This window comes from Platalea leucorodia, assembly GCF_965183815.1.
Source record: "Platalea leucorodia genome assembly, chromosome: 4".
In the NCBI taxonomy this organism is placed as follows: Eukaryota; Metazoa; Chordata; class Aves; order Pelecaniformes; family Threskiornithidae; genus Platalea; species Platalea leucorodia.
In genome coordinates, this window is record NC_138826.1 from 87,179,757 (window position 1) to 87,240,704 (window position 60,948).

At 40.6% G+C, this 60,948-nt stretch overlaps 1 protein-coding gene across 1 annotated transcript; it reads right to left on the reverse strand.

The window, feature by feature from the left end:
* Window positions 1–4,580: 4,580 nt before the first annotated feature.
* TPH2 (tryptophan hydroxylase 2) lies at window positions 4,581–55,815 on the reverse strand (the record flags this gene model as incomplete). Its single annotated transcript, XM_082309734.1, has 11 exons — window positions 4,581–4,755; window positions 4,844–4,977; window positions 12,909–13,004; window positions 33,144–33,270; window positions 38,735–38,870; window positions 40,655–40,851; window positions 46,213–46,280; window positions 49,460–49,560; window positions 49,669–49,852; window positions 52,297–52,449; window positions 55,711–55,815. The coding sequence occupies 11 exons, from the start codon at window positions 55,813–55,815 to the stop codon at window positions 4,581–4,583; spliced, it is 1,476 nt and encodes a 491-aa protein (XP_082165860.1).
* Between the last annotated feature and the right edge of the window lie 5,133 nt (window positions 55,816–60,948).

Here is a 60,948-nt window from a genome sequence, read left to right on the forward strand (position 1 = left end):
GTGTTGCCGTTATACAACGATACCAGAATTACTCCCTTTGCAAATTATTTGGAAATATGACGATGGTCCCTACTGAGATAGAAGAGAAGCTGCCATATTTCTAAAAATGCATAGACTGTCCTGCTGAAATAAGAAGAGAAGTTTCCAGGTTGGGGTGGAAAGCCGATTTCCTGAATGGAAGAGCATTGCATTGATCCTCACCTGGCCCTTAACGTGACACCGGGCTGAGCAGCAGATGTGGTTCCCAAGTTCCCTGGCCACCTACGCCAGGGGCCTGAACCAAAGCTCCCTTCTGGACCACACCAGTGGGTTTCTTTCTCTTGGAAACCAGGGGAGATAGAGAGAACAGGCTGCTGTGTGGCCGGATTTCTCCAAGACACAAGGTTGATGTGTGGCTGGAGCACTAAGGCTCAGGAGCTTGGAAGAGCCCCAGGTTCTCCAGATTGTTCAAGGGAGCACAGTCTCCCTGACAGCCCAAATGCAGGCACAGATAGGATGAAATACACATTTCTATTTTGTTTATAAAGTCGAGCAGCTTTAAACCTTGTTTACAAAAAGGACAAATGCTGGTTACTCACTATCAGTCTTCTGCCTCTGGGTAGCTGTAACTAGCAGGTAACTCACACACAGAGCTCTCTCAAATGGCCTATGAACTTAAAATAGAGCACCACAGTCAGCATTTGGGGCTACACTCAGCCTATGGATCGTATTCACTCCCTGAGGGAAGACGGAAAGATGAAGAACCACTCTGTAGGGCTACTCAAAGACTGAAGGAGGAGGCAGAGATACAGGTGATGTACACATGCTCCACAGCAGTGACTGTTGACCATTACTGCTTTTGTGAGCTGGCCGGAGCCCTTTCGTGAGCAGGCTGAAGCCTTTCCCAGGCAGTCGCTCTAAGGGACTTCAAGACGTCGCATAGCCTCTCCCCTGGCCTCAAGACGGGACCGACAGTGCTAACACCATTCCTGAGAAACAGCAGCCTAACCTGTTCTCTTAAAAAACGATGCAGGCTCTGCTGTCTCCCTAGGCAATCTGTCCCCCACGTTTCACTGTTACATAACTTAATGCTCCTTTCCTGCAATTTAAGTCCATTAGCTCTTGAGGGCAGAGAACAGTTTGTCCCTTCCGTTTCACAGCTATTTCTATGTGTTTGAAAAAGGTTATCACGCCTCCCCTCAGTCTCCTCTGCTCCAAACTAAGCAATCCCAGCTTCCCAGTCCATCACACAGAAGCCAGGCTGCTGCTGGCTGGTGATAGCTTTCAGTAACTGCTGACTGGGATGGATTTGTACCAGCAGCCTGTAGGTGAAAGCCTTCAGCCGCTTTAGCTCTCTGAGCCAGGCTGTCCTTTCAAAGATGTGAAACTTTCTTCTGTAATCCATTACAGCGCACCAGTAAATATACATTACAGTACAGTAAATTTGTGGAATTTTCTCCGTCACATTAGGATATCATAACAAGAAGAAAGGAAAAGACACCTTATTTCATGAAAGTGTACTGAAGGGCTAAACTTAAAACAGGCTTCTAAACAGGTCTCGAAGAGCAGAGAGGGAAAACACAATACATTGTGTTAACACCTTCCCCACTCCATCCCCTCTACCGAACAAATGATATTAAATGCATGAACCATGTCTTGGTTTGCGAATAAAACTTAGGATTTGCTGCAATGTCTCAGAGTGCTGTTTTTCATTTTAGACTTTGTGTGGTAGTAAACACTGCAATACTTTACATTCATTAAGCTTGGGCCCATTTACTCTGTGCAGGCAAAGCAAGTGCATATATCTCAGACCCATAAAGCATCAGTTCAGAATTACACAGGAAATAAATGAGCCTAAGCCAGAAGTCCAATTTCCAGAGTCCAGCTCACAAAAGCTAAACAAGCACCTTAGATAAATATGGCGTATTTTAAATGAAACGTTAGTGTAATTTGATAACTGTCAATAATTCCCTCATTATGCTTAAATGAGCTTGTCATCCAAGGAGATTACTGCATGGCTGATCTTAATTTGCTAATAAAAACTGCAGAGAAGAATTTCAGCGAAGCTGGAACTATTTGATTCATAAAAGCGCAATAGTGCACTGTTTAAAGCGTTCCTTCCCAGTCCTGGCTCCTGACTGGCTGAAGCCCAAAGCCAGTTTGCTCTGCAGCCTGTAAGAAGGCAGCTTTGCTATGTAAGAACAATGAGCAATTGTCTCTCTAAATCACTATTATTCCTTAGCCCATTATATTTAATTTATTTTTAATCATGTTGTATAATAGAAATAAAATCATTGGATTAAGCATATATCTAGCAGCAGGAGCCCATTATCCTTTGACAATGTTCTGTTTCATTGACGTTATATCTTCATTGTAGACAGTTTCCTTGCCATCATTAGTCCTAAAATGACTATTGGATTTCAAGGGTTTCTCCCTAATCCATAATAAGATTTACTTGCTAACAGCACAAAACAAAACAAAGATATGCTTCTATTGTTTTACTGCTGTGGAATTCTTATTTTAAGCTATTGAGAAAAGTCAAGAATAAATCCAGATATTACAAGTATTTAAAGTTTTCCTGTGGAATTCTGATTCAAGGGAAAGCCTCGGTAACTTTGTAAGCTTTGGATCTTCGTTACTCATCGTGGCTTTATTTTATTTAAGCAAGCAACAGTACCTTGTCAGTTCTTGAGCTGAGTGAGATCTACTATTCCTTGCACAATGATTTTTTCAGACCAGTTAAAGCAAATCTCAGTACAGTCTATTTTCTCCAGAAAGAGCTAGGAGAGGTTCATCAGATTCCATGGGAAGAAAGAGGGAGAAACTTCCATGCCAAGGTTCCCAGCGATTCCTCTGTGATAAGTGCTAGCTAACACAGTCAGCACTAATATCAGGAAGTTAAAAAACTCCTCCGGCATGCTGATCCCCATGGGATAATTCAACAGCTCTTCATTTGTGCCAACAGCAGTCACAGTTAAATCTAAAACTAGATTTTTCCACACCCTATTAACAGCAGCATTAGAATGCAGCAGGGACCACCTGGAGAAAAGAGCGTTTTCTGTTATCTCATAGTTATCTTTGAGAAGGTGGCAGATTTCCCTGTGAAAATTATCCTTATAGATTGCCTCTTATTTAAGGATATGCCGGTACTATCAAGTGGTGCTCTTTTTATGCTGAAATTGCTAGCAACACTTAAGAGTATCTGCATGACTCTTTCAGCTGGGAGAGCAGCTTCAATAGATACCTATTTTCCATATATGTAGACAAGCTATGACACTTTCACCCATACTTACATGATCTGCATAAGCCATGCGGTTTCCATTAAGAAGGGTCCACACAATATAGTCAACTCTCCATTATCTTGGCTAATAGGAGAATAGAATAACCCAGATAAAGGAAAGACATGCATAATTATTGCTTCCAGATAAGAGCCGCCTCAAATATTTCTGCACTGTGCTCCCCAGACAAAGCTTGTACTTCTGTCAGAGCTTGCTAACTTAGAGTTTATTAATTCAGGCATTACCTGCATCCATCTGGTACAAGCTAGGCAGCTTGGGTGTCTCTATGATTTAATCACCCCACAAGTAATGTACTAAGTGATAATCATCTTGGCTATAATTAAATAACAATTTCCATATTCACCCTTCTATATATGCTGATACTGATACAGTGTAGACCCAGTCATGCATGGGCATGTCAAGGTTGAATGTGGCATAACGAGGAAAGGCAAATTACGCATGAAATGCAAGAGGAGTGTGTTGAAAAGACAAGGGAATGCGGAAGGCGCACAATGATGTAGAAGGGCTTTATATTCACATCTAACAACCCGGAATTAACGCAAGCACTTCCTCTCTTATTCCCAGATAGCCCTCCCAGAGGAAGTATGCTCAGGACTGTCACATGTAACACATGCATGAACTAGAACTACCTTTCTACGTGAATTGTCAGAGTTTTTTGGGGTTTTTTTATTGTGTTGCAATTACTCAGCCACGTTGAACATTTGTCAGTTGTGAATTCTCATAATCTGTAATCTCTACAGACCTTTTAGTACTGATACATAGCCTTCCTGATCTCAGCATTGGTATATAAATTGTATTGCTCAGTCACAAGAGACACTCAGTTCTGTTACAGAAATACCGGCAAAACATTGTCTTCACCACTACAGAAAGAAATACAGATTCTCTTACAAAGAAAATGAAAATGTTGCAAATATTTTTTCCCAGATTCTTATGGGAGGAAAGGGATTATAAAGAAATAAACGCAGACTTAATGAAATCAGCAACACTATTTCTTATACATTGAAGTGAATCATCTTATGGAAACAAAACCATTGCCAGGCAAGTTTTTAATGGTATACTTGTACATGACATAGTGTTGAGGAATTGATGATTATATTCTGCCACATTCCATGTTGCGTTTACGAATTAGCATTGCCTTGGTTTGTCTGCACGTTACAATTAGACAGAGCTACACAATGATGCAAGCCACAGGCCAAGCTGTAAGGGGAAAATTGATGGGTTTGAGAAGTTAGCCGTATCATGTGATGTTACTAGACTGCCTACAGAAAAAGCAACTGACAGCAAACCACAGTGCCACACATATCAAATCCCTAAATATCTGTTCATTTTGCTTAAAGCATCACATACAGTGTTTAAATCGCTGCGGAGGTCCTGGACAACATTTTCTATACTCCTGGTATCCTTCAGAATCTCAATGCTTTGCGTATATGGATTGAAATACACAGAGAAGGGACGATTGATTGATTTGGCGAAGTCCCTGAAATAAAAAAGGAAATTAACACCTCTTCTTTTGTGACCGCTAAAGAAGAGAAAATTAGATTTTTGAGTCAAGGGAAATAATTTACCTCATCTTTTCTTTGGCTTCTTCAAAACTTTCTGAAACAAAATAAGCTTCCTGGAAAGTAGTGATAAGGCATTCTTGCAAACAGGTTGTCTTTGGATCAAATGTTTTCACATTGGCCTTGTCAGAGAGAGCATGCTGCAAAATATACCACAGGATCTGTCAAACCGTATCTTGAAACTTCTGTGTATCTATACAACTGTTTATATATACAGCTTTTATATCACTGTGATGTATGTTTCCCATTAGTTGGTAGCCTCTCTTGTTTTCATAGAATCGTTAAGGTTGGAAAAGACCCTTAAGATCATCGACTCCAACCGTTAACCTAGCACTGCCAAGTCCACCACTAAACCATGTCCCTAAGCGCCACGTCTACCCTTCTTTTAAATACCTCCAGGGATGGGGACTCAACCACTTCCCTGGGCAGCCTGTTCCAGTGCCTGACTACCCTTTCGGTGAAGAAGTTTTTCCTAATATCCAACCTAAACTTCCCCTGGCGCAGCTTGAGGCCGTTTCCCCTCCTCCTATCGCTTGTTACTTGGGAGAAGAGACCGATCCCCACCTCGCTACAACCTCCTTTCAGGTAGTTGGAGAGAGCGGTAAGGTCACCCCTCAGCCTCCTCTTCTCCAAACTAAACAACCCCAGCTCCTCATAAGACTTGTTCTCTGGACCCTTCACCAGCTTCGTTGCCCTTCTTTGGACACGCTCCAGCACCTTGATGTCCTTCTCGTAGTGAGGGGCCCAAAACTGAACACAGTACTCGAGGTGCAGCCTCACCAGTGCCGAGTACAGGGGCACTATCACCTCCCTGGTCCTGCTGGCCACACTGTTCCTGATACAAGCCAATACAGTGGGTTTACATACAGTGGTTTTTCAGTTTGAACAGAATAAATAATTTGTTACTTAAAAAAACTCTTTTTATGAGAGCAATTTTTTTCCCCAAAATAATTATTAAAATAATAAAGAGGAGATTAGAAATGCACCTGCCATGTAGGCATACAGACCTAAATCTTCAGCTGGAAATAGGAAAGTCATCAAATAACCATGGCTGAAAAATTATCTATACAACTACAAATACGTATGTCCCCAAAATTTCACTTAACTGGCAGAATTGATCATCATCTTGGTGGGTGAATTGAGTCTGACCAAACCATTCATATAATCTCTGCTTTACATTTTCAAGCCAAAATCATAGACTATTTTCCTGACAATGAGTTTAAGAGTGAAACTATACATCTGAAAACCCATTAAATAATGCCCGTTTATTGCGTGCTGATGAAATGCATTACCCTTCTGCCACATACACCTGAGCAATAATACTCCATATAGTACTGCAAGGAAAAAATAACTAAATAAACAGGCATAGAAAAGTACAGAGCAGACACTGGGCAGATGAGGCATCTCTGCCACCCAGAGAAGAGATTTCCGATTGGCCTTTCTCTTCACGTGACTGGCACAAGCCACTGGAAAGGACATAGGGGTTTCCAAAACTGAAAATCAGGTACTGAGACATTTTCCAACACAATCTTTTTCTAGCTCCCCCTTCCACTTGAATACTTGTGTTAGCTTTTGGATCTACCTTAACTTTTAGAGCACACGTATTTTCATTCTCAGTGCTCTGTACAGAAGTACAAGGTAAGGAAGGAGAGCGTATTTAGGTCAACTTTCAACCTTCTTTAGTCCCCTAATATCTATCCATCGTGAAGATGTGCATGAAAAGCACAGAGAAATGACAGGGAGGGAGCAGATCCCTGAGGTCCAAAGGTGCCTCTTATTTCTTTACTTTCTTTCTGCATGGACATTCTTTATAGCAGAGTAAGGTATTAACCTTAAGGTATTCACCACACCTTTTATCCGAGCTCTTGTTTATGCTTATTCCTAAATCCCTGTGAAAGGCTCTGAAAATACCACACTAGCTCTCAACCTGCAGTCTCCAAATAACAGGACATAAAACTGGAACAAGAACCTCTTCCTCCCACCTCCTCTCTCTCCGAAAATAAATACATGAAAAATTAATGCATGGAATCTTAAAATGTCAGGGAATTAACTTTCTTTAGTACATGTATCTTTTCCTTCTCACAAGGTTTGCTGTTTCTAGCCAGCCATCAGTTAAACAGGTTTGAAAACAAAAATCAAAAATAGTCTGCCTTAACCAGCATCCTCTTCTAATTGGCTTGCAGGAACAGGCTCACCTTATTAGGCCCCTGTCTCTATCCCTGTTGTCACTTTCTCCTTGCAGAGCCATGATGTGGTTGAGTGCCTGTAAATTTAGGCATTTACCTCCTTCTATCGAAATTAATTTGTTTTTCTTGACTGGGAATTATAATAGGCTCCCTGGGAAGTTAACTATAGATAAAAACATCTCTTAAGGTGCCTTTGTACTTTCAGGTGAGACTTGATGCCTCAAATGTCTAAAGCACAAAGTTTTAAAACTCTGAGTGGATTGAGGAACTGTGGAGGGAATCAAGAGAGTGATACGGGCCACGTTTTCTTAGGAACTGAATCAGTAGGTGACCACTTCTGGCTCACTACTGTGACAGCTTCAACAGAAAGGGCGACAGTTTTGTCCTCTCCTCCCTCTGCTGGGCCAGGTCTACTCCTTCAGATTGAAGCCATCAGATGTGAGAAGGGATTCAGCCTGTGGCTCCTACATCATGAACAACTGCTCTAATCACTGAGCCCTAATTTTATAAAAGGGGAGAGTTTAGAAAGAAGCAAAAGCTAATTCTTTATCATAGTGGATGTCCTCTGAGAAAGCCTTTCTGGTTATTCTCCTCAGATTATCTATATAAAATAACTCCTACTTTCTGGATCCCAGTGTAGTTTACACATGAGCAGAGCTGCTGCTTCACAAAGCAACTCTGCAGAGACTGGGATGTGCAGACATCAGGAAACACATGACCTGGAAACAGAGGGTGAAGAGTTCAGGCATGCCTTCAAAGTTAGGTGACAACCAATCAGTTATTCTTAGGATTGTAGTTTGGGAATGAAGTGCCTAAATTCTGATGAATTCCCACCCAAGATACCTATCTTCCTTCCAGGATATGGTCTTTTGGCTCTTGGATCAAGTAGGCATTGTCATGATTACCAAAGCAATGGGAAACACCTTTGCAAATCTCGATGGTGTTTTCAAATTCTGCAGCCTGGCATCTGTAACATCTACAATTGAGTTGATACGCTGACACCAGTAATGTCAGAGGTCAGCAACCGAACTGAGCCTGCAGACAAACCTTCAGACAGACCATAAACTGTCTAGTGTGAACTAGGATGGTCAGGACACTGACTCAAAACCAGAGTTTTTTTCAGAAACATTACAGCACTCTAAAATGTTGGTTCTTGGCACTCTCAACATTATGAAGTACAGTATCTCAACGAAAAACTTTGTCTGGTGAGTCCAAAAGCTTTCAGGCTCAGGCCTGTATTTTTTTAATGAGTGCTATTTATTTATATTTTGGTTGGACATTCAGTTCTTCAGTGAACTCAAATGAGTAAGTAACCAATATAGATTTCTCTATCAGAAACCTCTTCAGTTATCCACCTCCAATGAGATGTCAAGGCTAACAATCATATGGAAAATAGTTTTTGGTCAAATAGAGCATCTTACCATCTTGTGGACTTGTGATAACTACCTCTAATGGCCCATTCATACAAATTGTAATGCTTATGCTAATACAGCTATTGGTAATTCTCCTTCGGTTCAAGCAACAAGAGTCTGGAGTAAAACCTCCCAATGAATCGCCACCGATTCCCAGGAAAAGCAGCAGTATCAGACAATTGGACAGCTTAAGAATTAGACAACTACTCATACTGGAAATAAGCATAACACTACAGAAATGTCTCCACTCCCTGTTAGATCAAAGGTTAAGACAGAGATTGAGGTACCTAACCACAGCTCTCTAGGGCCTAGGATGTCTGATGCATCTGTACAGGGATGGAAGATACAGCACAGGACCTAAAGAAGACTTTCATGTTTCTGGAGTGGCAGCTGGAGAGCTGTCAGATATACTGGGGCATCTCAGATGGCACCAGCCATTTACACTGAGCAACCGTGAATCATTTCCTAAGTGACCACTATCACTGACACATGAAAAAAGAGTTTGGTCTTGTAATTTCTCCTTTGAGTATAAAAAATTGAGTGTAATAATACAACTTGGAGCTTTCCAGTTTCACAAAACAAAACAAAACAAAAAAAAGGCAAAATCTTGAGCTAGCAAGGGAAAAACTTGAGATGAGTTATAAATACTGCACTGTCTGAGGAGCACAGGAGGGCAGAATAAGAACACAGGTGAGAAGTTGTCTGTGTGCCAGTACTGATTTTATCGCCTTGTTATTCCAGGGGGGAACACAGAGTCTTGGAAAACCTGCCCTGAAATGTTTTTCTGCTTATCTACAACATAGGTTGAAAATCTGACAGTGTCCTGATTTTACCAGAATTTTTTTATTTCATCAGTATAATTTTATATGCTGTTTAGACAAATAAGGAAAAGACTCTTTATCTAAAAAGAGCACTAAAATGAGCATCTGGGATCCAGGAGCTGTTTTCTCCATCATCTTCATCCTCTTCAGAAAACAGAGCCAAAAACTTGTATTTGAATCTTTTTGGTTATAAAGGCTAATGCTGAATCTTCTTAACATAAATTATCATTAAAACAAAATATGACTGGATATTGTATTTGACTTTAAAAATCTATACAGAAAGATTTGAAGTCTACCTCTTGTTAAATATAAAAGCATATAACAGGAATATATGACTTGATCTACAGCCAACTGAAGTTGATAGGAGACTCCTTTAATGAGAGTTCAAGAGAGCATCATACAAAGTAAATGGATTAAAGTTTCTGAAGACATTCGGACTGCCTTTTAGAAATAGTTTTAATAATTGAAATGTACATTATTTCTGCCTTATCTCTAAGCCCCAAATATATACTGTGTAATACCGTTAGCTAGAGTTAACCTGACTATATTAGGCAGAACATTTTATAACTACTTACTGTATTATTCGTTTCCCCCCAGGCTTCATTTTTAATCTTCTCTTTCTCCTCATTTTGTTGTGCTTTTAAATTTTTTTTTTTTTTTGCTTGATGCTTCCATAGCATGCACATCAGGAGTTGCATTTTTCAGTATCCAAAATTTGAAGTCTAAATACTAAGTGGGGAAAAAGACTTGAAGGGAATCCTATACTTATAGGCTGGTGCCCACATTTCTCTAGCTTTTATAGTTCTTTGTTGCTAAAGCTGCTGACCAGATTTGCAGAGTGGAGCAGTGTAATACAGAAACAGGGATGACTGAACAAGCCATTCACTCCTCTGAAAGGCTCAAATACTGCTGTCCACTTCCACCCTGCAAACAGTGCAACTCATTTATTTCTAGAAACTTGTAGAAATTATACATAAAATTGGCCACTGTTTTGTTTCCTGTGAATACTGTTGGATTGAAAAGAGAGCTGATAGGGAAGGCAGCTGGAGAAAGGCTTTTCTTCTTGCTGACAAAAGCATATTAATATCAAATGCCTGTAAAGCCAAGGTAGCAAAATTCAACACTGAAGCAAGATCTACCTTCCTAGTGACAAGGATAGATAAGTATTTGAACTTCTTCATAGGAGGGACTATGGGCCCACAATCGCCATTGCAGTAGTTATTTCTGAAAGTACTTCTTCACTCTGACTCCTATGAGAGGTATGAGTGTTGCACACAGGAGGGTCAGACTTCATGGCCATACAATCCGAGTCTCCTATTCATCCCCACTCACCACAGAAACAGCCAGCATTGTTGTCATCCTTTTCAGAGCAATTGCTGCCATCCATTAGGATTTCAGTCACAATCAGGATATTGATATCATCAAGATCTCAACTACAGTCTATTATATTAGCATTATCTTTCAGACACCTTCAGGTCAAGGAAGACATTTTCCCTCTGTGCTAGGAGTTAGGGGCAGAGGTAAGGGAGGCTGCTTTCCCAGGAAACATCAGCGACCAGCAATGGCTTGACGCAAGGCTGTGCACCAATGCCATGGATGCCCAGACATCCTCTTTCCTAAACACCTGCCTGATGTAACTTGCTGACAAGAAGCACCCTCAATGCCAGGTTTCTGGTCTAGAAACAGCTTCTCCCATGGTCAGATTAGCAGAAAACTTAGTAGTTTTTTGCATTTTTTCCTTTCCTTTTACCTTCTTTCCTACCCTGGAGCACAGTCCCACAAAGACTTTCTGGACATTTTTCACCTTATCAGTTCCTTCATGGAGACTATGGCTATTTGTGGTATGGTGCTGTTCTGTGCCTGCAGCACACAAGTGCTTAGTCTCTCAATAACTGAAATGTCTAACTTAAATCCCTATGCTCGGTATATGCAAGATCTGGTGAAATTTAATAGCTTATGATACACAAGAGGTCAAACCAGATGATCTAATAGTCCCTTCTGGCTTCACATCTATGAAATATATATGTAGTGTAATAGAAAAGTATATAATATTATTGATTTATGGCAAAATTATTATGATATGTGGCCATACCTTTAAAGCAGATCAATATAATCCATTAATGTGCATATTATTTAATTTTTACTGTTGCTTTTCAAAAGGATTATTCTTTGCATTCATACTCTGAGATTATTGCTGAGTGAAAAACACAGACTTGGGATCACAAATGTGTGGTAACAAAATACACACACTTGACAAGAATAATGTGTTTGTTTATGACATGGATGGTGGAAGATTTATGATGTTCTTGACTATTCATTTCCTCACTTTTATGCCCTTAGATTTTGTAAATGATGTGATAGGTATTTTCAGGGTCATCACCTAATGACCATAACTGTTAGTTTAAATAAAAGGCTTGATTTTCTGCAGAATCATGCACAGAATTCAGGGCTCAGCACTGAATGTTGTTGGGCAGAGGAAAACAAGTGGGACATGTTCATCTCTTTGCATTTAACCATCTTTGCACTGTGGCTATAAAATATTGTCAGGCTGATACAGAATGCTTCTGTGGCTGAAGTATGCACTGAACTTACAGCAACTGTAATGCAATCAAAGAAAAAATATTGGAGAAGGTAATTTTCTTCAACCTTTTTTCTAGTAACAAAAGAATAGCAATTTGACTAATGAGCTTCACCATGAATATTCTCAGTTACAGGTGAAACAAACAGCAAAAAAACTGAGATACTTCTATTAAACTGCCAGGTAGTTCACTGAAAGCCAGCCCAGGAGGGTGGGAAGATGTTTAAACATGAATAAACAGCAGATATATTGCAAAACAGTTTGTAAATACTATTCTGTGTATCCTTTCTAAAACCAAATGTTTACCTGAAAAGCCACCAAGAGTTCATTTGGGTCCCAGGATGCAGTAGTCCTCCCTCTCCTTCCCCTTCCCTCCCATCTTGCCAACAGAGATGTATTATGTCCCAAAATACTACACTTGTGACAAAATACCTTTTGCTTGTTCCCTGTGTTTTCTAGGCATAAAGAGAGGCAATAAATGATCCACTACAACTACTCACACCGTGCAAGAATAAACACTTTAACCTTTGTAAGAATAGGGCTCTATGTATTGTCACATAGGCACGTACTTGAAATCTAGCATGAGTTTATATGCATTCCTTAATTTTAAATATGATTAATCTACTGAATCAGGACCTTAATAAATGTTGTTCTTTTAATATCAATAATAAGTCCATGGAAATACATTGTATTACTTACAACAGAATTGTGTCTGATTTCAAAACATTTTTTCTATGTATTAAAAATATATGCTTCTCTTCTAAACAAAGCCTTCAGAACCCAAGGCACCCTTATGTGTTAGAACCTATGAGCCTCCTTTTACAAGAAACGCAATTCAAACAGAAATAAGTTTTGTAGTTTATAGTTGCTTTGGTACTTCGGGCCTTACAAATCCATTTCATGCTTCAAGTGCCAGCTGATATTTCACACAATGCTTTTAGGTCAATATCACATTTTAAAAATAAGCTTTTTATCTTGAGAGCTTTAACTGTTATTTGAAAGTCAAAATATTTACATCCCGCTATTATTTTGATATGATTAAAAGAAAGTGAATTCTGCTTTAACAGCACATACCTTTAATTCGCCAATAGAAGACAGAAGTCCTGCCCCATAAGCCCGTAGTTGTCCTTCTTGCTTGCAAAGGCCAAATTCAATCGTAAAAAAATAGCACTGTAAAATATACAGATACATATAGTGTAGTTGCAAACAGGCATTTCAGCAATGACAATCGGTACCATATTCACTTGATTGCCCCACTTCTTCAGAATTTCATGTCTTTAATATAAATTCAGATAAAATCTGTTGTTACTGCTAAGTACTTTAAACGTCATGTTCTGCAGTGAGGGAGCTTTGCACAAAAATGTGAGATTCTGCTTTTTTTCTGGGCACCCAAGCAGTTCACAGGAATGGCCAGTTAGGAACAGACAAGCAAGATCATTTAGGTATCAAAGGCACTGATAGTAATCCACAGAGATTTTTGAAACCTTATGAAATAAATGAGGTGCCTTAAAATAAAATCCTGCAAGGTAGTTGGTCTGCCTGTCTAGGAACCTCTGAAGATCTCCGAGTTCAGAGCACTCAGCTTTAAGCTCAAGCTGATACCACTTTAAAGTCTGGCACGTATTTAACTGCTGTCTTGAGTTAGAATGAACTTACTTATATGTATGTGCTTAAGAGCCTTCTCGAGCCAAGGCCTGAGTCTTCACTAGAATTTACTCTGTCATAAATGAAGAACTAATATGCCACTTGGCTTCTCAAGTTACAGAAAGAAAATTACAGTCAAATGAGTTCACTTGACCAGTCCATTACAATTGTTCTTTAGGTCTACGTTCAGTCAGGTAACATATCTGAGCTGTAAAACTGATGAGAAGCTGTGAAAGAGATGTGCTATACATCACCATAACAGTACTGTATCTAACTTTGCTGTATCCACCCAACAAAGTTAAATGTTAGGAAGAGTGTGAAAAGCACAGATAGCCCGCTGTCCACTAAATGCAAAAGACGACAGCCACTTCTGCTCCTATGGTACTGAGTTTTAGTTTGGTTTTGTTATGACACATCAAGATTGCTTTTTGATGTTAGATCAAACAGTTGAGATTAAGCTAGTAACTATTTTTACATATGAAGGTTTTAGGAGGTTGATTTCTAACTTGTACAAAAATACTGCATAGACACACACCCCCCTATATACATGTGTATGTGTTTATTACATTATCTGACAATTTCAGTTTTTGTGCAAAGGGACATTAACTCCACTGAACCTAACAGATTTCCATGTCTTTGCAGGAAATATGAATTTAGGATAAGAAACAACCCGGTATTTGGTACTAAATCTTAAGTTTTTCTGAATAACTTGATAATGGATCCTAACACAGTGATTTTTTTTTTTTTTTTGTCCATTTCCTCCTTAAAAGCCCACTCTGCCAGGCTGAGTATCACATTAAATGCAAAAGAGCAGGAATTAACAGCTTTTTTAAGTTCAACAAATGTTTAGAAATTGAGAAATGATTCATTTCTTTGCCTCTCATAAAAGTTCCTGTAGAGCTAGTGATTCATGCAGCATGGCACTATGTAGAAGGGTGTAATAAAAAAGAATAAAAACATGAGCCCTGTGTCTGATCCAAACCTGCCAAGTCAGCTGGGAAGAAGGAAAGGTTGCAGTGACTTCAAATGTCTTGAGTCAGATTCCATCACAGCAGTCAAAGGCACAGATATCAACAAGAGGAGGTGAAAGCACAACATTGTCAAACAAAAAAAAAAAAAAAAAAAAAAAACAACAAAAAACAAACAAACAAACAAGGTCCCACCTCTGGCTTTGCTATTGACTCAGATAAGCCAAGCTGGCATAAAATTTTTCATTAGATACAATGAGCTGATGTCACCACTTAGAGGAAGGCCAAGACAACCGGTTTCCAAAAAAGACATCTCAGGGACAAAGAGCCAGGTACACAAAATGACAAAGGGATCACTGTAGGAGTGATAAGTGAAGCTGAGAGACCTGCTGCCAGGAAGAGTACAAACTTAGCTTCCCTGTCTGTATACTTTGCCAGAAAAACGTTCAGGAGGCTACAGTCCTGGTTCTGAACATGCTGCCACTGTCAGCAACGAACCACGCAGCTTTACACTTGAATCCCACTAACATCTTTGATTTTGTCCCCTTGCCCTCAACTCTCTTAAAAGAGCCCATCAGGTAGTAGTTGTTATGCTCTGAACATGAACACCCTGACAGATACACAGCAGGGCTGGGCTCCTGATAAAACACAGTGATCACGGTCATTTTCATTCTTAAAACCAACAGCAGCTAAAAAAAGCAGGGGGAGGGCTGGTGTTTGTCTGTTATAGATCTGTAAGAGCAGTCACGACTTTGTCCCCATATGTGGGACACCTTTACTGTAGACCTTCCTCAGGCTGAGGAGGACCAAACCAATGTCATGCTGCTCCCAGGACAATGCCCACTCGGCAATCTATACGGCCAGTGGAGGGAGGGAAGAGAAATGCTCTCCTCTCCCCTGAGGATGTGCACTGATGGGGAAGCAAGGGGCAGAAGGCAGAGAGCTAACACCGGCGCAGGAGAGAGCAATCTCTGCAGCCCATGGGTAGGATGTTCACAAGACAAGAGGCAGACCTCGATTTCACTTCCTCCTTGATGGATAGACAGCACACAAAGAGAGAGCTTTTTTTACTTAAGTTCAAAAATTATTATAATTGTTACTATTATAAAAGGGAGTCATATTTATGAGCCAACACTTGCTGATGAGAGCCTATCTTCAGTATTGATAAGACTTGCTCTCTCAGTATAACTCAAGTAAAATGCATGCAAATTGACCAGATGATAAAATACATCTGCCTACTACTAACTTGTGGTATTAAGCTATCACACTAAGAAAAGCCCTTCAAATGAAAAGCTGATTTTTTGATAAATTTGCCATATGCAACAACTACCATTTCTGTATTTAAGAACTCTGCTTAGCTAAGAAAATGAAATAGCTCACCCAATGCTGCCATCTTCAGATCATTAGTCAGCGATACATGATTCCCCCCACCCTCCCACTCAGACAGATACGCAGAGGCAGCTCAGTGCATTAGGAGACTCCACACGCTTTGGCAAGCTGTGCTCTCAGCTCTACAAACATCGAAGCATACTGATAAGGACGTTAAATATTAATTATAGAGACACTTTTTATAGACCAGACGCATAAATACCTACTACATGCCTCTTTTTGTATGGTAAACTACACTGACTGTGGACACAGGATAACTGCACTGGAGCGGGAACGACTGAACAAAGAAATGGCTGTTGAGATGAATAAATTTCTAAAGTCTCACCTGAAGGCAAACAGCTGATTATTACATTGTTGCTGCATGTAGGCTGGTGAATGCAAGCACAAATAGGGGCATGCAGGCTCTCATGTTCTGATTTCAAACCTTGGACCTGTCTCTGGCATACTCCCCAGCCTGCGGCCCCAGACATGTGGTTCTACAATCTACAACAATATCCCGTCACCGCCCTTTACTTCCAGTTCCACCTCATCTTTGGGGTGAAGTGTGGCTTTGCTACAACCTGTAGGTAGGCTCTTGAAGTAGGAAAGGTGTCTTTCCATGTTGTATAAATTCTGTAGGTCTTGAAGAGCCTTCCACTAAAATGCCGCTCTGTTAGCCAAATCAGCAAAATAAGATGAAGAATCAAAGTGCCAAATGAAGGATTAAAAATAATTTTTAAGCCAAGAGACATCAATGTAATGATTAAGACTATGCCAGGAGCACAAGACAGTATACAGTATGATTTTAATTTATTTCTCTTACTTAATGAAAGTATATGAAAGATACTTTACAGTCATGCTCATGAAACACTGTCTACATGGGTTAAAAAAATGATTAAATAGATCCGTGGAAGAAATCCTATTAAGGGCTATTAAATACTAATATAGCTGATCTCTTCCTTCAGAGTCCCTGAATCAAAAGTCATTGGCAACTAAAGCAGTATACCAGGAAAATATCATCACTGTATGGGTTTAGACTTACACCATCCTCCAGATGTCTGCAGTTTGCCAGTGTCAGAGACGAGATACTGGGGTAGCTGGTCTGGGCCAGTATATGTACGATTGTTAAAGAGTCAGATCAGTTGTCCTACTATTGACAGGAAAGATACAGAACAGATCAAGCCCTTGCAAACTCCAAGTCTGGTCTCCAGGGTAAACACAATGTCTATTCTTCATGTTTAGGTACTGTCCTGCATTATAAATTGGACTACCAAAATGAAAAAAAAAAAAAAAAAAAAAAATCAGTGACAGCTATGACAGCTAATAAAAAAAAAAAATTGTTATTCAAGGGTGCTTAGAAATTTTCAAAGGTAGGAAAAAAAGGTCTGATAAGCTCAACTCTCCTCATCTGATTGATTTCTAAGGCTTTGAAAATCACTCCTCACATCACATCATTTTGCATTTGGGAATCTCCCTCCTCAGACCTGTGCAAAGAGCTTGTGCAGGGAGTTGGGTGCTCATGTCACCAAGTCAGTACTTCAAAATCTGACTTGTCCATAAAAAGGCCTTTCAAGCCATTCCACTTCATTTAGTTTTCTTATGGTATAGCTTAGAGACTGATATTTGCGTTCACTTGGCAATTTTCAGCATGATGTATAACATGAGATTTTATCTATTCTCTAAAAGTACCTTGTAAAGATCCTGTCAGGATGAGTCCTGAGAACACCAACCATGTCAAGAGCTGATTCAACTTGCACTCCCTGTCGCAAGGGGGAAGGAGGAGAGATTGAGTAACTGCATGACTGCAACCCTAGCACATGGACAGAAAAATTCACCACTACTGGAACTGCTAATGGGATGGGGCTACAGCCCCAAGCTGACATGTAGTAGCACAAACAATCACTTTATATATATGTAAAATTAGTTGCCACGAAGACAATACAACTACTAATGTGTGTAAATACTTGCAAGACCAGTGCCGAATAAATATCCTTAAGAAAACATTTTTATATTCTTTCTACTGGTTTTAAGATTTCAAAGGATATTTGAATGGATCACTCTTAATTCAGATGTGTGTGGTATGTTCACAACACACAAAGATTAATTCCTTTTTCTTTAGAAGAGAAGGAGACCTTTGATATTTTAGCTCTAAAATTATTCACCTAGAGATTAAATCTCTCATACAGTTGTAATTATATCGTAAGAAAATAGTTATATACAACTGAAAGACTTTCAAAAATCCCTTTGTTAGAAATCAATCCTAAGAATCAATGAAGTAAAGATGTTTTCTTTCCCCTTGTAAAAGTTGCTGAAATTGCAAGCAAATGTTGATTCAGAGATATCGGTGACTCCGATTTGTGCTTTCCTTCTTAATTCAGAGCTGGTGCAAATAGATTTGTGAATAGTTGCTTATTTTTCAATCTCAAAGACGTCAATAGTTACGAAAGAAAACAACTGGCATTTCACATTTCACTGAATTATTCAAAATTCAGTCTGCTGAGTAGTATCAGGAATGCTCCACTACAAGAAACAGATAGATATAACACAGGTAACCCGGGCAACTGGCCAGTACAGCCCAATGTTGGAGTCCAGACATCAAGCAATACCGGCTATTTGACAGCTATTCATGCGGTAACTTTATTGAGCAGAAATGCAGGGAGATTTTTGAACAACAAATAAATCTCACAATGAGCTTGTGAACAGATCAAAAGCAGAAAAGAAGTAAAATTCAACGGCTAAGTCTTTCATTAAAGATTATTCGCCTACCTCCAACAAAGACAGTGACCCCGTTCACAGCCAACAGCTTTTCTAAATAAGAAAACAAAGTTTAATTTTTCAGTTACCTTCTTGAAATATTTTGTTTAGTCTGCCACTTTGAAATGTATTTAGGCTCACTGAAATGAGGTTTCCTTTGGGGATTTCAAAGTGTATATATTTAACAATATTCTCCTTTTTCCCCTCATCTGACTATTTTGCATTAAGACCTTTCACTAAAGGTGAATGTCTGGAACAATCTTTTTATAAACAGAAGTTTGAGTAGATGTGGTGCAGCTCATTAGAGCGCTCAGGGATAGACACACACCAGCCTTTGCATTTCTGTTGACAGCCATAGCACACAGTAGCACTACTTGCAAATTCCTCTAATGCAGAGGCTTGACATACTGAGAGAAAGCATGCATTACAGCAAGCACAGGGGGGCTTAACCCCTTGTGAATACTTTGAAATGATGTTTGTTTTTTCAGGAGCTTCTGGAGAAAAACTCATAATGGTAACCAAAATAAAATTATCATCGTGAGTTTGTAAGGAAGCAGAAAATGTACCCCAAGCAACACAATGCTCCAGTGGTATCAGTAAGGAGATAGCTCTACACCTCCAACACTGGGGAGCCCTGCCAAGACAAGGCAATGTGTATGGCAGTTGCCTACCTTGCAGGTGCAATAAGTCTTCAGGAATAAGATCTGGAGGACATCCCTACTAACACTTTTGTGCCTCTTAAGAGAATGTGTCTTTCTATTATTCATTCTCACATGAAGGAGGCCCTCTTGCTACACTGAAGAACGGGCAGAGAGAATGAAGAACGAAGCACTTCTGGGATCTTTCTGCTGCTGCCACTCCAAAAGAAGTCAGTTCCCACAGAGTTGGAGCCACTGGATATCCCACTCCATGTTTGAATTACTCCTAAATAATCTGAATTTAGGCTTGCTCTGCAGAAAGGTGATGTCTGTCCACCCCTCTCATTTTACCTCAGTTGAAAACCTTGGAGACCTTTGTAGCTGCAAGTCAGGAACCTCAACACTTAAGCAGAAAGAGTTTCTTGTGTAAAAGGCTGGTGTTTCCTGGCAAGGCAGCAATTCCCCTCCACCGAAGCTAGTGGTCACAGAGATGATGCGAAAAGCCAATCCCACAAAAGCACACTTGCCTTAACTTGCTCAGCACTGTCAGAGAAAGAACTCCCAGTTTTTTCAACATAATTAACTAATAGTGCTGAAGCTTAATAAGCAGCTGAAGCTTAATATGCAGCTAAGGAGATGAGACCATTGAAACTATGAACTGCTGCTTAGATCATTTGTTAAACACAAGGCATTGAAGCCCTAATGCTTTACCCTTCCTATTTCCCCTTCCCGATCATTTGACTCTTATCTTGAACAACTTCTAAAACCTGGGGTTTTAAGGTTTATTAATTTCATATGGAGTTATTAAGAACAAATGATGTGCAATAATGAGCCATTCCCTTTCCACTTTATTTTACAACATGTAACGTGAATTCATGTTCAGCGCTCCCTATGGTAGCTGAAGTGAGTATTTGCTCATTTCTTTTTCAAGCTGTTGCTTCAAATTTCAGCCATCTAGAGATTTCACACAGTTAACATAAGAGGCAGAGTCAGGTCTTTTGACATGTTAGCTGGGACTCCAAGAGACGGGGTCCTCTGAAAGTCAAACTAAAAAGAAAAAAAAAAAAAAAAAAAAAAAAAAAAAAAAGCTGAGTAAACTTATGTCACTGCCATCCAACCACACTCTTCAGTCTATGCTGCCTCATGTGACACACTTGATCCACCGTGATCCTTCACTATTCACAGGCTACAGCAGGGACTGTCTTCAGGGCTCTGCCGTTCCTGTTTGCCAGATCTTTGCCCTGCTGCTCTTTCAAATGAGGACTTTGCGTTAACAAAATCTATCAAAGCAAGAACAGTCCTGATTTTATATGCTATATGGGCAAGGGCTGGCACTCTAGAAGTGCTCCCTCAGCACTGTGGCTTATGCTACAGCTTGGAGAGTATGACTCCTCTAGCAAAGGGCCAGGGACTTGAACACAGACTGACAGGTTGGCATGACCCAAGCAAGAGCAGAATTTGGAACAAATACACATACAAGAGATCATTTAGCTGTTCTTTACCTGACAGCATTCCCATTTTATGGGGTGTCATCGACCCTAAGCCTGTTGCCCCAATTGTGAACTGCATTGCTTAGAAGAATACCCAGAGAACAGACAAGAACAACCTCAGACACTTTTCTTCCTCCAGCATCCAGAGGCAGCATCTCTACAAAAGCCTAGCCCAGCCCTCAGGACCTGTTTCCCACAGTTACCTGTAGACCTCCGCACTGGTCCAACATAGTTTCCCCTTCTCTAAAAAGATCGCCTTCCACTCCCCAGCAAGCATGCTAAGAATGAGACTCAGAAGAGAAGGCATAAAGTTGCAACACTCCCTGAAATACCAAGAAAACCTCTTCAGGCTGGGAAGGCAGAGCCTCTCCTTTTGAACATGCTGCAATGCCCTAAGGAAACTGCATAAGGGGAAAACCGGCACCGGAGTCTCCTCCACTTATCCTGAGAGAAGCTTTTGATAGACTGGTAAGATAAATCCACAGATTAACAAGAAGCAAAGGTGCAGCAACAAATCACAGTACAGGCAATCCTCATTTTATAAGCAGAGAGTTTACTGAATCACTGCCCTGTGCCAGTCCACTGTCAGAATTAATTACTGCAGGCTGCAAGGCCTCTTTAATAACTATCCCCAGCCTGCCCAGAGACAGACCCCCCCCCCGAGTCCTTCCTAACAGGCATTCCCCTGGGGAAGGCACAAGGCACATGCGGTGCTTCTCATGATGCCATTCCCTGGAGCAAGCTGTGTCCTCGCTAACCGTGAGGCCAATTACTGTGTATGGCGCTTGCACTACAAGGAGTAATGCAGAAGAGCTGCTGAGCCTCCCATGACATTTTAGCCAAGGAGGGGTATGAGGTTCTTGTGTACATGATCAGCAGCAAAAGTTCTAACGTATCTGCTAAATAAGGCCAAGTCATATCTTCAGAAAGGGGAGCAGCCTCCTGGGGCTGGAAGGATCTCAGAACTTTTGCAAGCCCTGAAATTGTGGGGGCAGAAACACATTGAAGAGACAGGGACAACTGGCCAGCAAAGTTTTAAAATTCTTATTTCAAGGAAAAAATGCACTATTTCTTCACAGTCGTATCCATTTCAAAGTTATTTTTGAGGAGCAAAAAAGGGTAGGACTTCATTCCAAAAATAACAGCATGCACACTAATTGTCTAAACATTTAAAAAAGAAAATTAACTTCTTGCATCTATTTACTGAAAACTGATTTAATAGCTAAGACTTGTTTTCAAACATCACAGTTTCCAACAGCAACACTGCATTTAAACTCGATGTTCTTTTAATCACATAAATGCAAAGGGACTCCCAAAAGCTTTTTTTGGCTCTTAATGCATTTGCTTAACCTGCCTTGCAAAAAAAACCCAAAAAAAGATAGTAGGCATCAGCACAAAAGTGTAAGTTCTATTCATGTCAAGCTGACAGACAGATCAAAGAAAAGTAGCTCAGGGAATTTCAAGTATCTATTAATTTTCTTACTAAAAATATATCCAAATTGAAGATGTTTTTCACAGCCCCAAACAAAATCTTTTTCAAATATAGTTAAGCACCTCCTTGTAGCTCCCTGATTTTCAGCAGCAAGGATGTGTAAAATGAATCTATCATAACCACAGAGTAGTCAACTGAGTCACCATTGAGTTACCTGCCAGGAGTCTGTAAACACAAAGCAAATCACACGAACATGTATTCAGCAAGGTGGAAAAAAGTTATACTGAGCAAGTACCTGTGAGCAGAGAGATCACAGCTCTTCACTATACCAAAGTCCAAGGAATTTACAGTGGCTGTGGTCTAGAAGTGATTTACCAAACATGAAGATCACTCTGAAATGGTCACTAGTGATCAGGCACCACTGATATGCAAGATTTCTGTGCTTGTATAGGTCCTAAATTCATTGCAGGTGTGTAATATGGATCTGTTCATAAGCTAATATGTTTACTCAAAGTTGGAAAATTAATCCTATGAAGGTGTTTGCATGCTAAAAATGTAAAATGTTGCGTTAAACTATAATTGTAGCCACTTTTATAAAGTCAAACTATATAATTGTAACAATTACAGCCTATGATTCAAGGGAGGGAAGAAAAACCTTTAGGAAAAGAGTAATATATTTTATGGTGAAAAAAGGATCATCTGGGAGTACCCACTCTTTCCAGCATGTCTTGAAAAAGCTCTGAGTTCAAACTGTTTTATCTAGCACTATTAGCAGACACCATCTTTATCAATGCCACAATGATCATCTATAGAAAGCTCTCTATAATGTACAAAAAATATAAAGTTTACAGATGCTAACTGAAACAAGGTTATCTTGTCAAAACTAATGCTTTGCCTGATGCAAAAGCAAAATCCCAAACCAAGCTTGAACCTAACAAACAGACTGAGGGAGTGGGGGCGTTGTTCAAAATGTGCCTGAAAGGGCACCATCGTGTTGATGTTCTGTTGACCTTGCACTGCAACAACTTCAGCCACAGCTGGAATCAAACCAAAACAACCAAAATTAACAGACACAAGGCCCTTCTCTGTAAACTTTGCTTTGGCTTCAACAATGCTCTCAGATTTAGAGTATTTGCTTTAATTTTCCAAAATCGTCAACAGATTAAAAAACCCCTTTATACAACAACATCAGAAGGCCTGACAGCTCTAAGAAGTAGCTAACGGAATTTGTTGCATGCTACACCACATAAGCTTGGTTTGGACAGAGAAAGAGACACAACTGCAAAACCATGTGTCCTCTGGAGTCGATTCTTTCCCTGCAGAAACCCATATTCCTAAATAACAGGTTTTGGCAAGTAAACGATTAACATTAATTTTACTGCAATAAATCCTACTTTCATTTGCACGTGTACAGCCCTACTGACTTTTAGGAGACTGTATACATGGAAATGAAGGCAGTATTTAGCCCGCAGACCTAAACTCATTGAAAGCAATGGCAAATCTCCCCTTGGCCTTCTGTAGTGTCAGAGTTGGACCTATAAATATATAATTAAGCTATACTTACAAAATCATTATGGTAGATTGCCCAAAAATATCTCAATTAAAAATTTAGGGGACCATATTCCATCCAGCACTTTGATGCTATTTGATAGAAAGATGACAACAGGCACAAGAGCCATGTCCAAAGCTGCAGCATTAAGTAATTAAGCCCTAGGCACAGTTAGCTCTTTATGGATACCAGCCATATTTTGTCTTACTTTCATACTTTTATCCATGCATACAAAGAAAATACCCAGGAACATACTGGGTGAGAGAATTAGACTGAACACATGCGATACGTTCAGTCCTTGAGTCAGTACTTAAAACAATTCAGATTAGTGCATAGATGTGAATATTAAGTTAGGATCTTTTCAGCTCTGGACAGACATGTATTTTAAGACTCTTTCCATGAGATGGTATTTGGGTTATGCATAGTAGCTACATGTATGAATGTCCCTTCTGGAAGCAGTTATTTACTGAAATATTCCAGACAACAAAAAGATAAGTGCGTGGTTTGAGGTCTTTCTTCATTGCATATAACTTGTTTGGTTTCTGCCTGAAAGCAGAATCTCCTGCCTTTCTTCTCCTGATGGGCCCACCGACGCCCAAAGGAGGGCCGGGTGTGCAGGCTCGCAGCCGTGGCTGCACTGCCCAGTGCAGCAGGGTGCACAAATCCCTGAGCAAGGGGAACCTGGAGCTGGCCCACCCCAACAGCATGGCAGGTCCCAGCCAGATAACCAGGCAGCCGCATTCAGGGAGCTGCTCCCAAGAGAACCCCACCTGCAGTCACCAAAACTGTCTTTGCACAGCACTCCTCAGCTGCTCTGGCTCCACGGAAAGCATGGATAAAGCCAGCTCCACCTGTGCACCCACAGCACAGGCATTCCCTCGCTCGTCAGTGATACCTAGACATGGCTGAAATGAGTTGCCAGGCGCTGAACTCCTTCACTTCCCCGTATACATGTATGCTGCTGCTGGAGGATCTCCACGTCTTGTAGATTTAAGTATGTAAACAAACACAATAGAAAAGGCAAGAAGCATTATAAAATTTACTTTGATAGTTTGCTTCCACACCTATATATTCCTCTGAGAATACTTCTTAATGTAGTATGGGATTTACTACGGCACACAAATAAAGCCTTAGCAGCATGAGACCCCCGCAGTTCTGAACTGTACATGAGTGCCATTTTACAAGTGAGTTTCACATGTATGTGCTGCGACCAAAGAAAAATAAGCATAGCACTGTCAGTACGAATGATATCTACACAGAGCCTAGGATTCTCTCTTTTCTTCAACATATTGGTGAAAGCACAGGGGCAATCAGGAACAGCAGTAGCAATATATTCCAAACCTTTCCTCTACTGCTTTTTTCCCCCATTTTCTTATTTAAACCTTTATTCCTATAACTTATGTGCTTTGTTTGTAGTTGTTACCCAAAATGCTTGTGCTATTGTTGCTCACTGGAAGCTTATGCTGGGTCCTTTCTTTTGTCCCAGTTACATATGTTCTATAAAAGACACATCGTGCCTTTTTGCTAAAACATTTCCTACTCTAGGTCAAAAGAGAAAACAAATATGAAAAAAACACTATTAAAATTCATAGACTCCTGCCTATTCCTCAACCTATGTCAGCTGGTTCCAATACCAAAATGGTAGATGCTTGCCACTTCCGTGCACTCCTAAATTCCACAAAGTCTTCTTGAGCTCTTTTTTTTGAGGCTGACTTTCATTACTGTTGTAGCAGAGTGTGTACGTTCAGAGCGTGAGCTATTGAACTACCAGCAAAGATTACTATTGCAGAATCTGCAATTTCTTAATGAAAATGAAGTTCCTTCTGAAAATAAACAAACGTAATTAGCAAGCCAGTGCTGTGTGAAATTTGCACCATTCTCTTGTTAACCTACATGTCAAAATGTATTACTTGTGTGCATGTAAATTTGCATTTGCAGTTCAGTAACCTCACAGATTATGATCTAACCACTTTTGGAAACATAATGCTACAAGAAATAAAAACAAATCCAGTGTCTGGCTGTAATTTGTTATTTTATTAGAGGCTTTTTCTTTAGCATTTCTAACTGCTTAGGGCTTGATCGTCATAAACTGCATCCTGTCTAAAAGGAGCTGTATTATTTCTACAGCAAAATTTCTAATTCCTTCCCTGCTCCCAATTAAGTCAAATTAGCTCTCTCTTGCATCTAGCTTCCTCATTACAGGGTTGGGCCCAAGCATACAAACATACAAGCATGTTATAGAACAACACTATTCCTAGTTACTTGTGAGTGCAAAATTTTGTCTGTTGGGGCAACCCGAGATCCTCTCAAGAAGCAGGTCACTGACCTGACCAACTGGGCACCCTCATAGCAACAGTTGAGCCCTACTTCACATTCTTAACTTTGAGTGACACAGTACAAAGCATGAAATGTTTCAAATGTTTCATTTCCAGATGTAATATGTCCTATGTTGACCTACTTAGCCCAGAAACTAGTTAAAGCAGGAAGTTTGTATTTAAAAATGTGTTGCAAACCAGTATTTTATACCACCCTCTACAAAAAAACAAAATAAAAAAACCCGACCCACCACCACAATTCCAACATCAGTAGTCCAGCTCTCCACCTTCACTGCAGTGGCTGATACACGATTTCTCCACCATCTACGTTACTTCTTCCATCCCCTCACAGAATTTGCAGCAGCATCACCCCTTTGTACCTTCTGCTGATCAGAAACTGCAGGGACTCATGTCCTTGAATAGCGATGCTGGTTGATGAAGACTGATCCACTGAATCCTACTTCCCTCCTGCACGCAGCCCATTTCTCCCATCCCTAAGCAGCAAACCATCTCAGCTCTACAACATCAGGTCCACTCTTCCTGCCATACAAAAGGCTCCCACTTCTATAGCAAGCACACCCAAAACTGGCTTAACTCCACAGTGCTGCCCTTAACCAAAACTCAGATTAGGATTCGAACTGCTCATTTACCCCACTCCCCAGCCTAGTGATGGAGATATCCTCTCTCTTTCTTTTCCAGTTCTAGCTGGAAAGGTGGAAGGGGTTCAGGGAAGGAATAACATGCTCAAAGTTATAGAGCATCTTCCACATGACGAATAACTAAACAAACTATTGCTTTTCAATCCAGAAAAGGAGACAACTAAGGGAGAAAAACAGTTCTCTAAAGTCATGATGGCATAGAGAAAGCATACAGGGATGATTTGATCGTTCTCTCTTCAAATACAAAAAAGCTAGTAGGAATCAGGTCAAAAACAACAGGAGGAGACAGTTCACCAGACAGTGAATAGTTGAGCCATAGAGCTCTTTGCCAAAGTTACTGCAGGTACTAAAAATTTACATGTCTTCAAAGATAAACAAGTGTCTCTGGACATCCATTCAGGATAATTGAATACAGAGAAACCACATTTGGCTCAAGAGTGGTCAGAACCTTGGAAAACATTTGAAAAGAATCAGATATGCTCATCCTGCTCTTACATCCCTCCTAAGCAGCTATTTATGACTGCACTTAGGCACAACGCATCAGCCACGTGGCCTGACCAGCACAGCAATTCTTATACATCCAAACCTGGAAACAGACTCTCTCCAAACCCAGAACAAAGGCCTCAAAAAACTGTCACAATTCCTGCAGAAAACATTGAGCATTTGCTCCCATTTCAGCAATAGAACTCTTCAAATTCTCCCTGTAGTAACTTCTCTGGAGAGCTAGCTTATTTTTATGTCGTACAGAACCATTTGGTTTTGAGCTACAAAGCTAGTTAGGTATCACTGCTGAGATTTTGTTCTTGTGCCATGAATCTGACGTGATGACCGTAAAAAAGCACTGCAGGGGAACACCACAGTATTCTAAAATATTAAATATCGATCCCTGGAATCTACAAGGTTTTTTCCCCCTTTAGTCCTGTTCTGTGATATATGTACTAGCTTTTCTGCTTACCTATTTGATTATGCATACTGCAGGAAGGACTTGAAGTGTTTCAGCTACTTTATCAAAAAGTATTGCTGAAAGAAACCCTTAAAAAATGGAGACCATTACCTGTTATTAATTCCTTTAGAACATTACGCAGAGCAAACCCACAAATTAGGGCACGCTTTTAGAGCGGCAGTCAGCATGCCCAGCAACACCTCACCAATCAAAGGAAAGTAATCCATCAGTAAGTTATCCTTCTCTCCTGATTCAAACAGATCCATATGGCTTTGTAACAATTAAGAAAGCCACAAGCTTTCATCAGCTTTCTCTTCTGCTTCTTGTACCAGTTTCAGGTTTTACACTTGGGCAACTTCCAAATACATCCACATACAGGTGTTTTTGCCTGGTCAAAGTCAGGAACAGAAACATAGCCCAGGCCATCTACTGATGAACAATACCAATCACAGTATTTCCAGTTTCGTGCTGTGTGGCAGGACAATGTCTGGCTAGAGTGATCCATCATACCCGATTTCAGCTTTACAGTCCTAGCTTTTACCCTGGGAATTGGTTCATCTTCCCTAAGCGACACACTTCCCGAATGAGAGTCATTTCATATGTCTCCTGTAAGTCCGTCAAAATTTACTCAAGCAGTTTTTAAATCATAATACCTCCCAGCTCTTCATGCTGCAGCTCCTTTATTCATTATCTACAGATGTAGCTGGAAGCGACTCCTTTGCAAGAAACTCCATTATGTCACCACTGGACTTAAGGTATTCACCGTGCTCACTCCTGGCATTCATCACACAATCATGGCATGCGATTGGGATATAGGAAAAAGACTGAGCAGAGATTTGAATGTTAAACTTCAATAGGCTCAGGGGGCTATAGTACCAGGTTTCAGTTGGCCAATACATAATTATTTTCATATGGCAGAACAGCTTCAGCAGGGGAGCTGATCACAGACTTACCACAGTGCTTAGTTCCCTGTCTATCATTTTGCAACTATAAATGAGAAACATTCAAGCGGTCTTGATTTTTCAGATGCACAGTGGGAATGTTCGAAATTTCCAATATTTTCATAGTTTTCTTCTCAGCTCCATTTGTTCATTCATGGAGGAAGACAGTAATCCAGTTCACAAGCTGTACTTATGGCCTAGCACTCTCAATAGCCCCTCTGGGAAATCTAATCTGTTGTTTGTGAAGATGAGAGACTGCAACAGTCTGCTCTGTCTAGTGAGACCATGAATGCTGCATCTACCCAAAGTTACCAAATGCAACTCAGTCTTTATCTGCAATGCTCCTGTTTCTTCCATGCTGGTTATCTCCTCAGCAAACATAACATGTAATCATCCTGAATTATGTGCCAGATGTTCAGGAAGAAAAAAGAACTAGAATGAGGCCAACAAGACCAGATAACATAGAACCTGAGAGAAGACAGGCAAGTAACCTCACATGAATTACCACTGACTACTCCCAGAAAGGCAGTTCTGAATATTATTTTTATCCCAGCGTATATATCCAAAATACTTTGGTTGTGATATGTATACAGCTAAATAAAAGTCACCTTTAGAAATAAACCCTTGGCCTCAGTCATCATTCAGGCAAGGTAAAATATTTAGATTCATAACAAGCCCGAAATGCATTTACAAGGCCTCATCACACACAATTCCTTCAAATTTAGAAGTAACTCACTATTGTGGTTTTCTGCATAAAGGCTAGCAAAACCAAGAGAAATTTCTTGATTTCTACTGTCCCACACTGTTAAAATACCAGAACAAATATCAAGAAAGATTAAAAGGTGACAATTTTACAGTTCTAGAGAACTGAAGGTTTAAACATAACTTCCAGTAAGAAACCACTGGCAAAAAAAACTTAGTGTGACTAATTAGTCCCTAACGGTCAAATTCTTGAGTGGAAAGATTTGATGATAAACTGCATACAAACCATAGACACTCTGCTAACCTCCTCTTTTCTGAACGACGACCAGTTAATGTGCGCCCCTGAATTTTATATACACAAACACATCCTATACATATTGCATTACGAAGGGGCAACCTGAGCTGCACTGAAACGCCTCAGCAGGAGCTGGGAGTCATTTCTGCCATTAGCAAGAGAGACAGGATCCTGCTTATCAACTTGCAGCTTTACAAAGACAGCTGGTCTCTGGCTCCCAAGTTCACAAATTACAAGGTAATACTGAAATGTAAACCAAGGTGTTTTTTGTACAATTTTCCTGACAAAACCTTACATTATGTACTGTTAAATGTGTTGTAAATGATATATTACATAAATTAGATGAAACACCTCATGTCAAGTCCACCTTACAGCTTATGGTTTGATAGGTAAGCAGAAAAGACAGTCTGTTTATTTTTGTACTATGTGAAAGTAGAAAGACCAGGCATGCTTGAAAAATCAACTCAAGAGTGTTTTTGGAAAGTCACAGAGAGTAGCACAAGACACTAGTGATGATGATGATAATTAACACCCAGACATGCACAGCCAATATCATATTTCCTCAACTAGTAACCACATTATACCACACTACAAGAAAAAAAGTAGATTGTGCAAATATTTTGTTTTGTTTCAGTAACATATCTCTCAGTCACTTGTTTTTTTGTGTCTTCCCTCTTTCTTACTCTCTTAAAACATTGTAAAGGAAACTGCACCTCTCAAAAAAACACTGCAAAGACAGCTGCTTGGCTCTTTCAATATTCCACTTCTCACGGTAAGAATGCTTAAGTTTAAAAAGGAGCAGAAGCCATTCCTTTCTCCTTGCCCCAATCTGACCACCAGACTCAAACAAGAGGATAAGGGGAGCTCACATCCTTCCTTTTCAACCCTCTTACCCTGCAGCCGTCCTTCCCCCTCCAGCTGGCCAGCACCAGGGCCTTTGCAATGCTCTTCCATTTAATCCCTGCCCTCAGTGAGGCTGCACAGATGTGACTAATTGCAATTTAGCAAACACTTCTAGTCTGCCCAGGGACCAAGCTCCAGCTTGCTCTACATCCACTGTGTCAGCTCTGCAGGGACAAAAACATCAGCATGTTTCCTTTGCAGCTCAGGACTGATGGGGCACAAAGAGCAAATCTATCAAGGCTGATACGTGGTGGCTTTTGAAAGAAGAATGGAGTGAAAGATGACAAAATCACCTGTAATAATTCTTCCCTTTCTGGTCTGAATTCCTAAGAGGCATTTTCCTCTCTTCCCAAAGCCATTGTCCTCCCTGTAACGGCTCAGCTGTTAATGTCACTATCTTTTGAAACAGGTCATGCTAATGGCAAGCTTGCTTTGGGCATATTGCTTCAAGCTCATTAATATGCATGTTCTCTCTCCGTTCATTTGTTTCTCTATTTACTTTGAAGTCGCCTCGCTGGAACCTGCACTGTTCTATGTTAAGGCTCTTGGCTGGCATTTCTCAGCTCACTGGGTCTCTGGTTGTTATTTAGGATGGAAATGGGACTGAATGTTGCAAAAGTCAGTTAATAGCACCTCAGGTAACATTTGGTGCTCAGCTGAATTAATTTCTTGGCCTCCTCACCCTCACAGTTAAGACATGTTCTTTCTACTTGCTCTCAAGTTGACTGTTTACATTGCAAATTTTAGGGCAAGTAACATCTCTGTATTTGTCAAGCACCAAGCCCCTCATTGCGCTTCTACAAAAAATAACACCACCTGGGTTACTTTAAGTCTCTCTCTAAATGCCTCTTCCACCTGAAAGAGCTATTTCCAGCATGGGAGGAGAAATCAAGTTTGACTCAGATATCAACTTCTCAGTGTGATAAGGGAAGGTGATTCAGCTGTCTTCTTTTATTTTTGGCTTTGTGATTCAGGACCAGCTCATTGTTCAGATGACACAGTCAGTCATAACTGGGAACTTGTGTGAGGGGGAGGAGTAAAAGCATTTATGTAATATTCAGAGGTCACTTTATATTAGATCTCTCCCCAAACAGATCAGTCCCAACATTGTCCTCTGCAACAAGCCCATGTCATCCAAGGTTATTTTGGCACGAAAGACTTGGACATACTGTTTTCCTCAAAGTACCTACAGGAACAGCCAGTTAGCTAGTTCCTCTTGAGGCTGCAGGTCGTGACAAGGTAGGTCTGCTTCCTACTAAGTCCCTTCCTCATAAATGTGCAAACAGACACACAACTTTCGTGGTTCTTCCATACAAACAACAGTTTCTTCTCCGTAGACATCCATCAGAAAACCAAAGAAGACACCCTGAAGTATGTGAGAGGAACTGGCCATGAGCCAGACATCGAGCCTGTCTAACTACGGAGTGATGCCTGTTTGATTAAATAAATTCAGTGGCCACTTCTGGAGGGCTACAAGAGAAAAAGCTAACAAATGGGTACAAACTCCTTTTTCAGCAGATGGGACTTTAAGCCATCGCTAAGCCAGTGCATCAAAATTATTACAGTTTAATTGAACCTGGTTTGAATCTGCCCTCAACACTGTGTCCAAATTATTTCCAACCCTTTAAATCCCCACTGCACTTCTCCTGTAGAAAAGCAGTAGTATGCTGGATAAGATTTAAAGTAACCAATTCTTTTGCTGGTTGTCACAGTTTTTCATGAGATAAAATATTTAAATACAGAGTTGTTTTTTAATACAATATAGTTCATTTAATTATTTGAAGCATTAGTTTTAACATGATCCACAAAAGGAAGCATACAGCAAGTTAACACAATTGAACAGAGCAAGTGGTATAGACCAGGGGTCACCAACCTATGTCATGATGCAGACGGCTGCATACAAGTTATTTGGAAATGGCAATACAGCAGGGCTGACAGGTGGGCAGGAGCTGAGAGTCCTGGCAACTTGACAGGGCCCTTCAGCGCAACCCGAGGGTCCCTCACACAAGGGCCAAGAAGGCTCCAGTTGGGTGGTCAGTAGCATCTAACATCTTCAACACACACCCTCTTCCAGTTCACACTATCTACCGACGTGTGCCTCATTTGATGCAACATAAAATCCATTTCACAGCCACTGGCTGAGGCACTTGACCTAGGTCCACATCTACTGTTGCACGGCCTTCGCTTAGTAACTACATATTCTCTAACAGCAGCAGTAGCAAGCATGCAACATCATCTCAAAATCCATCACACGCTACAATACAGTGAATAGCTGCAAAACAGAATGGTGAGTAGAGAAACAGCAGTGCTAAGAGCAAAAGTGGCCACCTGTGGAGGAGCTAACAGTGTAGAGCTGAGAGCACACACCAAAATATTGGGGTTTTGGTTTTTGTTTTTGTTTTTTTTTTTTTCAAAATTACCTTGCTTACTTGTTTTCAGCACCTTAAAGTAGACAAAATCCATCTCAGCTAGCCCTGAAAATTGGTGGTTATTGCACATAAAAAGTAAAACTGACCACCTGAAGACTAGCGCGTTCAGCTTTGCTCTTATTAAAAACAATGGAAAAATACCTACAGCTCTGTGATTGTCACATCATAGTCATCTGCAACCTGAAAATGCAGTCAGCTCTAACAAGACAATGCACGTCACTTCATCAACCTAAGAGAAGGACAGATGAGAGAGCATGCCACAAAAAGACTTTGACTCACAGTGGCTAATTTCTGAACATCTTCATCAGATGCTCCCAGTGAAGCAAGTCCTATCTCTTGTGAAAACTGTGCAAACTTGGGATCAGCAAGTAGAGGCACATGTCCCAAGAGTTCATGGCACGTATCCCTAAGGGAATGGAAAGGAAAAGAGAGTCATTACAGAAATTAATTCCATAATCATTCCATAATAAATTTAACATGTCATTTTACATGGGTCTGACCTCTACTTCGAAATTCTTACCACGAAACATGTTTTTTACAGAATAGTTGTTCTTCCCTGTGTATGGTTCTGTAGAAACATACAGATTTGCTTCTATTAAATGGGTTACATGTCATTTAACTCCACCTGTTCCACGCTTTCCCCATCACTTCCAGATTGAGTGGGAGGGCCTGATCACTGCTGTCTTCCAGGCTTAGTACCATGAAGACTGAACTGCCCAAAGGAAAGCCAGATGTCTCACAAGTACAGTTTTCAGCATTTCTGTCCACATGAATCAAGCTCAAAATCCAACACATTCCCTCTTCCTCTTCTCCGTTCCTCCTTCTGCACCTTGGTACAGCTCCACAACCAAACATTTTGCCACTTGCCGCTAGAAATTCAGGGCAATATTTACAGAGGTTTCTGTGTGCCTAATTTCCCATTTAGCCCTGACTCCCTACTGCAATTACTGAGTACTTTTGTTACACTGTCCACTTTCACCAACCAGATTTCAGAAAAAGCAGAGAACCCGAATCATTTTAGAAAGAACTACTGTCCACACCTGTAAGTGCATTATTAGTCACGACAAAGTGCAGATATAAGTGTACAAAAAACTGCTAACCAACCTAACAGAAGTGCACATGCATCATCTACAAAAGCTCTCAAACAATTCCGAAAGTTTTGGTGCATTTGTTCACAGAAAATAATGGACTTGGTAGTAAAGTTCACTTTAAAAATCGGATCTGACATTTCCTTTGCTTTTGTCTCTTCAAAGACATTTCTCTCTTTTTTTTTTTTTTTTCCTAAGCTGTAAACAAATGTTTTAAAGGCAGGGAGAAAACATCAAGTTTTCTGCCTTCTATCCAAAATCATCCAATTTGTCTTTTATGAACTATTTTTGTTTGAAAAGACACAGAACCTGACACTTCAGATAAATCACGAACAGAAAAACAACCCTCTATATAATTTAAAGTCTCCTTACTCAGTACTCTTCACCAAGAAGTCTGTGCCAACTGTGTCTATGTAGATAGTAGTAGTTTCTGAATGCATGCAGATGAAGATTAGCATTTTTGGCGTTCCTAGTTTGCTGCACCAAAAACTTATCAAATATAGTTCCAGTATTGAAGGGTTACATACAAGTCTCTCTTCTCAACCCAGATGGCCTCGCTGACAGATGCTTACCAACATTTGCTCGTGTTATATTCACACTTTTTGGCGAGACAAGCACTTCTCTGAAGTTGTGCATGACAAGTTTGAGCCACTCTCATATATGAGTAATTCACTCAACAGTACAGAGGAATTACCAAATCTCATTTCTCTTCCTTCCTAGAGATATGTATTACCCAAAGAAGCAGGGGAGGTAAACAGATACTCTTGTGCCTGACAGGATAAAATGAACATGGTCCATGGACATTGACTAGAGATTCAGTTGTAGCAATATAGGCTGAGTGCTCAAGTTTACTGTATGCCAATATTTTTAGTCAACAACCATGAAAGATGTTTGATATGTACAGCTGGCTAGGAACAGTATCAGACATCATACTTACATAGGGGAAATTGTTTGCATTTGTTTTCCACTGCCTGGTAAAGCTTGTCCTTCCTCCTGAAAGTCAGATCTTTCCTCCCTTGTTTCTACATCATTGCACGTCCTTTCAGAGCCAGGAAAATTCCCAGTTTCTTCAAAAGCAGTCAGTAAGAAGGCTTTTCTTTTATGATCTCCACACCCCTTCGGTGATGCTCTGAGTCTTCCAAGATGATCAAAGTTCCCTACCACAAGACCCATAGCTTAGGTACTACTCCATTCCTCACTGGAGCTCAGACTTGAAAAACTGGCTGGCTCTGGATGGCATCCATCTCTTTGTTCAGGAGATGGTTTCAATCACTTGAGTGGATAACCATCTAAGGTTAATGGCCCTCTTTTATTTATTCAGTTCCAGTCACAACAATTTCTTCTGTCATCTCCCAAAAGGTTTAGCTTGATAATGATACAAAGGACAGCAGGGAAATGGAGTTTGCAGTCTGACAGATAACACCCAGAGAATTCCCAGTACCAAACAATTCACTGGAGGAACCTGACTCCTCCAACCATCACCTTCCAACACAGAAATGGGCCACAAAGCCCATTCTCTGGAAGTCCAGAGCTCTAACTCCACTTTCCATCTTCACCAGAGAAATCAACTCTGATTGCTGAGCACTTCACCTATGCTGCACTGCATTAGTCCAGATATATTTAAGGTAACTTCATATCAGTAGTTCAAATAACGAGAGCAAAGAAGATACAGTGGGACTGGCTTCAAGTTCCTGGCTTCAGGTAAGCATGCTCGTCTCCAGGCAGGTTTCTACAGGAGCATCACTATTAGTAGCTGAGTGAGTGTCTACATCTCTATTTTCCTGTGCTGAGGTAACAACTCCCAGAAACAAATATGTGAAGACGTGTTATTTCTAGTTCTGCACTGGGACACAGGCTCTTTGTGTCACTTCCATCCTTGCAGACAAAATGAGAACAGACAAAGCCTAGCCCCATTAACTTGTCTCTCCTGGCAAGGGGAGGAAGATGAGGAGGCAGAAGATATTTTTCTCATGCTTTTAGCTTGTAGATTCTTCCATTATAACTATGCAAAGTAGTATTTTGAACATGCGGTTATAAAGAGGGGAGCTTGAAACAAAAACACATGAAGAACAACAAAAAAAATCAAATCTTCCAAGCAGAACCATGAACCAGCATTTGGGATTGTCACTGGAGTCTCTTAGATTTCCCTGCCAGTCTGGCCCTTTATAGATAGTCTAAGCAATATAATTCTTCGCTTAACTACCAAGGCTTGATTCTTTTGTTTTGTTTTATTCAGAAAATAATTAAGTTCCTTTAATTTATTCACACACATTGCTCAGAGAAAATAAGATTTTCGTAATGCACTTTTCACAGCAAAAGATTTTTCTTGGAGTAAATTAGTTAGCAGAGCAGAGGAAATCTATATAGCTTCATGAATGTAGTAGAAACATAATGAAACTCAGGAAGAAATGTTTTAAAATGCATATAGTAGTGATACAGATCAAACCAAATGAACTCTCTAATTTGTATCTAGCTCTATAGCCTGAGTGTTAAATCTGATGGAAAGCCCACTGAAGTCAAAAGGAGTCTTTTTACCAGGTTTATATCATTGAAATGCAACATTCACCAAACCAAGGACCCGCAGCAAACCTCATTATGGCCCCATATATCAACCAGCAGATCTCAGGGCACTGCAGCTACTGCGGAAGATGAAGGGCTGTCCCCGCTCAAGTCAGTTTAGTTTTGCTGCTGATTACAAAAAAGCCAGGATTTCACTCTACGTTTCCGGTAACACTTACTATATGCTCTATCTTATGAAAAAAATGTAAACACATTTTAAAAGGGATTTTCAAAATTTTCCTGTGGAGTTCCTGATAGTACAGATTATTTAATTTATGTGGTTTCTGTACAAGTAGGTCTGCAGGAATAGAGTAATGTCATTAGAAAATGACAGCTTAATTCCTCTGTCAGTCATATTCAGAGCTGTTAAGACCATAACCTGAGTTTTTAAGTTCAGCCCAAATAAGGGATAAAAATCTTCATTCTAATTGAACTAGTATTACTACATAGTGACTTTCCAGACACCATGACCAGAAAGGTTACAAAAACGTAGTTGCCATTACTACTAAGGATCAGCTACGATACACTGCATAATTCTGAATGTAAGCAGCATCCTGAAAACTACAGGGGTCTCAAATATACAAAGCAACAAACCAGAGAACATCAGCAAAAACATAAATGCATTTAATTGTTTCCTGGAAGATGTTCCTTCCTTCGCTCCTGTTGGAGTTATGTACCTAAATCCCCTATCAATAGATGAAAATGTTCTCCTAGTTTGTATTAAGTTAAAAAATGTTGTTATTCTTTTGCTGTGCATTGGCAGGTGTTACAGTCTGAGACACTGGCTTCCTACAGAAGAGGAAATCATTGGTGCAAAACCTGGTACTTTCTAAGTATAATTTCTTTTTTTGAAATACCTACAGATATTTTCAGATAGACCAGAATAAGTCCAGCATCATATATTCAAGCCCTTCTTTCAGTATTTTACATTGTAGCAATTTGCCCACAAATTTAAGAGATTAAAGTTCTAGTTACAGCGGTTACAGAAGTGAGTGAATTCCTTCAGGGATTACCACCTCTTTCCCAATAAAAACACGCACACAAAACTAGCCTCATAGCATTTTAGCAAATACTTTGCCCAGTTCACATGCTGAGGAAAAGAGTAAGTAGATATGTGTATAACAGCACCACCTGGTGACTCCTGCCAGAATAATGTTGGAGTATTTTTAGGGACAGCTTAATACGCGGTTCCATTACCCTTTTATATCCAAAAATATTATTCCATGGTTTCAGCAGTCTATTAATGAAATCAAAGTCAGGCATGGCTCCAAGTGTTTACAGGACTGGAGCTGGATATATATGCGTCAACCCTTTGTGTAAATTTTGGCAAAAATAAAATACATCAAAATAGTATAAGCTGCATAAACAACAGTTACAATTTCATGCTAACTGTCTGATGACTGATGCACTGTGAAAATGTCATTCCTGTGGTTACAAGATCAGTGGATGCCTTTGGTGAAACTACCTCCATATTATCTAACTGACATGTATTGTTCTGTTATTACTGCACAGAGCACACCATATATAATACAAGACAAGAACTACAATCACTGTGATCTTTTTTTCCCCCACTTTTCATCAACAGACCAAATGCCAAAATATTTCATCCAAACTCATAATATTCTGTTTTGGAAAAGCTGCAATGCTGTCCCATGAAAGTCATAATTAAAGTGTCTCTTATTTCTATCATGTTCCCTGTAACAGGCTTTATATCCAATAGCCTCTCTGGGTGAGAGAACAGTGCCTCATGACTCATTTGCGTTGTGTTATAGGAGAGAAATGAAGTTCAGCTGTGGAGTCTGGCCCAAAAAGAGATAAATGAGGACACAAGAAGACCAAATTATAATTCTGAAAGCTTTTTTTTCAAGGGATTCAGGGCTTTTTTCCCAACTTCTTTCCTTAGTTGTCCACCAGAAAATAAAATTTTAGATACTTTTTCAAAATGTTTAGTTGAAAACTCCATTTTCCACTGAAAAATAATGCAGATATAGATAGAATTTTTTGACCCACCATATAAATAGCCTAGTTATTTAAGAAAAGTCCAAAAGAAGCCTTTGAATTAAATTCTGGTTCACCAATGTGAAGGTTATTGTCACCAATGGTGTAACTATATTTTTACCTTTTGGGAAGGTTCCTCCTTTTTTTTTTTTGTAAATTCAATTGGGTCTTTTAAGAATCCAGCGATCGTATTTTTTCAGCACTAAAGCAAATGTAGCAACTTACGGTTCTGGTGTGTAGAGAGGATCTGAGCCATGTCGGATGTACTGTGTACAGTGAAAAACTCTATACGCTAAGCCAGCTAAAAAATCTCGGGGAGACAGGTATCCAGCAACTGGTCTCACTGTGAAGCCAGACCTTTCTGAAAGTGAAGGAGATAATAAAAGACCATATTATATAGCCTTATATGCATTTCTGAGGACAGGTAATGATCTATAGTCAATACACCAGAAGCATGACACAGAGAATTTCTTGGTTGAAGATCACCACACATCATTTTCACCTATTATGTACAAGAAGTATTTTGCATTGCTAGCATATGTTTAATGAAAACAGCTTGAGGTATTTCAAAGTTTGTTTTAATACCTTTGTCTAGACAAGATGCTAAGGTACCATAAGTGATGTTCTCAAATCACCATGTATCTGATTCTCATGTCTAGTACCAAACAGGAGAGGAGTTTCCAAAACAGAAGATGACTTCTGTAAAATACATTAAAAACTAACAGAACAGAATAGGATCAAATCAAATCTGTCCTTAGTTTTACAGATAAAATACTTTTTGTGACAGCAAAATACCGACTTTCACAGTTGAGGTCCTCATTTATTTAACAAAGTGTTCCTTTGTCAGATTAGTCCCAGTGAGGAATTACTTCAGACTCAGTGACTTTGAAAAGGACATTTCTCTCCCAAATTAATTCTTTACTCTTTCCAAGTGTTTACAGGAGAATGTTCCAAGTTTTTCTTCAACAGACACTACTATTGTTGTATTTAGTCTGAAAACATATTTCTGAAAGAAGTGTGAGGTTTTGAGCTTCTAGTTAGGGAGAAAGAACCTGTACACTTTGGCATCATTCCTTAGAGACCATAACACAACAGGTGAGAGACCCAGAAGGACACAACCAAATTCAAAGAGTGATGAGTCAGTTATTAGTAAATGCAGGTGTTTCACAAACAAGAGTTACAGATGAAGCAGGAATTGGGGAAAGTAAGCTTTTCATTACAAATTTTATATTTCTCTTAGTTAAGAATTTTCCATGTGCATTTGGGACAAAACATTTTGCTATTCTTTCTCATAACACTTAACATTTTTTCCAAACAGCTGCCTTCTTTATAATATTTTAGTTGCTGAGCTCCAGAAGCTCCTGAGCAAGAGGATTAAGGAACACGTATATGTATCTGAAGGGAACCTGAGAAGAGAAAATCTTAACTGAACTCTTTGGCAGCTTTTCCTCTAGAGTTAAAAACTGCAGGTTCACGTCTGCCACTTCTCCTTCCATATCGGATACATTTCCATTACAAATGAAAAAGAAGGGTATTTTCAAACTTAAATATGTAATATCCTGAACCCCTAAAAATTAACACGAAAGAGAAGTACCTGATTACCTATGGAGTCCCACTGAGTTTTTTCAACATACAAATATAATGACTAGCTTCATCAGGTCTTAGGCACTCAGGAAAGCCTCATATTCATCAGGCTGTACAACAATGTGCCAAACCTACTCTCCTCTTTAAATTCAGTTATCTTGGCATTTTATTCCCTCTTTTACCTGCCTGGATATTTGGGGGATGCCCACTGTGGTTATCAGAACACCCACTCTGTGGCAATGAGAAGAGCAGAGCTAACTCTGCTCTTTTTTTTCCATCGTACTGAAGGATTTTTCTCCCTGTGCAAGATAACATCATGTGATACACATTCAGCTGTTTAATTCCTCTCAGCTTTATACTTGCAGGTACATATACAACTGTCTTGAGTCGAGAAACTCTCTGCCATGGAGAATGTCAAAAATAGAAAGATACTTCAGACTAAGCCAAAGTCCAGTGACAAAGCTAGGAGTCTTTTCATTCAATGTGCTTTGTATTTCATACTAACAGAAAAGAGTGTTTTCATGAAACTGTATCTATTGACAAACAAAATATGAATCTTACCTTTAAGAAAAATAGAAACATCTTCCAGCTGAGGCACATTATCCTCTCTGTATCCACAGTACTTGGTCAGCAGAGGAAAGTTTTTTAAATATTCACGACAAGCATGGGTGGGATAGAGTTTACTGAGTTCCCTAAATACCACCCCCCATGTTTTAATTTCTTCAGCTGTGTACTCCACTCTGGGAATGGGTTGACCACTATAAAAAAATAAAGTAATACAAAATACATTTCAATACAACCAGATTCAAGACAGACACCGGATGGCAAAATTCCTGTGAAAAGTATTATTTAAATAAATAAAGGCAGACAGAGCCTATTAAAACTATTAAAAACTATTTTAAAATGACAACTAGATCCTTTTTTTCTTCGAATTTCTTCTGGATGTTATGTTGTACGTATTACATTTACTTCTTAAGAACTGTATTTCTTATTAAGCAATGAGATTATTTCTTAATCTTTGTATATATCATAGTAGAAAGATGGATTTCTTATATGCCATGTTCCTATACCAGAGTAATATTTCTCCATTTATTGCCACCGATGCCTTTGCAAGTGATTAGCTGAAGATCCTGATTCAGTAAGACGATCAGCAGACTGCATGCTCTATGCATTCTTTAAAATACATAATATTCACACAGCATCGTTACCTAGCATTTTAACAAAGTGAAGATTAGGCAATTACATAGATGTTTAGAAATGTGTGGATCCAATTAAAATATATATATTTATTGTTTAGACTGTTGCTTACACGTGCAGATATGTTTGGAACCCCAAATTCATGCAGGACTACAGCATGAGGAAGCTCCCCTCAGAGCCAACAGCCTAGCATAGGTGAAACTAAGCTTCTAAACACATCCCTGTTTTTCCTTCTGCACTGTTCCTCTGCCTCCTCCCCCTTACACAAATGCACAGAAATTGCAAAGCAGGAGCCTTCCAGGATACCTGCTAATCTCTCCGACATCCAAGATTTGCCTTGAATGGTTACAGCTAATCCAAAACTGACTGACAGTGTGAAGAGTATGAAGGGCTCCTTCCAATTTCCACTGCCTTGTATTTAGCTGTAAGGAATTTCCTATGCCATGGTCATGGGCCATCATCTCACGTTATGAATTCCTCCTAGAAATTTATAATCTTTCTCTGGATTTAATGCTCATAATCTATAGCATGTAATCTGTGTAATCTGTGCAATCTGCCTTCTCCTCAGGTATCTGCTTTTCCTGCACTGTAACAAAGTATAGATTGGCAAAGGGATTCACAGGACCCACTTCCACCTCATCAGTCCCTGTCTCCCGCTCCTCCGCCACAGGGCTGGCAACACGGGCACTCCCAGCCCAGTGCTGCAGCTTCCCCAGCGTCACAGCCAGCAGCTGAACAGGCATCTCGGGCACAGGGCATCTCGCTGCAGCAGGAGAATTGCAGCACTGGGCTTTTGCTGGGGGTTGGCTCTCCATCTCGACTGTCGCCAGGTTCATAATCCTGCCTCCATCATATGAGGTAACAAGGAATGAGCCCTCATGTCGCATGTGATTGCTGGTATGCAGTCCCTACATGCACAAGAGAAGAGCATCCACCCTACATGCATTGTGGTTGTCCCCTCATCTTTATTGAAAACTTAATCCCCTTGCCTTTCACTATATCAAAGTATTTTGATCCACAGCAGTTATCTGTCAGTCAAAGCCCACTTTGTATGAGGTACGCATACTTGTTAAGGACTCACTGAATATCCAATACATCCACCAGGTCCCCTTCAGCCACTCTTTTGCAGACATGACAAGAATTGCAACACATCTAGTGAAGCATTTCTCATCAACAGAAGCTGCATTGGATTTGTGCCCATTCTGCAGTGGGAGTCAGTCCTTCAGGTCTACTATCTGTCTTCACCTTTACACTTTTATCAGCCTTAAGCTGCCTGTCAGCTCACAGCAAGCATAACACAGCTATTCTAAATTGTACTGCACATGACAGATACAAGCAGGTTGCTACTCCATCCACCTGGGGTTGCCAGAATACTGTGCAGTACCCTCCTCCCTCTTCCTTAGACCTGACCTCTACTACGGATACTGTCAGTACCAGTCAGCACTGGCCCAGCAAAGCTGAAGAAATCTGTGCACCAGTGGAAAAACTCGGGTTTCTATTTAGCCTGTCACTAGAGAGGTATAAACACAATCAAGGATCTGAAGCTTGTTCACTGCTCACGAAAAGGTTTATAACTTAGTTATTGTTTCAATTAATTCATTAGTACTGAAGTGAGGTTCACTGAACATTAATTCCTTAATAGGATTTATGCCTAGGAGAGCTGATCTTATTTCCAGCTGCTCATGATACTGCGTTCTTTATGCAGAGGATCAAGGCAGCCAGACTTGAGGGAGCACCTATGCCTTTCCCACTCAGCTCTGCAAATCTCATTTTTCTCACGCTCTTACTTCAACAAGCAAGACCCACCTTGTGCTCAAACTTTTCCATAAATCACAGGAATGGCCAGCCTGCATAGCCAGTTTTCTTGTGGCTGAGTAAGATGACTCTATAAGCTAACCTATCCTGAATTTTTATTTCCCTTTATTAAAATGGGGTCTTTCCATTTTCCCATGGTCATGAGCTATCAACTCATATTATGAATTCCCTTTTAAACCTCGTATTTTTCCTCCAGATTTAATTTTCTCAACACTTTTGCAATCCCTGATCAGTCTCAAAGGACTAATTAGCAAGATTAACACATTTTCACTACCTTTAGGATAGAAGCTAAATGAAGGAGGGAGGAATATTTTTTTTTTTGGACCATTTATTTCATACAGCTGATTTTCACTGCTGTGCTCTCTTAACATGTCTTTCCCTTTAACATTGAGCACCAGCAAATATCTGCTCCTCCAAGTTCACTTCTTAGTGTTTTTCTCTCTCTCTCCACTACAGAGACCTCTTTATGTTCAAGCAAAGCAGAACATCTACCACTATAGAACAGTAGCAATTCATAAAGGAAATGCTGATCTGGGATTTTCAACTCAACAATTTTTTTTACAGAGCCAATTCCTTGCAGCTAATTCTTTGCAGCCAAATTTGTTTGTTTGTTTGTTGTTTTTAAGGAAACAAGTGTGGGTTGTTTTGGTTTGTTTGGGTTTGTTTTGTTTTGTTTTGTTTTTTACACTGGTAAATGAAAAGTAGAAACGCATCAAGCCTCAGTAAATTATTAGGAAGGTCACTTACCTGGAAGCCACTGAGAGGTTCAAGACAATGCTCTGAATTTATCCCTGAGGGAATCAGTCCTTATAACAGAGCTGTTCTTTTTGTATAAATAAGTAAATAGTCATTAGACCACAGAAGAGAGTGTGATAAGACTGCAATGTAGTGTCAAGACACCCATATTAAGTCTGAGCTCCCCAGCATAGGTAGCAGAAGCAGCTTAGCTGTAGCAGCATGGAGTCCTCCCTGAGCTGATTTGCCTTTCCTCAGCATGGCTTAGGCTGAGCTGCAGGATGCTGAGGGTAAATGTCTGCCTGGGCTGTCTCTACAGGCATACCCAGAGACAGACTGACTGTACAGCCCAGTAGATATGGCACATCCCTGGGGTTAAGATAACCACTGCAGGAGACCTGAGGAGTATGAACGAGATTTTGCCATGTCTTAGGTACCTGCCCTAATCACTGGCCTCCCAGCCATTTTGTGGTCCCTCGCTAAAAATATGCAAAGCATCTTGTTTTCTCTCTGCTGATAATAGGAAGAGTTTGAAATCTTTTAAAGGTTTGAAAAGATCAGTGGGATGAAGGAATACTTCTGAGCAGTTTTGCTGAAGTACAAGATCTGGCCCTCAAATAACCTCTGGTCTGGGTTGTTTGATTTCTGTAGTGTGCCTGCAGAAATGGTTCTTGAGCCTTCAAAATCGAAAGGAAAAGATTTTTCCTTTATCTGTTTTTCTGTTTATATGATTTTTGTGAAAAGATGTTTCTCACTCATTTCAGGGTGAAAAGAAAAAAAAAAAAAAAAAAAAAAACATTGTAGCAGAAGACCAACCACTGCTTAGTGAGCCAGCAGCATGATCTTTCCAGCACTTAGGCAGCTGAGGGGAAGAAGGGAGGAAGATATATCCAGCAACTTAGCAGCTGTGAAATGTATGGCACTACTGCTACCATCACGGGTAAATGGAGAACTATCTGAGATTACTGAAAGAGCTCTAGGAGCACACACAGTCTGCTCTCATCCACAGGTATCTGCTTGACATTTCACACTGCAATAAATGCTAGGCAAAAAGAAGTAACTCTACAGCAAGCCTTAGACTGAAAAAAGGATAGTCAATCAACTGCAAACAAACCAACAAAAAAACAAAACCACAAAACTGTCTCAATTTACATTTGAAAACTGTTTAAACTTAGGACTTATCCGGTCAGCCTAGGAAACTTCACCAGCCAGCACCCTGCCCCCAGCAGGCAGCAGCTCGGTGTGCTGGATGAATGTCATGAGCACCCTGCTAAACAAATGCCACCATGGGCAGAAAAAAGGGGAACCAACACTAGCACTTACACATTTATTAGATTGGTAATAGCTTAATGACAGGAATGGGACAAAAGTAAAGGAGAAATATGATCAGGATTATATGGTCACAAAGCAGAGCTGATCCTCCTGTCCCCCCAGCCTTCTGCAGCCCGTATATTAGCCTTATGTTAAAAACAAAAAAAACAGACCGGAAAAACCTTAAAAAATCCATTTTTGGATTGCTTCCTGACAGGACATGCCTTCTATGAAGGGAGAAAAAATTGTGGTTTCTATTCTTCCAACAACATAGGTAGAAATCTCAGAGGAGAAAAATGAAAAACCTGAAGAAGTGTGGTAAAATGGAAAAGAACATGAAATTAGTATGTTCTTTCCCTTGAGAATGAGGGCTTAGGCCTGTTGCAAATAAAACCTAAAGTATGATTAGAATTAGTTGAATGCTTCTGTGACAAGAAAATTGCAACACAGTAGGTATTTGTAGGTAGCACAGTAAGTTTTCTGCCAGGCATGGTAGCAAATTGAAAATACTGACTTGACACGTTAAAAAAAAAAAAAATAATAAAAATGAGAAAACACATGCAGTGTATTTGTGCACAGGCACCAGCTCCACTAACTACAGAGAAATCCACTGACTGAATTCTGAGAAGTTGAGAGCTGTGTTGGCAAAATTGATAAAAGGCATTTTGCAGCATCCAGTATAGCAAGCGCATGAAAAGAAAATAACTTTGTTTTTTAGTGAGTACATCCAACTGCATAGGGATGCTAGATATGCACAATTCAGCAGTGCATCTATTTGTCATTAAGACATGCAAGCATTTGTAAAGGAGTTTCTTAAGTTTAAGCAGCTATGAATAAAATGCTGAAGAGATAGCGCTTACCATTAAATGCTTTACTTGCCTATATCTGTACCAAAAATGTAACGGAATTTCAAGCATCAGGTTTGTCATTTATAGACTACACTAAACTAGTCAAAGTTTAAAGGATGACTCTGTCTACTGTTAAATATCATCCTACAGAATTAAGTAGAGCATGAATTATAACTAGTCAGCAGCATGGGAAAGAATTATGCCAGTACTTACTATTTATAGCTCATGGCAACATCCACAAAGTACTTCCTTCTCTGTCGATAAACATTGTCTTTAAATCCCTTAAGCAAGGAAGAAGAAAGTAATTTACAATAAGGACAGAAAATTAGCCATAAGAATTACAAGTATATAATATATACTTTATATATATAATATTATAAATACATCATGTATATAAATATGAATCATTAAAATGTTTATTTAGTACCTAATTATATTGTATTTTGATTAACACTATCTACCGGACTGCAAGAGAAGATAAGGATTTCTTCACTTTTTTCCCCACCAAAGTCCCACAGGAGTTTTTTCGAGACAGGTTTGTGCATAGGTACAGTTATTCTTCCAAGGTGTCGAAAAAGGGAAACTTTTTCCTTGTCATATCATCTCACTCAGGTTTTCCTTAATCTGAATGGAGACCTACACGCAGGCACAAAGCAGAGTAATTTACCTGTCCTTAATGCATCTTTCTTCACTAGAAGAATCAAGCGCCCAGATTTCACACGCAACTCATTTGGAAGATGCTGCTTCAGCAGTTGCCATCTTAACCAACACATTAGGGACTGAACCATCAGCCTCCAGCAGCAAATATGCATATTGCTCCAATCTGAGTTACAGAGGAAGGGCTCTACCTTGTGGGCTACAGTAGGCTCATACCTTTTCCATATTAAGTGCAAAAGACCTACAGAACACATAAGCGCCAGCCAGTTACAGCCCTTTGAGCTATTAAAAAATAAAACAAGATCTCTTCTATACCTATAGAAGATGTAGACACTTCAGGTTTTGGACTACAAAGAGAGTTACCTGTTTTCAAGGCAGAACTGCCAACCTCTTTAAGACAAAAAAGGGTAAAGAGTTATTTAACTTTCCCAGTTAGTAGCCCAGAAAGTGCATTTAACTTTCCCCTAGTCAGCTGAAAAGTAAAATGCATTTTTTCCTTATTGCTCACATACACAAATGCAAATCACTGAAGGGAATGAAAAGATAATGTTGTTTGACTTGAAATGTTTGTATGAGCTTCCAGAAAACTCAGAAGGCATTTTACTGCCCCATAACCAAAGCTGCACTGCTGCAGCAGAGTAAGGGAAGATGCCAAAGGACTGCAGAAAACCTTCAAGTCTCCACTCCTATACAAAAAAGCTTTTTGACTGGCAAAAAGTTGCTGTAATCCAGGGGTGCCTCCTTGTCTGCTTAATACTTTTTGACGTAAGCATTGAGTTTCTCAGCTGCAGCACATCCAAGAGCTGAAAAGTGATAGAAGACAGCACAGGGGATTTAAAAGCCTGTCACATGCAGCGAAACTGAGACTGAAGCCATTAGCCAATATGGAGTGGGTTAGGGCCATGCTGCTGAAGTGGTGCTATGCTGGTTCTGTAATAGGATAATTCTCTTTGGTCCTCTGGCACCTACACACCACCGCTAAGGAACGGGGCAGGCACCAGAAGTGGCCTTTGAAAGCCCAGTCACAGATTGTACAGTTTTTTCCCCCATCTCTACTACCTAGCATGCTGCATAGGCTAACAAATGGTGTGTAAATTATGTTTATAAGAGTTCCCCCAAGTGTAAAATATATATTCATATAATGCAAATGTCTTTTTCCATTGTCTGTAAAACCGAAGGCAGATTTTCAGCAGAGCACTCAAGTATTTAATGAAGGCACCAGCTCAGAACATAAAACAGTATCAAATGGCTTGTCACAGTCATCGACTCAAGGCTAGAATGAGCTGCCAGTACGGCCTCTGAAGCAAATTACTGTTAATGGTCGCAGGTTATCAACAGACTTTTCCATTCTGAGAAAATGCAAGGTAAATCCTCATTTGTCATCAAGAAGTACATGGCAGAAACCAGGATCCAGGAACGTGCTCTCCAACTGTGGGCCCAGAGCATGGGAAGGGCCCACGCGCAGTAGAGATGGCTGAAAACCAAGCGAGGTGATGATGCTTATCATGGCTGATACGCAGGCAGGTGACACCAGAGACAGGGAAGTGGGGCTGCCAGGGGACATCGTGATGACGTCCGTTTGCTTGTACATGCAGGCGTGAGGGTCTGTGCCTGAGCCCTCGCCATGGCACGGCAGCTGTAGGAGCTGTGGAGCAGACAGGACAGAAGGCAGCAGTCCAAGTGCCATTTCTGCATTGACACAGAGCCTCAAACCCAGGGCCACCATGAGTACCTGCCTCTCCTCAGCCAAGGCAGCCACCAGGGAGGAGTCCACGCAGGCACTGTAGTACCATGGTGCAGCACAGATGCATCACTAGAGAGTCCCCTACACTGAACTGATCTTTCTGCTTTGGGGACATTTTTCACCACCTTGGACAAAACCAACAAAAATGTGTGTGACAAAAACCAAAGGAGACTGTCGCCTACAGCTACAGTTTAATCTGATTCTATTACAAGACAATGTTACACTCAGATATCTTAGTTCATTACCTACTTCCTTTCAGCTGGAAGTTTCCTGCAATACCAGTTTAGTCCAGCATATTTTACTTTGGAGAAGGAATGACTACAACCAGCTACCACTAGTATCTTTCAGCCAAGTAGTCCAAAGGTAGAAACGTGGATTTACAACAAGTGAAAATGTTGTAGCTTGCCATCATCTGCCATCTAGAGACCCAGAAGTTAAGCATTTATGGACATCAGCCAAAAGAAATAAAACAATAACAGATCTAATTTTTTTGCCTTTTGCACTGAGCATTTGGCACTACTGCAAATACAGCTTGCGCAAAATGTATCCTTTCACCAAAGTCAGGAAACAATGTGAGACACCTTCCCATCTGCTGCACTCATGCAGAAACAGGAACATGTTGCTCTGATTTATTTTGCAATTATCTCTTGAGTGCCCAAGGAAGTCCTCCTTCGTAATTCCTTCTTCTCTGACACCTAGGTTAATATCAGTTCTCACCTAAGAGCTGTGACAGAACTGAAGATCACATAGATCTAAACTCTTCAGAGTCTGAAAGCTTCTATCAACTAGTTAATTAAAAAAAAAAAATAAATTAAAGCAGTACAAAAGGGGACATAGTTGTTCAAGACTGAATAAGTTTTCTGGAGGACCTCCTTTTTGGGTGTCCTACAACAGAAAAGGAAAATTAATTCACTGAAACCATTGAAGATAACTACATCCCCATCTTCTGAAAACCATATGCTCAAAAAAGTACTCAGAATTAGCAGTTAACAAGCTTTTTATTTGACTGGCAAATAACCTGAACAAGTTATCTACAATACAATTTTAAGTTACACTTACGGGGTGATCTGCATCCAGCTCAGATCCATACATCAAAACTCTCTGGGAGCATTTGTCTAATTCAGATATCTTCCTGGGGAACCAAGGGACACAGTCGAGATCTGTAGAAGACAGAACGTGAGTTGAATGTACTGGAGCATAAGACTATGGACACACCTGTGCAAAACGTTTGTCAGTGTCTAAACCAAGGGATACAAAAGCAGCCTTGCCTTCTTCATCAGTCCAGATGTTTTCTGGTGGATTGAGAGATACAATATTAGTTTGAAACTTGAGCAACTGGATTAGTTCATTAAATTCTTTCTTACTGCAGTCACAGTCCACAAAAATTTCCACCTCTGAGTTCCTTCTCTTCGATTTTCTTGATTCAATATGAACCATACTCACATGTTTCTCCTGTGGAAAGATGAAATAGCATATGAAACACAGGTATGCCAGCTAGAAGGGGAATATTGATGGCATGTTCCTCAAGAAAGCTTCTCCCAGTTATTAAAAGGTATTTTCTTGAAAGTACTCACTTTGGACCTATGCAACTGGTTAGTGATGCTTAACAAATAATAAAGACAAAAAAATCTGTACACTGAATGTAAAAATAATACTATTGTGTTTAATGAAGAAAGTTAACTAATGATTTAATTTTATCTAACCAGGCAATCTTTTACAAAGGACAATATTACTTTGTAATTTTTAAAAAGAAAAAAAATTGTAATGCAATTTTATATTTACCTTTGCTAAACATGAAATGCAATTTTATTAGGCAATGTGCATAATAATACTGCTGATTTAACTGGATTTGAGTGTGTTTCCTTAGACGCTATTAAATGTGTATTACTTCAGCATTTCTCATGAACATGAGGGAGAAAATACTTTTTAAGGATAACTGTATATCAGTCCTCATCTATCTTTTTTGCAGCAATTATGAATTATCTGAAGTGGTAATAATAGTAAAACTAAAATCTAATTCGATTTATTCTCTATTATAATGTCCACATCAAAACTAAACACGAGTGTGTAAACAGTTCTAGCATTAAAATTTTCCTATGGGCTATCTCTCCCACCACAACTACTGGTCTGCCAAGGGTGTCATACAATGACAGACAACCATAATGTGATATGGCTGACTTGATCTAGTGTTGTGATAGCCTTGCTTCAAAACAGGAGGTTGGACTAGATGATTAGTTTCAACCAGTATTTCTATTGACTCTTTGATTTTTCCTTTTTTTGCCAGACACAAACTATTGCTACTTTTCACAACTATCCTTTCACTTACTCAGTGAAGCCAATAAAACATTTTTTGACTTCCAAATAGGGAGAACTCTGCGCTTGTGCTTCCACCTGCCTGCTGTATTTTGCAGAAATGCGCGTTTCAGGTGAAGGTCCCCTCTGGTACAGCCAACCAGGAGTCTCTGCTTTTACACCTCTGGATATATGTATGTAATTCTTTAATTGGCTTGCTCCATAAGGTATGTATACAGTGTATCTCCTTAGCTAACCCATTCACATAACAAATTCACAGAAGGAAAACCCTCCATCTGCTGAGGGTTTTAAATCTGCCATTTGTAAACTGGCAGATTACAAAGCCGAGCAGGATCATTTTTATGATCTACTCTTCAATAACACAGGCCACAGGACTCCCCTGCATGTTTTCAGCTGACACAGAGCTACCAGTTTCAGGCATTCTCTTGGGAAGTCGGACAAGTGGCTTTGACCTACCCTAGGTTGAGAAGAGAACAAACCCCCGCACTCCCCCTCACGGTACTCAAGTCATTAGGTGACTCCGTGAATGGGGGTGATATTGCTGCAACATCTTCCAGCCATATTTTAAGAGACCAGAGTGAGTTATATGCCCATTCCCAAGAAGGGAGACTTGATGTGTAAATCCAGGATTTCAGGTATGAACCCATTCAAGCATTTAAGCCAGAGCTGCAGTTAGACTTAACCCTTGGAGAGAAGCTGCATTGAAAACATGATTCCTGCAATTCCTATCAGCTTTCTGTCAAACACCAGGTACCACTGGCAGCCTCCCTCCCGGAGGTCTAACTCACCCCCTTTTCCTTGGCTGGGAAATCTAGGGAGTCTGCTCCCAGAGCCAGCTCCAGTGAATTAGGATTGATAATGTTCAGTGCCCCTACACTTACACCCCTCTGATGGTTTGGCCTTAGAAGCAGACCCCAAGCCACCTCCTAACTTCCCCTTCACTGCACTGCACAGACTGAACAACCTAAGACTTTGATCGTACCGCTTTCCTTTAACTATCCTCAGACATGCCTCCAAGCCCTCTTCAATTTATTAAGGCGGCAAGCAGACTACGTGCACCACCGGCAGTCTGACCGAAAACCACTGATTGCACGGGGATCTATATGGGAACCAATACTTCACAATTTACCTTCTAGTTAGACGCATAAAGCCCTGACCCTGCACTCACCTAAAGGTGCATTTAACTTCATGACCAAACATCGTCCTCCAGCAAGGCTGCCACCACCACCACCTGATTGTATGTAATTTAGATTCTGAACTGCTCTCTGCAAGTGCCTCCTTTCATTGTGGCCTGCACAGACAACTTCAAATCTAATCTACAGCACTGAGAATCACACGTTGGAAATCTAAAGCCAATGGTGTGAAAATCAGCATCACTGTTAAACTTTATTCCAGAAAACCCTTCATGAGCCCAAAATGCTTTGTTGAACGGTCCATAAAATTTTAAGTTACTTTTGTTCAATTCTGCAGAGTGTAACTGCACTCTATTCCTTCCGCCACGGTCCATTAGATTTATACCAACAAACAACCTGACCTCAGCAGCCTTCCTAAGTCCGGTCAGTGTAAAGATTTGTAAGCTTTACCTGGAAGAGTCGGAGAGCTTTCACCAATCCACCAACTTCGTTCTTCAAGGAAAACACCACGGCTGTCTTTCCACCTTCAGAAACAGATTCACCTTTCCCATTTCCCTTACTCCCTTTCTTTTCCTCATTTTTCCCAGAACTCGGTCTGTTTAGCTACAAATGGATAAGGAACAGCATCATTTCAGATTCAAATGGGCATTTCCTAAAATTAAGTCTTTTCAGGCAAAGAGAAATTTTTGTTAGAAAACAGCTGAATGGAACTGATCCAGACTTAATTTAAAAGGTAATGTATTTACTTGAAACCAGTATCACAGGTCAAAAGCTGCTGTTAGAGATGATTGTGTAAGAAGCCAGTCCATAAAAAAAAAGCATAAGGAAAAGTATATGAATGTTTGGGATACAAATATGATGATATTATCAGGGCAATGCTATCATTAGTAATAAACATGAAGCAAATGGAGATGGTCTGAATTACTGCAAAGCTTGCAGGGATGCTATTCTAACCTGTACCAGTCAATTTGTGATGATTTACACTGGTCTGTATTTTTGTATTAACCATTAAATTTAAAACATAAAGTTTACGTTCTCTGTTGTACCACAATTAATTTTGTCATGTAATGTCATTTTTCCTGAGAAAGCAAAACCTCTGCTGATCATCCAAACAAGGACAGAAATACAAGCTTAGCCTGTACCTCCCTTAGAAGATGAGCTGGCTGAGGAACTCAAAAAAATACAGAAAATCACACCACCCTTGGCCACTCCTACATTCTTCTCACAATTTGGGGGTCAAAGACTGCTTTAAGCCAAATTTCAGCCAGTATTTTCCAGAAACTGTAATTTTATCAGCTTAAGTCTTGTTGAGATGCCAACAGTACAGTTTTCATAGACAATTTAATAGGATTGGCCATGATTTTTGAAAAACAGCCTGCATTTTCCAATGCCCAGGTTGCAACTCCTGGAAAAATGAAATCTCCAGTGAGCTGCTAACTGCTTTTTCTAAATCAGTATCATCCACAATATAGTCACTAAAAATAATGTAAAGATAGAAATTAAGAATAATATACAAATATTCCACATGGATTAATTTTTTTCTTTGGTAAATTGTAAAGCAGCATGAAAGGACAATAACCTGAGAACAGATGAAGTTTTTAAAGTGGTCTCACAACACTTGATGACTGCCAAGTTAAATCTGTGTTCTTATTTTTTTCTTACAGGTAGGTTATCCGACTGGCATAATGTCTGTGGACCTGTGCCAACAGACTTTAGCAAAGAGTCTCCCGGTGCTTCTAGAAGATTTTACAAGATTTCATCAAGTGGTCTGTGACCCAGCAGAAAATTAGTAAACTTCAGCCTGATTCCTTTTCAAACTGGATTATGTAAAATGATTTTCTTAAAAATGGATATTGCTGTCAGCAATGACGTATTTGCATCACAGCCATCTCAATGCATCCACATGGTTCATGTAAAATTGGTTTACTTTTTTACCCAATCCTAGCCTACTCTGAAATATTCACTGAATAGAGAGCCCACAGCTCCCAAGTTTGCTCCCACTGGATCTACTGAGATTTTTTTTAAAGGTACAAGAATGCACTGAATTAAAAAGCATCATCTTACCAAAAGCCACTCGTTAAACAGCACAGGTTAAGCTAGCCACACCTAAACTACTTACTGGACATGCTAAAAAGTCCCTGTGGTCTTTTCTCATCATTTATTGGGCTACACAGATACAATCTGGAAAAGCAATTATGTTTGTGGAATGATATATGAAGGGTTTCAAACATGTTTATTTTTGAGAAACTGAGCTTATATGATTCTGCTCGGTGGGAGGTTTGCTCAGGGATAGTTTAGGAGGACACTTTTGTTTTAACTTCAATAATACTTGGGATTTGCCTGTCCTTTTCACATACATCAAGTACACAACCTCCACATGAAGTGACAAAGATGCTTTTTTTATAGCATCTGTGATTCTTCATTGTGTGCTGCTTTCTGGAAGCTATGTACCGAGGATCACGTACTCAACTGAGTGTCTGAGAATCTCAATACCATTGACTCCTCTGGGAAATGAGACCTTCCAAGACTGTCACAGGTTCCCTAATACTCTCAAGCGAGCATTACCTTCAAGTGATGACTGAAAGCCTCTCTCAAGCATTTGAAAACTAGATTAGCTAATTGTTATGAGCCCAGTAGAAGAGGCTGTGATATTGCAAGAACTCAAATCTTATCAGCCATCCTCATTAATATGCTTCAAAATTAAATAATGACTAGCAGATCAACTTTTCTAATGAAAATTAATTATCTGGAGCAAGTGCAAGTACTCAGGAAGGAGAGTCATCTATAGCAGAACTCAGTGAAGAAAGTAACTCAAATATAAAGACAGTAAAACAAATTTATCCTATTGAATTCAGTATTTCCAAGAAAAGCAAAGCAGGTACAAATAGGGATATTTCACATTTTACTATAAAGACGATAGGCCAGTTCACAACTGGTACAAACTGGTGCATTCAGTTGGTTCTACTGAAGTGATCTGAATCTTCACGTGTTGCAAAATTTTACAGGAGGCAAAGTCTTCATAATCCTAAATACTTCACATATTCAGAGCAAGTTACATTCTTAGTACCTATTAACATTCTTTATCCTTATTATAGTACATCTATTCAAATACGTTTACCTGTAAGCATACAGAAGTTTATCCTGTGCTTGAAATCACCCAACCACCTGTTGCACCCGGATCATCACCTTAGAGAACTGTTTCTACCTCCTGACAGGGTTTTCGACAGGGAAATTGCACGTCCTCTCTACATGATGCTCCCGCGTGTTCTCACACCCCTGCCAGCTGGCAGAAGCTGGACAAACTTCAAAGCCGGCTGCCCAGCAATGAAAGCGCCAAAGGCACCGAGGCAGCGGTTCGGTGCTGCCAAAAACGTTTTGCAGGCTGCGCTGGGAGGTTTGCGAGCGCCTTGGAAAGGCAGATTTCTGCTGACACGGGGCCAGCGCGCACCCTCGGCAGGACTAATCACGGGCTTTCAAAATTCAAGCATTTAAAAACACCTGCACCGGACCCCAGTGCTTTTCTATTATTCCAATAGCAATGTGGTTGATTTCTGTAGCATGGCTTGTATTGCTAATGAAGCTTGCGCTACTGTTTGAAGACGCGTTTAAGGCGGCGTTTTGCATGAGGACCGATCAGACCGCAAAGTTAGTTTCATCGGCCCCGTAAAAAAAACCTGTTCGCCTGCCCTCGAAGTCCAGAGGAAAGGGGGCGGCGGCCTGGCACCGGGCCCCCCGGACGGGCCGGCGGAACCCGGGCCAGCGGAACCCGCCCCGGCTCCCCCGACCCGCGGCTCCCCGTCCTGCCCCCGCCGCCGCCGGGGGCGGGCCCGGCGGAGAAGCCCCGCTGCCAGCCCTGCCACTTACGGTGAGGCTGCCGACGGCGGGGCGCTCCTCCGGCAGGGCCGAGTCCAGCGAGAAGCCCCTCCGCGCCCAGTACTTACTGGAGAACATCATCATGGCGGGCTGCATGGGGCCGGGCGGGCGGGCGGGCGGGGGGCAGCGCCGCGCTCTGCCCGCCTCGCCCCGCGGCGGCTCCTTTTATACGCCCCCGCCGAGACTGATGGAAACCCGATTAGGGGAGACCCGTCTCCGGGTGACGAGAGCCGCCGGCAGATGGACGCCCACGGTCCCCGCTTACCTCAGCCGCCGCCGCGCACCGCCGGGGCGGGACGGGGAGCGGCGTCGCCTCCGGGCGCTGCCCGGGCCCCGGCAGGAGCCCCCCCAGGGCCAAGAGGGCTGCGGGGGCCCCGGGGGAGCTGTGCCGACCCCCGCCCGCCGCTGGGGGGAGGCAACGCCTTCCCCTTCCCCTCACACCGCTGCCCGCTGCGGGGCACGGCCCGGCCGCCTGCCTCGGGCGGGGAAACGCCGCCTTGAACCCGAGGCGGGAGGCCGAACCAGCCAGGGCAGGGCAGGGCGGGCAGCAGGGCAGGGCAGGCAGCAGGGCAGGGCAGGGCAGGGCAGGCAGCAGGGCAGGGCAGGGCTCACGGCCCCGGGCCGCGCCGCCCGAGGCCCCGGCGGCTCTGGGTGGCCCTGGGGAGGAACAGGCCCAGCAGTGCTGGGAGAGGGCGCGGAGGGGACATGGGGCCAGCCCGGCAAAGCAGGGGCTGAGTTTCTACCCAGAGAAGTTGTGCTGGGAGCTTGATAGGAGGAATTCTTTGATTCTTTCTCCCGCTTATAGAGTACTGCTTTGAAAAACATAGGTTGGTGCGTATTAAAGGATAGGAATTATATCTTGTATATACCTTATATATTGAAGGGTGACTGGTGACATGCAAAGAGTACTTCCACTGAAAGAGAAAGCTTAACTGGAGAAAGATTTTTAGTCGAGACAGCAATGGCTGTGGTTTCTGCCTGAGCTGTGTAAGGGCCAGACTCCGATCGTAAAGGCTGTCTTTTAACCACAGCATCAGTAAACCAATTAATCACCTATGAAGGTAAAACGATCCCATACAGATCCTGGCGGTCTTTTATATTTATATGTATAGGACAACTTCACTTGTCTCTGAAATACTCGTGCCTTGGGTAAAGATTTATACTTTTTTTTTTCTTAAGAATGTGTTTACTACTTCATTTCAGACTACTATTAGCTCAGAAACGTTAAGTGAGCAGAAGGCAACTGCTGAAACAATAACTTGACTGCAGTGTTAAGGTACTCAGTCTCTCAAATCTACTTGTGAAATTGTTTTAGGATTTTTAATTTCTCTTAACACTAACATTCTGAGGTTAAACACTCATTTTGTCGCCTACCATTGTCACTTGGTCTTCCTATAATTTTCCCCCCTGCTTCTCCCATTTTCCAAAACTTTTCCATGATGTCCTTTGAATAAATAGGTTACCTTACAGCGTGTAGGACTGAACAGCACATCTGGACTGGGAGCACTATTTGAGTAAGTTTCCTTCAAATACATACAGAGTTTTCACCGTTCCAACGCACCAGGCGGGGGAAACAGTCACCGCTTCCCCTTGAAAAGCACTGTCGGTGACTTGCCCTGCAGCCTCCCCGAACAGGGGCAGCCTAGCTGAGTATGATGGCTGGCATCACGTGGCCTTAACCTGGTATAGGTACAGATCACATATTGAGAGGAAAAAGTTAAAACCAGATCCACTGAAGCTGAGACACTGAGCAGGGAGCTGCACAAGGCAAGTAGCAGGAGGTATCACTCAGTACTAAGCTTCATGTCACATCTAACTCAGCTGCGGACTGCCTTCCTTCACAGCCTCAATGCCTTTAGCCTTGCTAGACTCAGCATCTTATAACTAGCATTTACATACCTGTGTCATCAGGGAATTCATTTTGCTCTTAAAAAGAGACAAACACAGAAGTACAACAGAAGATTTGAGACCGTTTCAGAGCTCCCATGGAGTATCGTGGAATCTTACTGTTTATCACAACTAACAAAAAGCAGCAAAAACTGCCAGTCTAAACTGGCTGTTGTCAGTCAGATGACCCCCTTCTTAAAATGAATGGTCATGCTCGATGTTCAGGACCAGGATGGGTTCACAGCTGCCTCAGAACTCGTGGGAGGCCTGAAGCAAACCCTTTTAGCCTTGCTTTTCCAAAGTTTCCCATGTGTAAAATGTAGTAAGGATCCTTTCTTCTGCTTGGCAATAAGATTGTAATAATATTTGGTTCCTCTACCTGCTCCTGTAATGCAAATGAATCATTTTCATTACGCTAACCCACAAAGTTTTACTTCATTTTCCCAGTTAGGGGAAAGCATGTCTACGTGTGATAGTTCAGTCTTGTATCCTAATAATAACGAGAAAGCAAGTTGGAGTCTTTGGACTTTTAATTCCTACCTGCTATGCCCGAGATACCTAGACACAGTTCCTGCAGCTGAGCAATTTCTGAGAGTGAGATTGCTTAGCACTCTCCAAATGCTCCAACAACAAAACCAAGCTCTACTGAGCAGGCTTTTCTCCTACCGGCGTGACAGAGCACAATTTTATCTACTGTTAGATGCTAGCTCAGCAGCTGGGACATCACACAAATCAGTGACCCTACTACCCAGTAGCCTTGCTATCTATCCCAGCTCTCTGTGGTAACTAGAGCATAGAAAACATTTTCTGTCTCTCATAGCCTCTGCAGGATGACTCATGAATGCAAAACAAACCCAGGTACATTATGTCGGCAGGTATGGTATAACAGGCAGGGAAGACTCAAATGATGCAACTATTGTAACCATGCTGCCTGCCCATGAATCCCACAGAGAGACTGCTTCTCCCTGGAGACGAAGTTCTTCTTTTGCAGGTTGTATTTTCGCAGGTGGACTTTCCCATATCAATGCCAGATTAAAGGACACGCATTTATGGACTGAAAATGTTTATTTCTTCTTTGTTCTAGCTACAGTACGACAGAGCTGGTATATGGCTCTGGGATTACTGCTAAACTACAGATTTTGTTTAGACTTCAGCTATAGTTCACAGTGCCATACACATAACACAAGTGAACACTTAAAATCCTTGGCCAAAAAATTGGAAGTTCATTGAAGCACCTATTCAAAAATATCTCTTTTAGAACATGTGTCAGGGTGCCACACAGCAATCTTATTTCACTTAGAGAGATGGTGTTAATGTTGATAGAAATGAAGGGAGCTGTCTAGCACAGAGAGATAAGCTTACTTTTCTTTCTAAAAGGCATCTTATTGCCTATAATCACAAATCAGAAACTCCAAGATGTTCTTTAGTTTACACATGTTTTCCTCTCCTCCTATGAGAGAACAGAGTCGCTCTTGTCTGAACTCCTAAGATACGCACTTTTTAAGCTTAAAAAATGCAGAATTCTCAAATGGAAATTTAACTCCAAATCCGAAGCAAGTCTGTGAGATGTTTTCAATGTTTGAGTCATTTTCCCCCTTTAGAGACACTGACTGTCCATTTCAGCATAGTTTTTCTTAAAACTATTTGTAACATTTACCAGAGTTTGATGACATTTACTAGCAACCTTAAGGCCTTCCATTCGATTTTAATGGGAGGATAAAACTCACAGTGCAGAGTAGCTAGTATACACCAAGAAATAATCTGAATTTACCTCTGGCTCTCCCAGATCACCACCAAGTCTTTGTCTACAGGCATGCTACAGCAGGAAGGAGAACTTTGAAGTCATAGCGTGGCAGAATGGGGAAAGAAAGGAGGCTATGAAAAAGTATCAAAAAAGCATGAAGAAAGGTGGACTTTACAAGGACTTAAAAATGAAAAGAACATGATTCAGTGTAAGGTAAAAAAGGCAAGGAGGAGAACAGATACTCATTATTAATGCAAGAGATGTCTCGATACATTATTAATGCAAATAGAAGTCTCGATATCTAACCAAATCATCATTTATTTAGTAAAACAAGGACTCTGTGAAATAATTGACAAGTGGACTAGCCAAAGGAGCTTCTTACAACAAGGAAAGAAAGATGTACAATCTGTTCCCAGATTATCAAAGATACACACACCAGCTTGAAAGTCCATTTCTCTGAGTGAGATGATAGGTCTGCTGAAAAATCTGTGATGAGAACATAGACCTAATTTTTAAGTCGCAAAGATAAGGGAAGGTTAAACACAGGTTTTCAAGCAGCCAGCAAAATCATCCCAAATTCTAATAGCACTAAGAGGACTTCTATCAACCAACAGCTGTTGGGAAAGGATATCTACCAAATGAAAGACTGGCTAGGAAGATCTGGAACACTAATGATAAATTTTGATCCAGGATTTGGGAGAAAACAATGAAAGGAAAGGCTCTGGTAGGTTTGATTTGAGCCAACAGAGAGGAAGTGGTTGAAAATACTATGCAGAAGGTGGACCACATGAAGAATGAACATAAAATGAATTCACAATCTTCAGCCAAAAAAGAATCAAAGAATAAAGCAGAAACTGACAATTTCAGAAAAGAGGACTTCAGTAAATCCAGTTATTACAACGTCCAAGGGGAGGAAACCTAGTGCAGAAAGACAATTCTTTCCTTGCTTCAGGAAAAGAAAAAAAGTCTCATCAGGAAACTGTTTCACTGTAGAGGAAGTGTAGTAGAAGATTACACTTTTGCTAGTAGTATCATAAGTCAATATTTTGTCATTACCTTCAATTCAAAAAAGTAGCTTACAGGAGATGAAAAATAGGACGAAGCTACTAAATATAGGCAGCATAACACATTAGCACATAGACAAAGGCTGTGGAATAAATTCAAAGTAATTAGTATAGGACATCAAAACCAATTTTTTCCAGCAGCCGGAAGAATTGAAGTATTAGACCACTACTGAACATGAGGAAATGACAAAACAGAAAAAACTTAAAATTATCTAAGTATATAATGTGGGGTTTTGTTTGTGGGTTGTGTTTTTTTTTTTTTTACATCATTCTTTGCTAAAAGAATCACCTGTGACCAGGGGTCTATCATAATTAATAGCAAGGGCAGAGAGGTAAGGTCTTAGCTTTTAGCAAGATAAAACAATGTTGGAGAATACCTGGGATAAGTCTGATCGTAGCAAATGACTTAAGATTACAGAGTAGGCTCATTAAACCTCTGCCATCAATAACTATTTTAAGAATTCAGGGGATGGACAAGTGAAAAAAGACTGGGAAAAGGCCAAAATTATGTCCATTTTCAAGAAGATATTGGGG